Source organism: Microchirus variegatus (genome assembly GCF_963457635.1).
Source record: "Microchirus variegatus genome assembly, chromosome: 6".
NCBI lineage: Eukaryota > Metazoa > Chordata > Actinopteri > Pleuronectiformes > Soleidae > Microchirus > Microchirus variegatus.
The window spans coordinates 11,277,512-11,349,600 of NC_139807.1; the positions used below are offsets into that span (position 1 = coordinate 11,277,512).

Below are 72,089 nucleotides of genomic sequence, written 5' to 3' on the forward strand. Positions count from 1 at the left end.
CAGAGAAGGAGCTAGAAAAGTGGAGAAGAGACAAACCCTCGTCCACATTTGACCCCAGAAGTCGCTGCCACGGATACCGCATGGCGTGGGCGAGGGCTCAGCAGAACAATGAAGACCAAGACAAGAAAGCAAGAAAAAAAGGGAACCTGTCCGTCCCCCTCACTCGTTCCGCTTCCACGTTGTCGCTGTCCCCTTCGTTCTTTCGCAAGAGGTTGAGGATGGGCGGAAAAGTCAATACAGGTGAAGGTGGCGCTAAAGTCGTGAGGCATCTTTCAATGGGAGCAAAGGACGACTGGAGAAGCTGGAATGAGGTGCATTTTAAGAAGGTGCAGGGCGTTCAGGAGGAGGACGATGCAGATGAATTTAAGAAAGCAACAGGACAAACTGAGAAAGAACTTTCTGATGAACCTAAAAAGGTGGATCAAGTCCAAAACATACAACAAAAAAGAAGGAAAGAAGAAACAGAAAACGTAAAAGACCTGGCTGACCAAGCTGAAACAGGAATAACTGAAATGGACGGGAATGAACCGAAAAAGACAGAGGAAGACAAACTGCTTTCAAGCCAAGAAAAAGAAACTGAACCAAATCAAGAGCCAACCAAAGACCAGAGTGTTGAAAATATTATTCTTCAGCCAAATGAATGTACCTCTCATCATGAAGAGGAAAAGAGGCTGGACTCCCAGAGTCCAGAGCAACAGACACTCAAAGATGGGGAAAATGAAAGTGAACACTCAGCTGTTGTGGAGGAAAATTGGAGAGAGACTCGTACAGATGTTGTTGCAGACACGTACAGAGACAAAGAAATGGAAACAGACTCAAGTGAGGAACAGATCATTCAGGCTGAACTGAAACAAGAGGAGGAGATGGAGAGGAAACATGAGCTACAGACGCAGGTGGACACAGTCAGTGAAGTCTTACAAACGGAGGCTATTAGAGGCTCAGACACAGAAAGCAACACAGAGGCGGCAGCAACTTTCTCAGACCCAAGTAAAACACTAGAGACAGAGACAACGGAAAAAGAGAATACAGAGACGGACAAAATGGAAGTATTTAAAGACGATCACCACAGCACTGAGTCACTGACAGGAATAGAAATGAAAGACCAGTCCGATAATCACACAGAGACAGAAACAGAAGAAAAGGTGGCCACACAAAGTGCAATAGAGTCTGAACCGGCACATAGAGATTCAAAGACAGACAATAGAAAATACACAGTAATCATGTCACAGGACACAGAAAGTGAAGCAGAAATGCCAGTTACAGATGACACAACCAAGGAGTTAAGGCAAGTATTTGCTCACTGCTCAGTGACAGAGTGTGACCGAGGAGCAACTGAACCCACGGAGGAAAAAGAAACAATTTCCACTGTGCACACAGAGTTTGACAATAACACAGCACAAGCAGAGGAAACACAGGCAGAGACCACTGACTCTGTAGCAGCTGCAGTGGAGGAGGAGACTTCAGAGCAGGCTAATGAAGAGGATCTCACTACTGAGCCTGATGGGAACACAAGTGCAGTAGAAAATAGTTACTCTGAAGTGAAGGAGGAGACGTCAGAGCAGGCTAAAGAAGAGGATCTCCCTACTGAGCCTGATGGGAAAAAACGTTTATTCGAAAATAGTTACACTGCAGTGAAGGAGGACACGTCAGAGCAGGGTAAAGAAGATCTCACCACTGAGCCTGATAGAAAAACAGCTTCAGTAGAAAACAGTTACTCTGAAGTGAAGGAGGAGACTTCAGAGCAGGCTAAAGAAGAAGATCTCACCACTGAGCCTGATAGAAAAACAGCCTCAGTAGAAAACAGTTACTCTGAAGTGAAGGAGGAGACTTTAGAGCAGGCTAAAGAAGAAGATCTCACCACTGAACCTGATAGAAAAACAGCTTCAGTAGAAAATAGTTACTCTGAAGCAGCTGCAGTGAAGGTGGAGACGTCAGAGCAGGCTAAAGAAGATCTCACCACTGAGCCTGATGGGAAAACACATTCAGTAGAAAATATTTACTCTGCAGCAACTGCAGTGAAGGAGGAGACGTCAGAGCAGGCTAAAGAAGATCTCACCACTGAGCCTGATAGAAAAACAGCTTCAGTAGAAAATAGTTTCTCGGAGGAACCCGTACAAGAAGAACCAGCAAGTCAGCCCACGACTGATTCTTCAGAGGTGAAAAAGCTTGCAGAAAATGTTCAAGAGGACCCTGCAAGAGAGGATAACTTCATGTCATCTACAAAAGTGACAGATAATCTTCACACTGGCAACAACCCACAAAGGCAGGATAAAGATGATGTTCCAGCTGAGCAGGATACCAGTGAACTGACTCAAAAATGTGGGTGTTGTAGCAGCCAGTCTTCAGAGGATGTCTGTGTCTGCAGGTCCTCCAGCTCACATGGATCCAGATTAGCACTCTCCAATGACCTCTTCACTGCCCCACAGGACACTAGCCAACCACAATCTGTCGCTGATCAAGCAGAAGTTAAACAAACTGAATCACAGGCCCATCCTGGAGCAGTAAACACAACCCAAACTTCTCCTGAAGTGACAGAGTCTTCAAAAGTCACCTCGTTCTTGTCCGCAGAAGTGACACAGGGGAAAGTAGCAGAGCAGGAGCCGCCTGCTGTCCCGAAACGTTTTGGTCTCTTCCGCAGACTGAGAGGAGAGCAGCCTAAAAAAGCAAGGGGGAAGGAGGCGCACAAGATGCAAGTACCCACAATCTTGATTCAGGACTTCAGTGACGGAACAGGGAAAGTGGTCGAGGAAGTATGCGAGGACAAACTTAGCTCGAGGGAGAGGAGGAGAAGACGGAGGGAGCAAGAGAGACAGGAGAAAGAGGAGGAGAGGTTGAGGAAGAAGAACGATAAGGAGAAGAAGGAGCGAGAGAGGAGGAAACCACAGACGAGGGGGAAAAGTTTTCAAGCGGAAAAGAGAGATAACAAAGATCCACAACTGGCAAAGACTGGATCACAGACTCTTAGATTTTCTGCATCGTACTCTGAATCCTACTTCTGACAAACATTTGTAATAGAGTCTTGGGGATGAGAGCTGAAGCACCAGGCTATAGTTATGGCTTTTTGATAAGAGATGATCTTTAGCAAGTTTAATCTGTTTGCATCATTCATTAATGTGATTAAAAAAACCTAAAAGTCATATATGAAGTGAATCTTTTTAAAAGCTTTAACCCTAACCAAACACACTCAAGATCTCATCCCCTCTTCCTAAATCTTTTCAATCTTGAAACTTTTTACATGTAAATAAATAATGATTTTTATATACTTTGAAAAAACACATTTGTTTTATTTTTGGAGGGGAACTTGATCACAAACAAAAACAAAGAGAAACACATTGTGTGTTTAGTTTAACATTATCCAAGTATTCAATCACAACCAAAATGATCCAATAAAAAAGATGAAATACAGAAATCTGCACTGACGTCATGGGCCCAGTTTTTTTCCAGGTAAAAACAAAACACTTGAACAAGCCAGTCAAGATGAAAATCAAGTCCAAGATTTCTTCATGTTTTACAAGTAGTCCAGGTCTCATGGTTTCTCATGGAGATAAAAGTGGACACTTATCTACCCACTTTTCAGGTTCTTTAAGCTCATATCCCATCAGTCCACTGTCACTCTGCTCTAAGTGTCCTCCTCACTGTCACTGGCCAGCACTTCCTGGTTTGTCACTGGCTGCGTACTCGTCTGATAAGATGGGGGAAGCACGGATCCAAAGAACAAGGAGCAGAACTGTGGGGAGATGAGAAAGGAGGAGAAAATATTTAAGGGACAATTGGTCTTTCATCTCAATGTTAGACACAGAATGTAGGGGGAGCATGGCTGGGGGTCAAATGTCTGAAGTGTAACTGATACATATTGTACCTTCTTATTAGGTGGTCTGTCTGAATCAGCAATTTCGTCTTCCTCCTCTTCCTCTTCACTGTGTATATTTGTACGATGATTGGCTGCGGAAGGTTGTTTTGAATATGTAGATTCCACTAAAGGGGGTGTGGGTGGACCCGTAGCCGAGGGACCTTGTACAATACTGGTATCCATGGCGATGAGATAGGAGTCGATGTCATCATTCTCGAAATCGGGAGGAGCCGAAGGTGGCGTTTGTGCTCTGAGAGGTGGAAGAGAAATATGACAAGAATGGGGAAAGAAAAAAGTGGTTCCCAAGCCTCATGAACATCAGCGAAAACACACTTTCACATTCATTTCTAATGTAGTAATAAAAATAAAGGAAATTATCAGAAGAGATTGCAGCTACCTTTAAGTAAAGTTAATTCAGGAGCATTTTTCCCTGTGATTTAACTGCTACTTTCCCAGTCTATGGCAGATTATTAGTATACAGTGATAAAGGGTGTGATAACTAGTTAATTCAGTGCAAAGCATGTACTTGCATGTTATATATATATATATATATATATATACAATTACTCAATTGTTATATTGAAGAAAAACTAACATATCTGCCTTTTATGTTAACACGCGTGATATTGTTGAGGAACTATTGAGTACCCAGTTCCTGGCATATTGCCACAGGCCCTCATGTGCAAAAACAATCAACATGCAAACCTAAGACACTAGAATGGAGTGTAATACCAAGTGTAATTTATTTTAAAGCATTTAATTATGTTTTTTATTGTGTGCATGGATTGTTTGTTTACTTCTCATTATTCTGTTGATTACCACTCTTATTGTAATGCTCCTGACTCAAAAACTTCTCTGCACTCGTGCTGAAACTGTAAATAACCAAATAAAAGTAAAAACATGTGCAGCAATGAGGTCAAACTCTCAACTCAGAGGATATAATTGTCCATCAGGTGGCACTGCAATCTTTTTCCAAAAAAAACAATGAAAATGGAAAACCAAACAAACAGCCTATAAAGTTTTGTTCGTTACCGTCTCGTATTGTTTTTATGCTGGTTGGGATCATCAGAAAGTGTGGCCAACACAAAGTTCCCCTCCAAGACACTGTCTGTTACTGAAAGCACCACAGGGCTGACACACACACACACACAGTAAATGTCAGTGCATCCAAGTGATCAGCTGATAATTATATGTATGTCAGTATGCTTACCTTCCTGGCTCGTCAAAGTACATAGAAATAGGCAGACCAGTTGACTCTGCAAACACCAACAAACCCTGGAGGACAAATTACAATTAATTACTTGGCAAACGTCATTATTCACATCACAGCTACCTCCTCTTTTCTCTCAGCCTCCCCAAAGACCCTCTCTCCCTCTCTGGTCAATGTCCCAATCCTTTCTCTCCACACTGATTCCTTCTTTCCCCCCTCTCTACGATCATCGTCTTACCCGTAGCTCCTTCAAACAAAATGTGACGCTGTTCTGTGCTTGAACAGAGAATTGGTCAAACTCGTCTGATGCTAGACACAGCTCTGTCAGCATGGCCTTGGACATCTCTGAGAGGGAAGAGAAAAGAAAGTGTAGGAGAAACAAAAAAATAGAAATAAATCACAAAAAATATATGTTTTTATTGCTGTTCATATGCAAAGAAAAATTACCTTGACTGACTAATAATGACAGTCTATTATTTCTTGATGCCATTAACTGTTTTTTATATATTTCTTATATATGGGATATATAAGAAAAGCTCCTTCAAACAAATTAAAGCATGAGTAAATACTATTGAAAACACTAAAGCTGTGTGTATTTGCCAAATTTTCCTCTTCTTTTCTGGAAATTTAATCCAAATTCAGTGAATTTGTCATAAATGTGAACCTGAACCTTTTGATTCCAAATTGGCTGATGATCCAACAAGTTTTACAATATTTAGTTTGTAGCTTCTCAGGAAAAAAAAGACAATCACGTCACCTGTTTCTTCATCCACATGATTCCTGAACCACATCCGCTCATCATTCACTGAAACAGTTACTTCTTCCAGAGATGGGGGGAAATGCATAACTGTGTCCACCAGCAGCCTGAGAAAATATTAAGACAAATATAACATGAGATTCTGGTGGTGGAGTTTTTCCCCGGCAAAAACAATAAGCTGCAGCTACATTAAAAAACATTAATTTCCAAAACAACAACAACAAATGAAACAGAATGAGAACAAGAAAAACTGCAAAGCATAAACAGTCAGTACAACAATACAATACAATACAACAATACTCTTACAACAGTGAAGAATTCATCCACAGACCTGGGCTGGGCCCTGAAAACATTGGCACAGCTGTCCTTATCAAAGACAGCCTGTAAACTTTCACTGTCCTGGTAAGACAGGTTATGTGTCTTCAGGAGACCTGCAGAGAGACAAAACAATTAACGCACGATGTGCTACATTAAATAAAACATGTGTCAATGCAAATGAGACATGATCTTTCTGAAGTCATCCAAGTAAAGTATTGTGAATCATCTGAAGGGGAAGTTGAGTACCGATACCATGTTTGCAGTGTAGAGTGAAGGTGAGGCGGTTCTTCTTCATGTCCAGCTCAATGTGACACTTCTCCACAGTCTTCTCAAGAGACGCCAGAGACCTGAACACAGCCTGCACACTCTGATGCATTCACAGAGGAAGATGAGCAAGAGAAAATAGTGTTCATTTGAAATGTGTACTTTCAAATGTGACCTAATTGTTCCCAGCTGTTAGGCTATTGGATGCAGCATATGTTGTCTGATAAAAGCTGAAAATAAATATTTTCTGTGTTTACATAACAGTGTAAAAAGATGCCTATGGTGATTTAGAATTCTTCAATTTCTAATCAAACTTTTTTTTAATTTCAGTGCACTGTTTTTTTAACCGATAAAATGTAATGTTGAACAGTTAAATAGAGTTGATGTTACAGAAAACCTATTTTTTTTATCTTGACTCATAGTTTCAGTCATGTCTTGGTGTTGGTACACTTTTGCCTAACTCATGACTACAGCACTATACAAACCTTAATTGCCATCTTGCAGCGGAAATCATTCTCACTGGGGACCGTGTACCTGCAGAAGAAAAGGGAGTGGGAAATATGTAAAAGATCTCACAAATGACACATATGTCTCTAACTATATTATTATAATTGAAAATATCTCTATTTCTAATATTTCTGAAATACACTAGCGTGTGTATTTTTGTGAGGACCAAAAAATCATACACGGAGTGAGGACATGGTTTTAAGGTTAGGGTTAGACATTTGTGATGGTTAAGGTTAGGTGAAGGGGCTAGGGAATGCATCATGTCTATGGGGGTCCTCACTTCGAATACTGCACAAACATGTGTGTCTGTGTGTGTGCACCTGCTGAAGAAGAGTGGTGCAAACAGGAAACAACCATAAGCGGACCGAGATGAGTTCACAGACCGCAGAGCCAGCTGAGACATAGAGAGAGAGAGAGAAACACATCAGCAATATTCATTGACACAAATAATGTGCACCAACAGGAAGCAACAAGTTAAATGCACGGCAAGAGGAAGTGTTTGAGGGCGTGTGAGTGAGTGTGTGTGTGCGCGTTTGTGTCAGAGCAGCTCACAGCATCATCCTGAGGCTCCACATACAGCTCATCACCGATCCTGGACAGGGAGTGGATGGCTTTGGCCAACACTGGACGGTACAGCCCGACACAGACACATTACTATTTACAGCTAATTCATTTACCGTGGTGGTATTTTACATTACAATGAGGTAGGAAGTAGGAAATATTCACTACCTTTAACGTTTCCTCCCGTCGCGACACAGTCCATGACTGCAAAGTAAGTTAGCAAACTCGGCTAAAAGTTAGCCGAGTTTAGCGGCTAAACACCTGTAAAAACGAAACCTGGGCGGGCATAGTAGTTTTCACACCGAGTTTAAATCCTCCAAATCCTGAATACATACTCCATTTTGGTTAAAGTTTTATTTTATTTTCGACTGTGGCTTTACTACGCAGTATTTTGCTCCAACCGAACGTTGTTTGCGCCGCCATAGTCTGCTTCCGCTTCGTGAACCAATAGGAGAGACAGGAACTCAAGGGGGCGTGGACTATTGTGCACATGCGCACTGGTTTGTCACAATATTGATGAGCAGTCTTGCGGTTCAAAAAGTTGTGTTTTTATTAATTAGATTATTAATTAATTAACAGTTATTAAATATTTTCTATTGACTGAAAGAGACAGTTGTTTATAATAGTTTTTTTTATATATATATATTTTCTCTTTTGCACCAGTTTGTAGTCATTTTATGTATCTTAACATTTGTAATCAAAGCATGAGCTCCCCCCCACTTAAATTTTTTTTTCACACTGCTAAAAATAATTTAAATATTCTGAATTAAATTCACCCCAGCTAGAAACACTTAACACTGCTATATGGTAAAAAATAATTTTAATATGGTTATAGGTTAAACTGTATTTTACACAATGCAGACATTTGTGTTTGTCTCCACACAAAACAGCACGTAAACTATGAATTCAAACACATTTTCAAAAGAAAAAAGGTTTAAAAATTACTGAGAGGCTAATTGATTTAGTTTAACAATGTCATCTTTTACTCATTGCAGTTGCACTTGTCTAAAACAACTTAATTTTATCTTGTTGAGAGCTTTTCAACTGATACTCAGCATCAGTAGTTTTCCTGTGACTTGGCTGACTATATTAAAGAACCAGTGTGTAAGCATTATGACTCTTTTCCACTATACAGTTCTAGCACTACTCAGCTCAGCATGGCTTGATTCTGCACAGTTTGGATACCAGGCACCAGGGTTTTTTTTTCCATTTCATAATCCCTGCTCAACGTGGATGTGATTGTCATAGCATGTCAACATTTTCTTAGAATTTACAGAGTTAATATCAAATGAGTTATTCCAAAATCCATCACAAGCCTTTTCTGTTTCTTTCATTCTGAAGGAGCAAAATAGCAACCGCTCTCAAACACCCTGTAATTACCAAACGTGGGTATGTGTGCATCTGTGTGTGCACATCTGTGAGTGAGGCAGCCGGAGAGAGAGATATTGGGAGGAAGGGAGAGCAAATAGAAAGATGGGCAGAGAGACAGACAGGGAGGGAGAGTCACTGTCAATGCACAATTATCTCACCTCACTGGTCTTTCTTGTTGTTCTGCTTAAGTATGTAGGACTGCAGGAACGCTGACGTCCCTCCTCCCATCAACAGTTGGAGAAGACGTGTGACTAAGACAACTTTCCTGTACTGAAACCTTTGATGAAACAGAAAGACGAGACACAAGAGGAGTGCTGCCGAAACTTATACGGATTATGGAGGAATGTGAGCAGCTTGCGAGTGAAACACACCTGAGAAGAAGCAGCGTACACGGAGAAGGTGACACTTCTGTCCTCGTTGATTAGGAAATCTTCTTCTTCTGTGAAAAACTGCAGAGGGAGGGCAACAGAAACAGATTGGAACATGAAAAAGAGGGAGCAACAACAAGAGTCGGAGACGTGGGTGATGTCTTTTTTCCGTCCTTCAGTCTGTATTTAAAGCAGCATATTATAGAAGTCTGTGTGGATTCTACCCCCCTTTTTTTTGGCGGAATATTTTGTGGCATACTCTTTGTGGACATGCTTTTTTCCGTGACTTCTCTATGTGACACACAGCACTTTGGTTCCTAGATGTCTGAGTCACATAATTCGGCAGATACTCAGGGCTTGCTGCAGTCCATGCTGCAGAGACTGAAGCTGCAGCCAGGAAGAGACGGCCAGTCATTCCCACACACCCCCGGGACGACCACAGCTGCTTCCACGTGGAGTCAAGATGGAGACGGTAAAGCATCCATCCACTCTGTCAATGGCTTTGAGTTTGGTACCAATGGTGTCCCTTCAAAACAGTTTGGGGTCTCTGCTGCGCACAGTTATGTGGACTTTAAAGGTGGGGAAATGCAGCAACCACATCATGTCTCTGGAATGGACAAGGGTCTCACTTCCTTACCCTCCCTGAAAGACAACACTGATAATGACTTGGATGAGAACAGGGTGCTGGATGAAGTCACATCGCCTGACATCACCCCAACAGGAACAGGGCAGTTGTTTCCTGCTAAATCACCTAAAGGTCATAATATCTCTTCCTTTGAGGAGACTGTTGGCAAAAGAGTGACAACTGATAATTCTACAACGACGAGGCACATTTCTGGTGATAAGGATGCTGTCGCAAACGTCGGACAGAATCAGATCCGGGAGCAGGAAACAGATCAGGATGATACTCCCAAACCCTACACATGGGCCCTGAAACCCACACATACACATGTGGACACTGGGAATGGTGAGGATAAAGTGTTGCATGTGGGGAATGGAGGAATTGGGGCCTTGGATCAAAGGACAGACTTGCAGTTTGTTGCAAATAGCCAAACAACAATGAACAGCAGCTCAAGAAGAAATGAGCAATCATCTGAGAATAAAACAAGGAGGTGGACGCAGAAGATTAAGGAGAGGTGGTTGGACAGGCCGGGGAGTTTTGGCAAAAAGGGAAAGGAAAGAGGTGGAAATGTAGAACCAAAAGTTGAACAAGGAACTGAGGTGAGTATTTTCAGTGCTCCATTTATGAAATAATCATTGAAAAATTGAAAAGCAAAGCGAATTGTTTACTTTGCAGAGTTTACCTCAGAAGCAAGACAATCTCATCAGTTCAGCAAACACAGAGGAAGGAAGGATCCACCTCTTATTAGACAGCAGAGATCCCAGTGAAACCCTTGATTCACTCCCAGAGGAAAGCGCGTCTGATGGGCGACTCAGGTAATTGACCATCACACTGTCAAAGTGCAAAAATACGCCCAATCCAGCCCTGGAGTCAGCACGACAGCTGGAGTTAGGTTTCTTTCATTTGTCTCTCAGCCAGGAAAAGACACCAGTAAGATATTTGAGGTATGTCTCAAACATTTCTAACCACAGCTCTGATGTTAGCTTGGATTGTTATGTTCCCATGTGACGAACACACCTTTCTCACTGACAGCACCTGTCATCAGATGGTTTTGGCCTCACTTTCGGATTGTGATAAATCTTGTGACACTTCAATCACATGTTTTATATGGGAATGCCATCAAGATAGTTGGTGGGAAAAAAAGTTCAGAAGCTTTACTCGAGGAATAATGTTATTTGTTAAAACGACTAGATTATAAATAGAAGGCCAGATGCTGTCAAGTAGCAAATTTCTCTTAATTCATGCAGAAAGACACATCGACATATAATCAGACTATACCTTTACAGGTGTCATGAAAGTTGAACTAATGCATATACTGTAGAAAAACCTGAACATTATCAGTATCTCGGTAAATACACACACATCACAGTGTTATACTTGCTATAAGTACTTGGCCATGCCTCTCTCTAATGTTACTGCGCCACAGAATGGATAAGAATCTAAACACTCTGAATGTGCTTGAAACATTTTTACACATTGCGATATGAATCCACATAGTTGTGTTTACGAGAAACACAACTATGTGTTGCTATGTACACAGAGTTAGATAGTATGTATTTTCATAGTCAACAACACACTGGCGTTATTGACATCTGAGTAATATGTACTCTTTGAAGCTGTATTTGTGTGTACACCTGCATCTACATCACACAACATGGGCTAGAAACCAGTATACCCACAGGACAGTGTATGTGGGACATGGGGGGCATTTGAGGAACTATGGCTAAAAATGTATACAACTCCCATAGGATAGAAAGAGAGAGAAAACCTTTCTGCACAGATGTATAGTGTCTTAATATCTGCCCTTCTGAGGACACGTCACTTTTGCTTTACAAAAAGAATCTCTTCTCTTGTGGCAGGACATCGAGTGACTTTGACCTTGGCCTGGGCTCATTCAGCCTCCTGGAGGAGATCGTCAATGGTCAAGAGTGGGCCAAGTTTCTTGAGCCCAACCTCACAGCCTCCTCAGCTAATCAGACACCAGCAGGGGAGCCACAGAGCCAAGTCACAAGCTCGCCAACTTCTCAGGATAGCGGTCTGTCGTCTCTGATATCGAACCAGCAAGGAGATGGGAGCGGTCAGTGGAGCTTCGGGGCGACCGGGTCATCACCGGCTCCAGAATTGGGTTCAGCAGCGCAAGAATCAGTCAGCATGGACATGTCGGAGGTCAAACAGCAGCAGGAAGTTCACAGAGCGACCGATCGGTCAGAGCCAATGGAAGACGAGCAGTCAGGAAAGAGAGGAAGGAGGCTGCAACACAGACCTCCGTACTTTGCCGAGGTTAGATCATCATTGAACATTTTCACTGCTGCTTTAAAGGTGACATATGTAAGAATGTGGCCAAAAACGGTTATTACATTCAAATTCAAAATACCGAGGTCTTTTAGGTTTTCGTTTTCTGACGTAACTGGCAACCCATGGTTGCTCGGCAGCCGAGACTCTACTGACTGCAATGATTGGTAGATGGCGGTAGTTGGTGCCACATGCCAAAACATGATTTCAAAACATAAACATGATTTGCAGTCTGCAAAATGTTTTTTTTTAATGCAAATATTTTGTCTGTACTGTTGTTGTTGGTGAGTTCAGTTTGTTATATGAACATTATTCCTGAGTCTCTGTGACATATTAGGAGGATTTTATGGCCAGTTGCTATAGATTTATTACATAATGCACCTTTAATGTGCAAGCAAATGGAGAATCCAAATTTCTTTTAATCAGTCGTTTTAAGTCAATCAGCTCCACATGATCCTCTGTTTTATTTCTCATATCACCCTGGCGACGTACTCTCACGGGGGTTGCACACGGAAAGTGAAAACACCAAAAAATGCCCCCAAAAAATACCCATGGATACTTAGTCATGCTGCACAATCGATTTAGATTTTCCAGTTGACGACTTTTCGATATGCGTGCTCTGTCAACAGAAAGCAAAGCAAATCGAGGGATCTAAATGAGTAAGGCTACATTAAAAGACAAATAAACAACACATAACTTATCAAAGTACCGTAGAAACAAAAATGTAATCATGTCTTGCACAGCTGAAGGTGATAATTACTCAGAAATCCTCGGGGCGGCCAATAGAAGTTCTACACTACAGCTTTAACACTTACATGCTTCTTGATGCTTGTGTGTTGATTTCTTTGTAATGTGGTTTCAAACGCAGCCTTCGCACGCCGTCAACAACTCGACGCTGAAGAAAGTCCCTTTGAACAGAAAGAGACAGCACCAGTCAGCTGAGAGAGACGAGAGGCTTCACTCTGAGAAAACAAGTGATGGAAAAGATGCAGATCAAGGTCAGGACAACGTCTTACTCAGAGTAATAGTGGTGATTTCAGACATTTGAGATAAAGCAGATTGGATGTTGCCATTTACGGCAGATTTGTTTGTTTGAAAGTCAAATTTCTTTCGTCTTGTCTTTTGTAGGAGTGTCTTCACTGACGATGACCCAGAGCCATACGATGGATGAGACACAGCCTGATTTCCTCATGCCTTTAAACACCAGAAACGTCACTCCTAACCCTCTCTCTCCATCCTCTAAACCTTTTGCTCATCCACCTCGGGGCGTCCTCAAACAGTCCATGTCCCTGGATCCAGAGTCCTCGATGGAAACGGAGTCAAAAAGGGTGAGATGTTGAGGGTCACACTGCCTCCCTGTGGCATGAAATGTGTACATACAGCATTGTCCTTGTCCTAACTGAGGCTTTTTCATATATTCACTGTTCTCCCACAATGCACCTGCTGCAGAAAACAAACAGAACATATCAAATAACTAATAACAAATAATTATTAATTAATATGATTTCTTATCATTAGTACCAAATTGCATCATTTTGAGCCAGGATTTTTTTGCTTTACTTGCTGTGTTTTGTTTTTCTGTCCATGTTCTCCGGATCAGAGACGGGTAGAGGAGAATCGTAGGGTTCGTTTTTCGGAGGAGGTGTTGACCATCGACCCTCCAGAGCTGGGTGATTATGCTACAGACTCAGAGGATTCAGACAGTGACTCTGTGATAGAGCATGAGGAGGAGCAGGCAGCGACAGCAGCTTCATCATCATCATCATCATCATCATTACGTCGGCCTGCTCTCCCTGCCTGGATAAAAGCTCTGAAGAGGAGGAGCACGGGGAGGAAGCAGAGTTATGATCTGTGAAACTATATATATATTTACATTTTGTCTCTTAGAATGAAGAGAAAAGGAAAATTAATGAGGTCAAGATGGTTTGTCTTACACCATCTTCATCTGGTTTGGCACGTTTAAAATAAATGACAATTTTATTTTCATACAAAGCCAATGATATCACAGTATTTCTATAAAAAAAAAAACATTGAATAAACTACATGATTGCTTCATCTGTTTTGTGAAATAACTGGATTTTGAGATTTCACTCTGGAAGTTTGCGCTACAGATTTTATTTGTGGTTGTTTAAAGCACCTTTTTTAAATGACTCTTACTGCTCCTCATTAGACTTAAGCACTTTTAAGTGTTTTTGTCATGCAGCTGAACAAGTGTGAACAAAGACGAAGATGTTTGAGCATCGAGTCAGTTTTTATTTAATTTAATGGGATCTCTCTTATTGATTTTAAAGTTTTTAACACTCTTTTGTCTGTTTTTTTTTAGTGGATGATAATAATGACCATTTTACATTTTATTAGGGACGTTGTGTCAGTCAAGAGTCCATTGAAATCACACTTTCCAATCATCATGTCACGTGACCTGGCAATATGGCAAGAAAAGCAATTTTTCCACAAATATCACCATCTCTATTAAGATCGTACACCCTGATAATATCACCAGCCTGTTTTTCAACATTTTTGGAGACATGTTTACTTCCTTTAATCACCCACAAAGCTTAACAGTGTGATGTTAAGAAATAAAATGTTAACTGTACATAATACGTCAACTCTCTTTCTGTTTAACGACCCTGTTGTTGTCCTCAGCAGCTGCTGGATAGTGCGCCGTTAACTCCATCTGGAATACTAGAAAACACAACGTACAACAAACACTTCTTCAGCGTTCATTACTGATCATCTGTTGACGTCACAATTTCACGGACGAGACTACGAGGACTTAATGCTCTCCTGTCGTCTCTATTACATGCATTATATATTCACTGTATATGTGCGATCGAGTTACAGGACTATATCAAAGTTTGTGGCGAGCTGCTGTGAATTCCTCTGTGGCCTCCATTCACAGCTCATCTCCTCTAGTAAATCACTGTCCAAGCCATTAAGAGGCTCTTTAGCTCTTTATGCGTTAGTGCCCCGGTCACATTTTACAGTGAAATGAACAGGGACAGACAGAGAAAGAGACAGAGAGATGGAAGCAGAAAAAAACAAAAAAGATGTCAAAACACGTTTGAGACACATACATAGCAATTTGCAAAATTTGGATCGTCCATAAAAAAAGGTGAATTGCATTAGTCCATTAGTGTGTACAGTAACATCCTCTGCGTCATCACCCAGAAGTGGACTAATAATGGCCCATTTATAAACCTCAAACAGCACACACACACACACACACACACACAAGTCCCAAAGCCACAACATCCATATACAACACACACACATTTGTACATTAGGAGCCTTCAGGGCTTTTATTTGTGTAGGAAGAAGAAGAAGAAGGGAGAAAAAAAAGCAGTTGATAAATGTGTGAACATGGTGATAAAGAGAAATGCTCCAACAGTTGGTTTTATTTGGCAGTGTTGAGTTTTTAATAAAACTGGATCATCTCAGCGAAGCTAACTAGGAACAACGAGGCTGATTTATACAGCTTTTATTTTTATATAATGGATCGCTCTAACGGCGTTTACACGAGGTTACACTTTATTGTTGTTAAAATGCTAATAATAAGAAGTATTGCAGAGGTTATGCTTTTATGTGCTTGGATAAATGTGTTTCAAATAAGAGGTGGTTTAGTAACTTAAAATCTCTCTTCTGTCGTCGCTACAAAGGCCTTGGCCTCTCTTTTGACCGCAGCTCGTCGTGGTGACGATGTGAACGCGGCAGCAACGTTGTCCTTCTTTACCCAAGTGCATGGACTTGCCGAGCTAATTTAGAAAAGGCTGCCTGGATCTCTCTTGAAAGGGAAAAAGAAGAGTGTCCATGTCTTTAGACTGCTGCTGCTGTCGATGTCGCTGTCAGTCACATGGCTTGGTCAGAGGTGGCGAGGGAAATGGCTCCCGAGTCGTAGGAGCTCTTGATACCTGGTTTGAGTGACAGCTGGCTGCCTGGGCTCTGAGCGAGGGTGGCTTCTATCTGAGCATCGGACACCTGGTAAAACAAAGGATGAAGAAGATAAGACATTTACAGAGGAGCTCACCTGGAGACTTAAGGAGAAAGTAAGGCTACTGTCTTTAGAAATAACCTCACGTTACCTCTTCAAATTTCTTGGCTTTGTACTGATCCGCCCCCTTCAGGAAGTTCAGTAAGATAATATCACAGAGGACCGTACCCTGCCGAAAAAAGGACGAGAATGATTAACAAACAACAACAAAAACATAACTAATCATAATAATCCTGATAGTCCTTACCAGTCCAATAGACGTGAAGGCAGCGACCAAGTTGATCAGAGTTGGGATTGTGTCAAACTTTCCTGCCTGGAAAGAGACAAAGAGCGATGGAGTCAGTGAAGGTGACAAATGTGTGCGTCTCTCTCCAGGACGTTTAGGTTTAAAATGATAAAACAATGAGTCACTTTGGGTCGACCTAGCTTGTTTTAAACATGCTCTATGAAAGAACCTTCTGGGAACGTGACCTTTTGGTTGCAGGAACTTGGTTCCCTGAAGGTTCCCTCCCTAGGTTCTCCTGTAGTTGATATGGAAAGTTTTTGGTTGCACGTTCGGTTCCCTGAACGTTACTTTGTCACAACCTTGAGAGAACGTTCTCTATAAGGTTCCCCTAACCGACTTGAACGAACTGATCTGAACGGTGGTTAATATTATTGGGATAAAACTGGACTCTTTCACAACACAGAAGCGAGTTCTGTGACTGAGACTCATTCCACAGATTCCACCACGTTGCACCACAGAGCGCCACAGGAAATCACTGCTATCAGACTGTTTAATTCATCACTGTGTGTTAAACACTCTAACACTCCAATAGATAGTGTGAGTTCACTCAAACTGTTTACAGCACATTTATTATTCAGTTGTATTCATTTGTCGTAGTTTAAATGGCCATTTTTTTCATGTTTATATTACATGTTAGATTTTATATACATTATCTTTTTCTAACATTTATTTTGTTATTTTAATTCTCCCCATGACTAATAAAGTGTTTTTTGTTAACCCTTATTTGGGTTGAAACTTAAAGAGACAGTTTAAACTACTGACTGTTGCTATATATTAATGCCATTATACACACAAATATGAAATTTGTTGGGGAATCTGTCAATCAAATGCACATTATATGTATATTATATCCAGTAAATAAACAAACAAACAACACAAACACATATATGACTCACTTTTCCTGTGACCATGACATCGAAGCGGATCGCGTGGGCTTTGTGAAGAGTCCGAAACTCTGTACCGTTCTCTGTTTTGAAATATTTGGCAAATCTGCATTCAAATAAAGAAAAACAAAGGATCAATAAAAGATAGTTTTGTGATAGTTAAGGGTAAAAATCTGGCTTCTGACCTGAAGTTGTATCCTTTAGAGATGGCGTTCTTTTCAAACGGTTTGTCCAAGCGTGTGAAAGAGTAATGGGGCACACAATGCTTAATGTTCAGGTCCAGATTACACTTCCATTGAATGTTAATTCCTATTTCTCCGCCCTGACGGGGAAGGATTGAGGAAAGAGAGAAGCACACACAATATAAGGTGAGTAAAGGAATAACAACAAAAGGGTCGTAAACAGTGAGGGTCAGATCACAACAGAGAGTGGTTTCATCAACATAACCGGGAATAACTGGAATTAATTTGTCAGCCTTCGGGAAAGCTGGTGTGATCATGGAAACATGAGGTCAAGTTAAAGTAAAAATAAAGTGGTTTGTTTAAAATTTACTCAGAGTAAAAGTTACTATTTTTTAACAAGGTTGGGGTTCTTTCTTTCTTGTGTCGTGCAAAAAGGACAAGGGAACTCAGATTAATTAAATGTTTTAAATTAAAGGCAAAACCTTAAAAATTAAATTGCTGACCAAAAAAATATGTAAACACAATGTATCAGTCAAAATGGGTCAAAGGTCAAATGCTTCAACTTTCTCACTCAGTCTGGGACTTTAATTAACGCCAATTCACCTGTCCTCATAATTCACCTATCCTCGTCATTCACCTGTCCTCGTCATTCATTCTCCTGTTCTCGTCATTCATTCACCTGTCCTCGTCATTCATTCTCCTGTTCTCGTCATTCATTCACCTGTCCTCGTCATTCATTCACCTGTCCTCGTCATTCACCTACCCTTGTCGTTCACCTGTCCTCGTCATTCATTCACCTGTCCTCGTCATTATTCACTTGTCCTCGTCATTCACCTATCCTCGTCATTCATACATTCATTCTCCTGTTCTCGTCATCATTCACCTGCCCTCATCTATCCTCGTCATTCACCTGTCCTCGTCATTCATTCACCTGTCCTCATCATTCATTCACCTGTCGTCGTCATTCATTCACCTGTCCTCGTCATTCATTCATACACCTGTCCTCGTCATTCATTCACCTGTCCTCATCATTCATTCACCTGTCCTCGTCATTCATTCACCTGTCCTCGTCATTCATTCACCTGTCCTCTTCATTCATTCACCTGTCCTCTTCATTCATTCACCTGTCCTCTTCATTCATTCACCTGTCCTCATCATTCATTCACCTGTCCTCATCATTCGTTCACCTGTCCTCATCATCATTTAAAAAGTACAAGTACACAAAAAAACCTACTCAATCACGGTAACGCGAGTAAATGCAACATACTCTAAACTTCTATAACGTGACCTTGAAATGCATTGTGGGTATACTGTGTGCCGTATGTGGCAGTCCTCGTCTTTGATGAACATGTTCACCTTTAGGATGAAGAGTCAATCATGTAAACTATGTGGAGGAAAAGAAGAGGAGAGAAAGGAAAGATGAGACCTTGTATGCCAGATTCTCCACAGTCAGCCCGGTGTAGTTGAGTATGTCCGCCACCCGAAAGATGGGACAGAAGGGGTTGTCGTCCGGATGGTAGGTACAACTCTTGATCTCATCTGATGTCATTGTTGGGGGAAAATTTCCTCTGAGACACAAGCATTTCAAAGTGGTCACACATTTGTTGGATCTCATCTCATTCACCTACATTTCAGGAGGTGTGAGAGCGTGTGTGCGTGTGCGTGTCCTACCGTGTGACATCGAAGAGTGGAAAGCGGACGCTGTTTTTGATGAAAATGGTGAAGTTTTTCACGTCAAACATCGGAGCGCTGAGGAGAAGGTAGAGACGGGTGGAAGTGTGAGGAGGTGTGAGGAGACAGTTATACCTATGTGTATTTGTGAGCGTGTAATCCTTACACTGTGATTTCGTCGTCCTCAGCTGGACACCATCCGTCAATCTCACACATGCCGCTGTCTTGAAGGCAAACGCCTGTTATCACCCCTGTTGTGTGTGTGTGTGTGTGAGAGAGAGAGAGGTTGTGTGTTTATTAAGAAGGAGACTAAAGACACATATGCTCATTTATCATATTTCAATAAATGTATCCGTCGCATTAACATACTACACACTCTGCTTTGGATCTCATTTTCTATGACTCAAAAGGAAATATATAAAGATGTATGTTCCTCTTGTACAAAGAAAAAGCTTTTTTCTTTCAAATTTGTAAAAAAAACTAAAAAACAAACAACAACTCTGTATTAGTGAGCACCAAGTTTATCGAAATAAAAGAAAACAAAAAAAAAACTGAAAAACTAGTTTAAAACACCCTGATAACTCACTGAAACTGAATTATGTGTTTATACAACTAATTCAACTAAGTAAAATTGTAGCAAAACTGTTCTAACAATGAGTGTGAAGCTTGAAATGAATCATAGAGTATAGAGACTCACCGTTAGTGAGGATGGAACCAAAATGCTTATGGCAGTCTTCATCAGTTTTACAATTGAACCGTTCAATAGTCTGGAACACACACACACACACACACACACACACACACACACACACACACACACACACACACACACACACACACACACACACACACACACTGGTCTTAATGAACTCAAATTAATTGTTGTAAGATTAACCTACATCCCCAGGAACATGTTATTACGATACATGTTATGCTGCTCAGAATCAGACGAACTACCAGAAAACAACACAACCTCCTTGTTGGAGGTGACACACACATAAGGTTAGATTAAACCTTTACAGTTTCAGCCTTAAGATCAATAGGTGAAACCTTAAAAAGCCACTGAAACCCATTAGAGAAACTGGGATTTGAATGTTTTCTCACCTCTGCACACTTTCCTTGGTATTGATTTTCAGTAACGATGAGTTTGGTCATGATGCAGAACACACCTGCTCCCTGCAGAACAGCACAGCCCAGTTTATGTTATGCTCATTTGGTGTGTTTATGGTGTGTGTGTGTGTTATGAGGGTCACACACCTGTGGGGGATAGACATAATCGGCCACATCCATCACATGGCCTTGGTGGTAACCAAAACCTTTGACTTTGGTCATGACGGAAGACTCGATTCCATTGTCGATCACCTGATAAGCTTTCTCGTGGATGAAGACCCAGCTGCAGGACAAGAGACACAGCACGGAGAAGTGCAGCGATTTCAGATTTCAGATCCACATTTAGACTTTGTTATGTAGTTATTTTTTTTTGTCTTTTGTCTGTAACGTCGTGTTTTATGTCTTCTGCTACTTTTTACTGGTTGAATAAAAGCATGTTAATTATTATTATTATAATTTTTTTAAAATATAGTCATTCTACATTTTGTTATATCTGGAAGACCCGTTCACTTTATTTGAAAATAAAAATAAAATGGATTGATGTTGATTTTAATCCGGAAAAATGTTAAAAAAGTGCTTAAAAAGACAAAGATAGTACACAGTTAACACTTTCTCTCCTCTACCGTTTGCATTTACAAACATGTATTACTTTAATTGTAGTGAGAGCGATTTTATGTATTAAACCTGAAAATTGTTGATGCCGCATCCTTTAATCTATAGCCAGATTTAAGTGGAAGAGTTAAGATTATAAGATTAAATGCCACTCACATAAATAACAAGAGCAAATCATTTGATATACAGTGTAATAACACTGCTACTTTTTACGCTTCGATTAAATTCAGCTGATAATATTAGGTCTATGTGCATGCAAATATGGACTATGAATACTTTCTGTTCTGCAAAAAAAATACAGGTGAGATTATCTAAACTTAAAGAAGGGAACGGAAAGTATTTTTTAATACTTAACAGGAAGTTTTGGGGGAATTTGAACGAACCAGAAATATACTTTAGATTTTATCTTAAAGCAACTATAATACAATTCTCTATCTCCATCAGTCACACTGGCACGGCAGCAGAAATCAAACATCAAATTACTGTTCACAGAAAAATGAAGCAGAAGAAAAGAGAATAATATACTGACCCGACGAAATATGCGATGATGAGCACCTGCACGATGCGGTTGATGATGCCCACAGTCCAGCTCTTGACCACCACAGACTTGGTGGTCTCGTAGGTGAAGAAATCAGTGACGCAGCCCCACATGGCTGCGGGTCAGTGCGAGTCAGAGAGGTCTGACCTGGGTCCTGCAGAGGCTGGGAGAAAAGAGCAGCTCCTGTAAAAAAGAAAAAGTGAGCTGACAAAACCCCCCCCGAGTCTAACTGTGCTCTTCTCAAACCTCACCGTCTTTGGATTCAATGGTTTATGAGACTAACTGGACCAACCCCTTCCTCTACTCAAAGAGCGAGAGAGACTGTGAAAGTGTCTCTCAGTTCTGTCCCTCCCTCATCCCCATTCTTCACCACAAATCTCCATCTCCCCTGCCTCTTCTCTCTCATCATCTCCGGCTCATTCTATTTCTGAAAACAGTTGTTCACACACAAAGGAAAAAAGGCGAAAAGCCTTAGGACATTAATTTTAATTTGCTCCTGTTAAAGACTCAGTATGTAACCGTTTAGTGAACAGTTACATACTGTGAACTTTAGTTGAGGCCTTGTTTTACAGAAGTTTATGCGTCAACAGCAGCACAGACGCAGAGTGTTTGTATCACGGTCGCAACAAAGCAGAACATCTGTTCTAATCGCAAAGGCAATTGGCAGTCTCACCACTAGATGTCACTCGTTAGGATGAACAAATAACACAAAACACAAAAAACAACTACAGATTGTCTATAATTGTTGTCCTGCAACTGAAATGTAACTACGGGTCGTATCCAAGGGTTTGGACTTTTATAGCAGAGATTCTTTAACTTTTCATACCAAGTATAACATGAGAAAATATTGAGACAGGGCGAGGCGGTACTTTATAGACGATGACATTTTAAATAAGTAGCGTGCCATGTGTAAAAAGTATCACTTGAAACTCATGTCAATCACACCTAAGTCAAAAAGCTTTAACTGCTAAGCAAGCTGCCGCTGAACACTAGGGGGCGCCTATTTTAAAAAAGCGTATCTATGGGTCGGAATTCCTGCACACGACTCATAGTTACGCTGCGGTGTTGGAGGACAGCCTCTAACGCAAGTATGCAAACATATCTTTAAGTAGTATATTATCTTTCTGGCACTTATCATTATGGAACGGTTAGTCAAAAGTGACATTAACATGTGGTCATTAATGTCAATACAGCGTATTTAAACTGATAAAGTATTGATGTTGCAATATAAAATGTATTATCGCATTCCATTTTTGCTTACTGCACGTTACAGTCGGCTTGTGTCCATTATTGTTTGCCCTTTGTCCAGGATGAGAAAACGCTTCTGTCCGAAGAGTCATCAGAGCTAGCTTCATGCTTATTCTGGCGTATTTAAAAATAACAATGAGAAAGTCTTAAATGTCAGGACAAAGGAGATGCACTTAAACTTTCTTCATACTGGCTGTTAAAAGTTTAAAAACTGTAACCACTGAGACTGATCCATATGTCCAACATGTCTCCAGCATTTGTGTGTGTGTGTGTGTGTGGGGGCGGGGGGGGTAAATGCACTATATAAAAAAAATTACAAACGGTGGCATTACTGACAAATGTGCAATAATTGTGCCATATGATACGACCACTTCTCAACACACTCATGAGCAGCAGCATTATTGCCTCTCACATCAGGCAGATAATGTACTGATGTGAGGACAGTGTGTGTGTGTGTGTGGATATATGTGCCTATGGGACTATGTCATTTCTTAAGTGCGTCCATTAGGTTTGTGGTCAATTAATGGTAACCAAAGACCAAACATGATACACATAAACACGGACGAGCTTCGGGACGTGGAGACACACGCTTTCAGACTGCGTGCGACTGTGGCCTTGATCATAAAGACAGTGATACTGTGAATCCTATGAATCCGCAAAACACGAGACGCTACTTGGGCCAATTTGCAGAAGCGGACAAACACGATAAGGAAGACGGATGAAGGACCGTCCGACGATGGATTTCTTCGTGAAAGAAGAGCCCGTGTAGTGAGAGATTAGATCGTGCCACAGGAAGAGATCCATGTAAACATGTTCACACTCTCACAGTTGAAGGCTACATTTACAGTAGAACATGCCTGAACACTGGGATCACATGACCACAACTTCACACACACACACACAGCACATGGAAGATCATGAGCACAGAGAGTCAGGACTGTAGCAGGGACACAAGTGTGTTTAAAAAAAGTGTGTGAAAAATGTGGTGTTTTTTGTCAGATTTTCTTTCTGCTTTTTTTAACCCTTGCATCTGATAAAATATCAGTTTGATACAAATAAATAACTTAGAAAAGCACTCGGAGAGTGCAGACATCCGCCAAGGCAGCTCAACACCCCAGAAATAGCGATTAAAAAAATAGGGATACCATCTACGGATCATGCCCAAAATTTAATCATTTGTTCCTGGTCCCGTTGTGGACATTTCCTGAAAATTTCATCCAAATCCGTCGGTGACTTCAAATTATGTTGCTAACAGACATATACCTCCTGGCGCAGGTCAATGATATGGTTCATCTCTCTTATTTGCAGTCTCCACCAGAGTGCACTTTAACTAAAAATTATGTATCAACTACATATTAAGTACATGAATGTTGTCTGAATAACAAATAAATAAATTTTTAAAAAAGTACTTTTTTTAGTTCCCTTTAGATAAATAAATAACTGGCCAATGCAGACCATTAAAAAAAGTGGCAAAAATCATGCAAATTAATCAGTCCATCTTATTCTACTATTAAGTTATTTCTAAAGTGTACTATAGTTTTCATGTCTCCTTTTAAAATATATCAAACATATAAAGAAATGACATGAGAAGTTTGCATTTTTACATATTTTCTGATAAATAACCCGTTCCGTCTGACGACATTTGCTATACACGTTTCAACGAGCGCAGGACAGAACCCCTTGTAACTTGATGAGGACATTTTCATGTCCCTGTCAAAGATAATCGTATTACAGCAGGACTGCAGGAGACAGGAAGTTTCAGAAGAAGACTCGACTTGAGCTTCATGCGCAGATTAATTCACAGGACTCCCCGGGAGAGGCGTTAATGTTAAAAATGACGGCCGACAAACGCGTAGGTCGTTCTTAGGACATCCAGTTACTGCAGCAGAGAGGACAGGAAGATATCAGAGTGGAAGTAAACCACAGTGGGAGTGCTCGGCTCTTAAAAACCACCTTCCGTCCACCACAGGACAGCAGCCTTTTTACACACTGTCACGTACTTATGTCTTTTGCCTCCCATTTGAAACCGCCGTCTGTCCGACATTCACCAGCGTCGCCATCTAACTTCGCCTGATAACACACACTCCCTAACCGCTGTGCCTGTTTAAACCGGCCTGATGTAGAACACCACAGTGAATGGGAGTCCTTTAGTAAGACGACGACAGCAAGAGAGCTTCAGGTCTCCTCCTGCCTGGTTATAATAGGACGACCCTGAGCTGCAAGTTTTACTACTGTTCTGGCCAACAGTCAGAGAAGCCTTGTAAGTTCTTGTGGATTGACATTTAAAAAATGACAAAGCCACAGCGCTGTGCTGAGGTTTCAACTTCAGCGATGGATAATAAAACAGTTCACCTTTTGTTTACATATTGAACTTCTGTGGATGCATTTTATGACTATTTCAATTAGTTTTTCTTTTTTTTTTGCCCTCCTGGATCATCTAAAAATAAAATTACAGGACGAGAATTTAACCCTGGAAATCGTCTGTTGTAAAGATCCACACAATCCCCATAATCGTGTGTGAGGCGTAGCCCCTAACCCTCAAACCCAGCAAAGAGCATGTATTAAAAACTGTTCATTTATTTATTTCAATGTGAAAACATGACATGAGAAAAAACAAACACTCAAATGCAGTTTTTAAAGATTCTCAACACAAGAAGAACAAAATGGATGCTCTGTCTGAGCCACGTTAACTGAACTACACTCCTCAGTGCTATAAATCTAAACCAACCATCTTCATCAGCGAGTTGAAAAAACAAAAAAACATTTCAGTAATTTCAATTTCTCTTTTTTTGGGGGGTGGGGGAGAGAGAGAGAACCTGGTACAACAGTTTCCCAGTGTTTGTGTGAAAACCTGTTCAAATGTCACATCAAAGAAAATCCATGTAAGGTCTCCTGGTTTGTTTGTCAGTCTGTTTGTGTGGTATTTAAATGTATAAAAATGATTGGTCCTGGAATTGTGAGTACCATGGTTAAGGGCGTGTGGTTTAGTCGGACTCCTCTGCAGAGCTGGCGGGTGTGGACGCAGCCTCCTCCTCCTCCTCCTCGTCTGATTCCTGAATGACATTTGGAGAAGGTTTGTTGAGATTGTGCTTGTATGCAACTACAGTATTATAGTTACTTTTATCAAGACAAAAGAAAATGAAGTTCTATTTGTGAGTCATACTTAGTCATACTAGTTTCAGTAGCAAACCTGAGCCTTTACTACACTTCCAGTTTAAAAAGGAACTGTCAGGTTGTTGTTTGTCTCCTGTGGAACCCTCATTATTCAACATGACATACTTGTATAACACACTTCAAAACTTGTTTATGATTTAAATGCACTGTATGTAATTTCTGACACACAGGGGTCTCGCTCTCTCTCAATCAAAACAATAACAAAGACCGAGTTGATGATGGAAGCAACATGGGATCATGGGAAATGTCTTCACCACCACTGCCGATGGAATTGAGGCTAAGTGAGGCTTTTTTTGTTAAGTTGCATATACAAAACACAAAGATAAGCAGCTCAAAAAGGGGGTGCCTTCAACAAAAGGTGAATAAAATGCAATGGACAGAAGTACAGTTTTCTGTGGAGCAAAATAGTGCAGGAAGAATGTAGAAATCTTAACGATTATATCTTCAAATATTGGACTTATGTGGTTGTCATGTACACAAACTGTTTTCACTTGTTTGTACACCATGTTTCCTGTTTTACCATCTTATAATGCATCCTGCTTCAGTGTGCTGGGTAATGAAAAATGATACTTTACCCTCTTTCTCTTGGACTTGTTCTTGGTCTTGCTCTTGCTCTTGCTCTTGCGGTCAGAGTCTGATGAACTCTCTTCGCTGGTCTCGATGAACTCACGGCTCTTGAAGCTGTCGTTGCCTCCTCCTCGCTCCTTGTCCTTGTCTCCACCGCTGGACTTCCTCTTCGTCTCTTTTTTAACTGCAGATTTCTTACTCTCCCTGAAGAAGTGCAGTTAAAATGTTGGCACGTCTGAATTTAAACTCTTTTGTGTCAAGAGAAAGTGAAAAACAACAAGATAAACCTTACTTTTTAGAACTTGAGGTCGAGGTTGAACCAGCACCACCGCCACTCTCTTTGTATTCTTTCTTTGCCTTCTCATACTGCCGCTTGGCCTCTCCTGCCTTTGTTTCCCACTCCTACATTAAAACAGACGAGCACAGAAATGTGACACAACACTTGTGCAAATGGCCTCTTTTAAACAGGATGAATGAACAATGACTACCTGAAGGAATCAATAAATAAAAACCATTATATTGTTTTCACATCTGAAGCATGTTGGCAGACATGAGTATCTCCCCCCTCTCCGCCCTCACCTCCTTATCTTCTTTTCCCAGTTGTCTCCACATCTCTCCCGCCTTCTTGGAAATCTCTGTGATGGAGATGCCTGGATTCTCCGACTTGATTCGCTCTCGGCTGGAGTTCAGCCAAAGCATGTAGGCACTCATTGGTCTCTTTGGGCCGTCTTTCTGCTTCTTCTTCTATTCAGATGAACGAAAATAAACAAAAACAGTGGTTAATGTGTGTAAATGTCGCCTAAATCTTGTTTATCGCAGTCTCCCTGCCCTCTCACCTCTCTGCGTGGTTTCCGTTCTTTTTTCTCCTTCACCACTTTAACTTTTTTAACCTTCTTCTTTGCGCTGTCATCATCGCTCTCGTCTCCTTCCTCACTGCTGTCGCTTGCCGAGGCCTTGCTATCGTACCTGATTGAAAATACCAGAAATAAGCGAAACCAGGGCATTAGAAATTAATTCCGACTGAAGAAAAAGATGAAGAACAAATGAAGAGATTAAAAAAAGTCACTTACTCTTCTGCAATATCATCGTCTTCTTCTCCTGGGTTAAACGACTCATCTAGACGGTGAAACAGGACAGAAAATCTCACAGTCAAACCCGCTGAACTTCTGAAACCAACACATATTCCTTACATTTATCATTCGTCACTCACCGCTTTCGCCATCCGACTCGTCGCTGTCATTGCCTTCCTCTCTGATCTTGCCTTCAGCCTTCATCCTCTCCAGGTAAGCATCGTGCTGATCCTCGTCCGAGTCGCTGTACTCGTCAGTTTTACCCTTCATGCCCTGAAAGGAGACTGCATGGTCAAAAACGCAACACAACGACACGCTCTCTCCACTTCAATGTGTTGATAGCTTTAGAGCACAACCTGTGCTGCTGTGACACAGATCGACATGACGGGCATTTTACACCTCAACCACACTTACATATTTATAACTGAGTCAGTGCTGTGCATTACTTTTTGAGTTATGCTTCTATGAATTATTCAACAATGCTTAGGCATTAACTCTTTCAAAATTGACATGTTTGCTGAAAATAACAACATCATTAACTGTTTAGTCTACAAAATCAAATGAGGGAAAACAAAAACAATGAAATCACCAAATACCTTTCACCCACAATGGAGAAACTGGATTAAGCCATTATGGCTTAATAAAATGACTGATCAATTATCAGAATTGTAGTTGATTAATTTCTATTCCAAATTCAGAGTGGAGAAACCACAATGGCTTAAAGGTTTAAACTAAGATATTTGAGGTTATATGACTTTTCTTATTTATTTTTCCCCATTTGTGTTGGGCAGGATATGCAATAAATGTGAAAACCTACAGTTAATTTAAATATAAGCATGTCGGCTGGATACTATGGGCATGGATGACTCTAATCTTCCTGTACTGAACCAGGTATATGTAAATATATAAATTTGCTCCGATTGGACATTAAATTACTATTGTCTACATTCACAGTAGATGTCATTAACCAGTCCATCGCTTTATTTTAAAAATCACAAATCAAAAAGGCTGCCGACTATTCAACCCTTTGATTTCATGTCTTAAATGTCGAGCTTCATTAGGTAATCTGGCAATATCTAGGAGAAAGTATTAAATAAATCATTAAAAGATTAAAAAACAATTTTCTTCACGTTCCATGCATCAGTATGTGCCCGACAGTGGAAGGAAAAACAAGTCATCAACACAGGTCTCATTAAATCACCAACAGGAAACGAAGAACAAGGCCATTCATTTTCTTTGACCTGCTCCGATGACCCCGTCACCATGGCAACAGATGTACCTGCTGTTGTCGGACAAACCGGCGACTTGTAAATATGTGAAAAGACTGCACTGATTGCATTTCCCATGTTAGGCAGCAGTCGTGAGGACAGCTGTGTGAAGTGTTAAAGCTCACCAGAAGCCCCGGGGGCCAGACCTTAGTCAGCACGACACAAACAAACCAGCACACAAAAGCGTGCACGCGCAATTAACACACACACACACTCCCTGCCCCCATGACCCATGATTAGTCACAAATCAGCTGAGATTTATCAGGATCTCCACCAGCTGCATCAACCACAAACCAAATCAAGAGTATTGGAAACAATTATCAGTAACAGGAACACAGATCAGCGGCACACCATGCAAGGAGAAGTAAATCCAGACAATTAAAAATCAAGTGTCTAATCCACACATGACGCCCGTGACCGTACCCACCTTCTTCTACAGGAGTACAAGGACAAACACACAGGAGAAGGGCAACAAGTGTCAATATCTGTGATGGTTCAAAATAGGTGCAATGTCTTTACTTACAAACTGAGAGGTGTTTAAAAAAAAAAAAGAAAAAAAAAGGGATTTACCTCTTTGAAACCTCTGTTCTTGATGTTGAGCTTCTTAGCGTTGACAAAGTCAAACAGTTTTCCGTATTCCTCTCTAAAGGCAAAGAAGATGTTGGTTACTTTGCCCGAAATCCATTCATGATTTCCCTCAACAGCAATCAAAGCTGGTTATATGTAATACATCAGCAAATGACATTTCTGTTATTGTGCTTGTTTACTTCTTAAACCTTTAAGTCACTGAATACAGTACGAGTTAGGTCAGATTAGTTTATGCACAACCCCTCATTGCTTTTATAAGCATGTGATGGATTAGTCTCTGGGGCAAAGATTTGGACCCAGATGTCACAGTTTGGCTAATCTCTTTGGACAGTTTATCTCCATATGCATGCAAATACATTTCTTTTAAATGACAGATTAAACTAGTAATGCCACTAATAAGGCTCAGAGGCTGCATGTTCAAATACAGAATCTGTAAAGAGAGATAATTCGATGCATGTCAGCGTCATAGACCAGTGGTTCAATGGTGAGTGCAGCAACATTAATGCAGAGGTGGTTTATTTTTTAATGTATATACCACCAGAAACCAGAACTAAGTGTGTTGAGTGGTCAGGATGAGATAAGATTGATCAGAAAGCTGAATCGTGAGTAATCAAAACCACTACAGTGCAGATACTGAAAAACTTTCCAAAACCACTTTTCATCCAGGTTCTGAGATTAAATACGATCATCGTCTTATTTTGCTGTTGGGTTTGAAGTGTAAGGCCAAGCAGCGCTGACAGAGATTACTTCAAATGATCTTCTGCACTTCTAGGATGTTCCAAGTTTGAGATTTTAGCCCCAAATTCACACACGGATGAATTGACAGCCCTCGTGTCCTCACCTCTCAATGCTGCTGAAGGTGTACTGGTTTCCCTGCTTGGTCTCAATCTCAAAATCAAAGGAACGTGTCGTGGTGGTGCCTCGGGCAAAGTTGACACAGGAGATCTCCTCAAAACGCAGGTGTACGGGCGGCTTGTGGACGTAGATGAAGCCTCTCTCCAGCGGGTAGAGGAGGCCAGAGGACGCCTTGTAGGAGCAGGTGATGCACTGAGCTCCAGAGTGTCTGTGGAAGAACGAGGCCTGTTAACTCCACGTTCTTACCTTACTAGAAACACATGTTGTAAAGAGAAGGGTCCTACCCTTGGAAATTCCCAGGAACAGTGATCTTGCGGTTGACCAGTGCCTTCATCACCCTGCTGACCATCTCATACAGTGAGCCCGACATATTCTTACTGAGTTTTCCCTCAAAACGACGCTCCACATCCTCCCTGGTAAACACACAATGAAGGACAGGTTTAGTTTTTGACAAGGAACAGAAAGAGTTGCTTGTGCTACAGCAAACATATGGATTATACTGGTCTGGAGCTTTGCCTCCCTCTAGTGGATGCATGCTGTGCAACCTACATGAGCGAAATGAACATACAGTAGTTTGGTAAGGCCTATTACTACCAGTGTAACAGACATGCTCACATCTAGCACATGATACACTTCACAATCACTGCGTTTAGTTCTTAACTGGCATACTCACTCGCTCATGTTGAGGGTGAGAGTGAGGTCTTCTTCCTTGGAGAACAGCAGAATCAGAAAGTGATAACGTGTCTGACCCTGCTTGATGGGAGGATCCAGACTGATCTATAATAGCAACAAAAAAAGACATAAAGCCTGATTTATTCTCCATCGCTCGACACTTGAAAAAAAAACAAAAAAACTTAGTGAGTACAATAAACGTGGGTGAATAGTGTGTTGGTTGCAAAAACTGAGAGAGCCACAGGGAGAAGGTCTGACAAGTGAAGATGGTCTCAAAAACTGAAAATAATACAAACCAATAAGTAAAATAAAATAAAATCCACTCACCACAAAGAACATCTGCCTCTGGTCCTTGTGTGGCAGCAGGAAAAGACGCAGGACAGTGGTGTAGGGAATCTTGTAGTCAAAGGTTTTACCATGGAGGTGAAGGAAGGTTGGGTAGATACGAATATCGTACCTGATTTAGAAGAAAACAACACATTCTCGACATCAGTGAGATAATAATATTGTTGTGATAACACACCATAAATGAGTAACATAAATGACTGAACCCTACCTTCCTCTGGGAGTGAGACACTGAAGCTCTTTGAAGATACACACAGCGTCTCCTGTGGCCTGGATCACATCAGCCTTAGACAAAACATTCTCGGCGAATGCCTGCAAAAAAGAAAGAAAAAAAGCACACTCATGAATTTTAAGTTTATTTTAGAACCTAGACTATCAATCTGTGACGACAAAAACAATAGAGAGAAAAAAATAATTGGGGAGATGCTTCCTCACTTCAACAGGGTCGACTCGCTCATCAGTCTGGCTGGGCGGGACGTAGAATCGGACCTCCATGAGAGAGACCTCAGTGTCATCGTTCTGGTGAAACTCCAGAGTGACTTCATTCTTCCCCGTGGCACATTGAGAGACGTTAGAAAGTGGAACCTCAAACGCAGTATTATCATTTACTTCGAATGACAACAGCGGCCCTGAGATGAGACAGAGGGGGGAGAACGGTCAGAGGCAGTTGTGAAATGTATTTTCAGCACTTTTTATTGTGAGCACAGTGGCACAGCTTCTGCATGGACTGTGCTATTAAACAGACAGTTTCTAAACCTACTTGTCATTTTTACTAGACAACCTACATTTCACTAGATTTGCTGATATTTAATCTAGTGTATTCTTACCAGAGAACTTCGCTGTTCCCCAGTTCCAGCCCTTCACACACATGTCCTTCTCCGTCAGCTCCACCTTGTAGTTAGCCTTGAAAAACTCAGAGATCTTTTCAAAGTCCTGGTAACGGTTGGTGGGGGGAAAAGCAAAAGAAAAAAGGACAAAGGTTTTTTGAGTTATTGAGTAAGTAAATGCACGAGCACTACATGGGTCAAAGCTTAGCACAACATCTTACAACAGAAAGGGGGATGGAGGCTAATTAATCACAACGCAATTACAACCACGCCTGCTGCTCTATCCTCTTGGGAACTCTGGAGGTGGATGTAATCCATCCGTCCTCCTGGTCTCCACACCAGACCTGACAATCAGCCTGTTTATTTATCCTGAAGGCTCACTTACAACTGGAAAAAAGACTCACACTCGCACACAGTGACAAACACATGCTCAATCACACACACACGGAGGCAGACACTGTCGTGGTAGTGCACACATGTGGAAATGATTGTGGTACGAGAGCGTGTGTGTGAGAGAGATTCTGTGGGAAACAAAGTTTACGCACCTGGATATTTGCCTATACATAAGGTTATTATAGCCAATTAGAGCCCAGAGTCTGTGTGTGTGTGTTTGTGAGAGAGATCAAGTTCATCAGTGTGTTTGTTAGCTTGGATTAAAGGATTTCTGAAACAGGAGAACATGTGAGAGCAGATGTTAAAATGCATAAAATCAGGCTTAAGTGTACAGTGGTGTTAATAAATGTGTGCATGTGCTCCTGCAGTGTCCTCGTCAGCCCTGATCCTGAGTTTTTTTATGCAATGTGACTGAAATGTCATAGCACTCAGGTCATTTCATGTCAAGATAAAGATGCACATCTCAAACAGCATATTTTTGGTAAAGCATGCTTTGCTTTGTGAGATGGAGCAAAAGTCTCTTGCAAATTATTAATCCTATGAAATGTAGGTTATTTGTAAAAAGCCCAGCGTGATGTCTTGTTTTCTTCAAACTGTCGAAAACAAAACGATTCAGTCTTCACTTATGTAAAACAGAGACACACTTCAGCTGATAGTTTTTAGATTAAAAGTGACAAGAACAAGAGTCAGAGATAAATCAAAGTTGATTGTTTTTATGGCTTGAACTCAATGTCAGATCTTGGTATTCGATACAGGAAATGGGCGATACTTGGTCCCTATTAAAAAAATGCAACCTCATCAACCAATTGTGTAAGCTACAAATAAATTGTAAAGAATGCCTATAACAAATGACACTTGTCACGGCATTAACAGATGACAGTTACGCAACACTCAGACTCTACGATAGAGATTCAGCATTTTATTCAAGGACGTCGCCGAAGAACAGATAAATCAAACTGTATCCTCAGCTCGCCAGTGACTAAACCTCTGGCCAACTCTTAATTGCCGACACTGGCTGTGTGATAATAAACAATGACATCACAGCCTGCCCTCTGAGAAAAGAGGATCCATCTCCACAAAAGAATTTGCTGATTAACCCCAGGAGACGCCGCCTCTCACAACACACGAGAGTCCAGGCTGTACCAGCTCCTCCATCGCAGTCTCTCACTCGTGTGCGGACATTCCCCACACACCCAGAGAGGCAGGGAGAAAAAAATCAGATGATAAAAAACAAACATGACCACAATTCTTTTTTCCTTGTCCGTCCTCTGAGCCAAATTGTTTCAGCGGAGTGATATAAACACTGACTCACATGAGCCGATGATTACACTGTTTATAGAACACACATGCTCGTGCTGGTTTCCCTCATTAATCCCATTAAGAGGTTTGGGGAGAAGAGACGACTCATTCACATAGTTTTGATGGCAAACCCACACATACGCACGCACACATACTAGTGGCGGACTTTTCGCAACGTGGAAGCGTTTTTCGGGGAAATGTCAGATGTGGAGTGGAAGTGGTCGGTTTGCTTGTGTTTCATTCTTCATCATAAACATAGCGCTGAACAAAACAGCACGGTGTGAGCCTATAATTCCCCACTGTCGCATGAGATTTCTAAACTTTAAACTCTGTAAAATCACTTCTTAATTGCAAACACTCAAATGATCAAACTTTACAGGGTCTGCAGGGTTTAGTCGTGCACATGCAGAACCACACTTACTGTGTCCCTGAAGCCGTCGTATTGGTAGACGTTTCCTGTGCTGGTGCCCAGTTTGATGCCATGTCCTAAACACACACGCCTCCACTGGGCCATGTTGAGATCACCAGCAGAGATGCTGTCCACTTTCCCCGTCTTGCTGCTCTTATAAACCACATTTTGTTTGCTGAATCTCAGCCGCCCATCATTCTGCAGCAGCAAAGAAACAACATGCAAAGAGACACAGGACTTTAGTTAAAATGTTTCCTTATGGTCAGAAAGAACATAAAAGCCAAATAATTAATTAGTTTCATGGAAAACATTCATTTTTGGAAGTGAAAGTTTCCTGTTTTACAATTCACCGTGGGACAAAACAGGCAATTCATTTCCAGCTGTTAATCACTGATACATTTTTGAACTATAACAATTATTTTGTCATGTCATTTCAAATTGTTGCCAATTGTACAGCAGAAACGATATATATACAGTATATATAAATATATATTAATTTTCAACTCCATGTTTTACAGCTATCGTAGACACTATCACTGGTTACAACACTTGCTGTCTGACCCAGGTGCACTGGCAGGGTGTATTTTGTAGGCACTGAGCTGCCTTGGCGAGGTCTGTGCTCTCCGAGTGCTCTTCTCGTTAAGTACATTATATAATATTTGCCCTGACTTTTCGATTGCTTTTAATCAATCAGGAACTACCCTGTCATGTTTTGGAAAGTACTGATTGCAAATTGACACATTACATAATGATTAATCTATTCATCTACTTAATTTGCTTATTTCTAATAAACCATGACATTTGTTATAACAGAAAGTACTGATATTTGTGATCCTGGCGATCCTCAGCGGAATGGAACCTTATTTTGGAGTACCTCCTACCTCGACCTTTTAAAGCAAATATCAACCAATCAATAGTTTTCTGATCTGCTTTCCATTTTGGTTCCCGTTTACACGTCAGATGAAAAAGAAGTAGATGAAGACACTCACCCAGGAGCCTTTAACTTCCTGGTAAATCTCGTTGAACTCCAGCGTGTCTCCCATCTCAACTCCAGGCGAACACTATCGTTCTACAAACAGACAGAAGAAAATGCATTAGAACTTCACACATTTCCACAAACATCTCGCTGTGGCACAGAGGAACCAAAAGAAAAACTTTCACTTTAATAATTTGGTAGCATTATCCCGAAAAACAAAACAGCATTACAAGTATCGGAATTTTACCTCGTAAAACTACAATGCTTTTATTGAGTCCAACTGAACTAGTTTCGTTGTTTTAATGTGTTTTGCTTCATGTTGTATCATTACCATGTTTGCTTTCATTTGCTTTGTGCCTTTCATTCTATTCTCGTAAAGCACTTTGTAACTCTGTTTATAAATGTGTTGTATAATAGTGCCATGACAACGACAACTATAATATGCTTCCAAGTTCATGCGTTTAACCAAAAACACTGTAAAAATCAATAATTAAACCATTACAGAGTTTCCCCCTTGGTTTAATGCAGTTAATGGAAACTTATTCTGTTGCCAAAGTATTTCACACATCCCAAATACCACATGACACAGCAGCGTCACATGACATAGCAGAGTAATTACATACTGCATATTTAACATTAAATATAGGAAAACGTATCAGTTTGACCTATAAGTAAATTGTTTTCCCTCACCAACTGTGAGCTAGCTAACAGTTAATGATAATGGACGTTAGCTATATAACAAACTCACTCAGTCTTACGAACGTTTCAACAACTTATTTCCTAAAGTAACATGAATCACCGCTCAACAGCGTTTATTATTGGTCTTCACTTTAAAATGAAAATAATATGCCAACTGCTATCTATTAACGTCCATGCTGCGCCACTAACAATAGCGATGCTAACTTGAGCTGCATCGGGTGGGCTTCTTTTAAAGCACGGCGTGCAGCTGTACATCTTCACTAAACGGTACTCGCTTTGAGCACCGCCACGCTGAGACGCAGCGTACGTAAAAATCGAGCGCTCCCACAGAGCGAGGCCGGTGTACAGAACAGAAGAGATGCCCGGAGTTAATTTTGTCAACGAAACACCAGTTAGTACGGAGCCCATGCAACACGTACTCCACGAACAGCTATAAACGTCAACAAACTGTGTTCTAAATAAGCGGCAAATACAGTATGAGTACACCAGGCCTTACTGTGAATATGATGAGTGGCTTCACCAGTTTCCCGCGTGTAGCATCGGGAGCTAGCGCTACGTCACAGGAAAGAGTCAGCGGATGTTTGTATTTACTTCCGCTTCGGTGAACTGTTTTCTAATTTTTGATTATTAAAACCTGATATAAGAAAAAAACACGCCGTGAAGTGTTTGGATGCATAACTATGTGTAATACACCGAACAATAACTCACTAATTTCAACGTTTGCCTGAGGAAAAAATGAACGTTGTTACTGAGTCTGCGCGTTGCAGAACAGACTGCAGTAATCACCCGTCACCACTTGGTGGCGCACGCCGTAATAGATGTAATCAAATACATTGAAAATGCTGCTCCATTCTAACGTCCGAACTGTAACACAACACACTATTAAACACAGTTAAACGTGTATTTTCTCCTGTAACATTTAACTGAATTAATCGTAATATATGTGTAATAGGCTGCATAATTTGCTGGTTATTTGAATTTTGAAATAAATAAAACTGCGTTAATATGACTGAAAAAAAGATCAAAATTATCAGAATTATCTGATTAACCTGTTAAAGATGACTGATTTCTTTTTTTCTTAGCAGGCCTCACATTTTCCACAACTTCCCTATGTGAGTTTGATTAAAGAAATACAACATAAAATAATAAATAATACAATTACACGAATACAACTCATAGGCTAAGAATAACACTAATACGGAAGCATTTAAAAACAAATTAAGGCTGCAGATGAGATAAACCGTGACATATTTTAGAGCCTTTATTAAGCCTGTTATTAATTTTTTGTAAAGTTTCAGTTGAAACTGCACCAGTGATTGTGACGCTCCTGGCCCACGGCCAGTGTGTGATGACAGTGAGTTCAGACATACCTTTTTTTTCTTTTGTTGTACGTTCCAGAACAGTAACACAGAGGTGATGCGCTGCACCAGGGTGGGCTGATGTTGGTATGTTGAGTGACAGCTGGAGGTGAGAGAAGAAGATCACTCTAATCCCTTTGTCAATAAAAAAAAACACACTAAAAGCTGAGGAATGAAGGGAGAAGAAAGAGACGACGTGGAACAGGCAAACACTTGTCTTCACCCTCTCCTTTTCTGAGAAACAAACACAGAGGAGGGAGAAAAACCCGCCGGATTATTCCTTTATGAACGCGTCTTTGTCGCAATTTATGTGAGGCCTCTTTAATTTTATAGGCCCGAGGCAACGTCTCATCTCAGAGAAATGTTTTCTCACCATTTAAATCAACTGAAAACTTTTTTTTTTAAATTCTTATTATTTCGAATTTGTATGTTTATTTTACGCCTCTATAATTTATTGATTTAAAGGGACTAAACAGCCAGCTCTCAGTGGAACACGTGTACTATTTCACATTTTTACTGTGCTCATCACATCAGCGCAAAAGTGCAAAATCTTATGTAACAAAATACTTTATTCATATCAGTGCAATATGCGCAATCCTCGACAATGTTTACATATTTCACTCCGGTTACACGCTGTATACAGTGTAAATACTGTTCTATTTTTATATCCTAATATTTATTATTTTTCTTTAATTGTTGATTTGTTTTTTTTGTTTTTTTTTACTGTAAAATCTGTAACACTGCACATTTCTCCGTTGTGGTATCTTATCTCATTTAAAATTGTACATCATATATTATGGTAACATGGTTTATTATTATATTTGTATCATCCTTTGTATTATTATATTTCCTGGTGTTTACCTTTATGTCCTCCACTGTAAAATTGTCCCCGTATAGTGGGAGTAATAAAGGATAATCTCATGTCGATAAATTGCATGATTTTTGAATAATTTGGGGCCTTTTGAGACGAAACATTTATGTTAATTGCTCAATGATTTGTTTTATTAAAATAACGAATAAAGATTATAATATAAACTAAAAATATAAAGGAGTAAAAGTTTGTCAGAGAGCGATATGAGGACAAGGGGAGATGATTTGTGGATCGCAGGGTTGCCAGGTTTGTCTGCGCTGCACCTGAATCAGGTGACCCAATTAACGCGAAAGCCGATTATAGATCAAACGGCCGCAGTCAGATCGAGTTTTCGAGGACGACAAAGAAGTCAGGGAGACGGAAATTAGTTGCAACAAGTCCCGTGGTTCAGCGGCTCTGAGCCGCGCCGAGCTGCGATGCGTCAACCCGGTGAATCACTGAGGAAGAGGAGAAGGAGGAGGAGGAGGAGGAGGAGGAGGACAACGAAAGATGGAGAGACAGGGGCAGAGAAAGAGGAGGAGGAGGTAACAAAAAGCCTCCGCCGTCAGTCAGTCTGTCACAGACCACACACACCAAACACCACAGCAGCGGAGCTCCATCCTGTGACCATCCTGATCCTTCATCATCATCATCATTATCATCACAGGATTACACTTTCTTCACCAGGGCAGCGCTTTTACTTCACATGCTGAAAAGTTTGCGGTGTTTTTTTTTTTTCACTCAAGACATCGAAGGAACCTGGACGAGGAGAGGAGAAATCATTTGTGCAGCGGATGAACCTCTGACAGCGGAATAAAGAGATTTAGAGAGATGAAAAGGTTTTGCGGAGGTAAGTGCCTGAATATAAAACCCTTAGAAAAAAGAAACTTTTTTTTTGCTTTTCGCAGTTCAAATTCCTGTTTAATTTTTAAATTTTATGCAAAAAATGGTGAATATTAAACGTTGTGAACAAGCGCAGGAGTGGGTGTTGCAGAATATTGGGGTTGGTGTTTTCGTGCACGTTCAAAAACACATTTTTATCTCACGCGTCCAAACGAATACCTCTGTATTATTAGGACATTATATTGAAAGAGTCATAAAAAATTGTTATACTACCTTGATGTTTGATTTTAAACCTCCAGCACATAGAAACATGAATGATGATGAACCAGATGCCTTTAGAGGCTCATCATCAAACCACAAAAATGTTCAAAAATAACATTTAACCATTTTCAAAATATCAAGGAGCAAACAAACCAGTTAAACGCAGAGTAATTTGATATTATTTATTTATTTTATTCTTTTTGTTTTGTTTGTTTCTTTATAGATTAGCCAATAAATGTGTTGAAAATGTGAGATAAATAAGAGGAAATAACAACTTATTGTGTGTTTATGTGTGTGCGAAAATGTATGTATGTGTGTCCTCTTAAGGACCTTGGAGACCAAAACCTGGTCCCAATGAGGCAGAACCTCAGGCTTAGGTTTAAGATCGGGCTCAGATTTGAATTGTGGTTAGGTTAAGTAACTGGTAACTGGTTAAGGTTAGGGATAACGCTTTGTTCGCAATGGGAGTCAATGCAGAGTCCTAAGAAGAATAGCTGCACAAACCTGTGTGTGTGGGTGTGAGTGAGAGAGAGAGTGTGTGTGTGTGGGGATGTGTGTGTGTGTGTGTGTGTGTGTGTGTGTGTGTGTGTGTGTGTGTGTGTGTGTGGTGTCAAAATAAAAAATGACAGGAGTTGAAATGGGGTCTCGAGACCCTGTCTCGTTAGCTGTCACTGATATGAGAAAGTACACGATTCACGTTAGTCAGGGTGTGAGAATACACACACACACGCACACGGACACGCACACGCACACACACACGCACACACACACACACACACACACACACACACACACACACACACACACTGACTTCCCCCCTGGGAACACTGGTCCGGCTGCTGCTCCATGTCTTCTATAGGGGTTGAGAGAAAGAAAGAAAGAAAGAAAGAAAGAAAGAAAGAAAGAAAGAAAGAAAGAAAGAAAGAACGAATGAGGGGACAGTACAGAACTTTCTTGCTCCTGCATGTCCTGCCCGTCCTCCCCTTACTCTCCTGGTCCTGGTCAGATTATGTGAGTTCAGGAAATGTGCTGCTGCTGCTGCTGCTGATGGAACTCAGAGCAGATAAATATACAGGAACCTCAGCTGTTGGTGAAAATGCCACATTTGACACACACACACGCACACACACATACACACACACAAGCCCTGTTGTTGCTGGGAGGGTTGAATCAGTGTCGGTGTGTTTCAAATAAAAGTGTGAGTGTGTGTTGGACCAGTGAGTTCAAGCACAGCAGCCAATAGGGAGAAACAGAGAGAGGGATGTGCAAAAGAGAGGAAAAGTGAATCTTTTGATTCACTCAGTGCCATCCTCGATTCTTCATGGTACATAAACACGCACATATGCAAAAAGTATAAGCATAGGGACGTAGAAACGGTGTGTGGAGGGTCAGGTTTGGGGGGTTATTGGAGGGAGGGGGGAGGGGGGGCTGGTGGTAGAGGGGTTAATGCAGTGCAGATTGACAGAAGTTAGCAGCACCCAGAGGGAAAGAGAGAGAGGGGGGAGTGTGTGTGTGTGTGGGGGGGTGATATAAAATGAGTCGGTCACGCTTTGAACAGTTACACATGCTGTTTACATTTTTCCCAAATTAACATGGCCCCTCGCTTCAGAAACCCCCACCCTCCTCCTCCACCGATTCCTTTTCCTCTCCCTCCTTCCTCTCAAATCCTCTCCTCCTCCTCCTTCCCTCTGTCTCTATCCTTCAAGGCCCGAGTACATCTTTCCTCACTTTCACCTCCAGTGAAAGCAGGACGACTAAAATGTGAATGCACTAAAAGTGAAAAGTAAAATCAGCCCCGCCGCCGTAGATCATTCAAATTCACTTTTCATAAATCACTGTTATTATTGTCGTCTGCGTTTTGGAGCTCTAAGTTTAATACGTTGCAGAGTTGTCGTTAAAAAGGCCGCACTTAAGGGCTAATTATAGCTTCACTGCGTCTCCATCAGCAGGTATAATTGTGGCTGTGAAACAAAAAACGTTGTATTTGCAGAAATACTTTGCGTGGATAAACAAACCGTTTTATATTCCCGGGAGACAAATCTCATAAATAACAACAGAAAGAAGCAGCAGACAGCATGTGAAACGCAGGCTGCCACAGCTCTAAGCCACAACACACACAGTAATACATAATACAAGAGGACATTAGTGTCACTCAGGAGCGCCGCCTCGCCACTAAACTAAGTCATTAAGAAGTAAATTAAAAACCGAAGGTCTGAAACTGGGCTAAGGAGGCACGAAGGATGTCAACAGAGGGAACAAGTGGAGTCAGTTAGTGAAAGGAAGAGAGGGTAACGGCAATTAGGGAGAGAACGGAAGTCGGGAAAGTTTGATGTTTCGGGGGAGACTGAGTTTGGGGAGGACTGGTTATTGAAACCAAACATGGCGATAAAGCACGGAGCGAGTGGAATCCACGGAATTAAAAAATAAGGCAGGGATAGATTGTTTTATAAGCTGAGGAGGCAGACAGACAGATAGACAGACGGCAGGACGACAAGGTGGAGGACACTGAGTTCACGGCGAGGCAAGTTTTTTGGGCATTAAATGTGTGTTTTCTTTCGCCTTTGTTTTGAGCGTGAGTCCACTGCCAAGAGGGATCAATTGAAAAATCCAGCATGAACAGAAAACTGCAGAGGATATCTCTCTCTCTCACTCTGTGTGTGTGTGTCTGAGTACACAATGGTTTGTTTATATGAATTTATTCAGCACACAATCGTTGTGTGCATACATCTCCAGTGTGCAATTCTGGATGCATATGTGTGCATGTGTGTGTGTGTGTGTGTGTGTGTGTGCACGTTTGTGTGTGTTGAGTTAGTGAAGGAATGCACATTTGATTGAGTGCAGACTGCACATAAATCTGGCCCGTAACTGTACACAGACTCCCAACACCGACCCTGACCCCGGACTGTCAAACCCCTTCCACCCGCTCTCACCCACAAACTCACCCTCACCCACTTCACCTGTGGTCCAGTGTGTGTGTGTGTGTGTGTGTGTGTCGGTTCACTTCAGTTTAGCTGATGCATGTTTTTGCCCCCCGACGTCCAGCACAGGTGTGTTTACGTGAAGTGTCGTAATGATCAGGAGGAGCAAATTTGGAAAGCAGAATAATTAACAAGCTGCACAAGAAACCTCGCAAACTCTAGGAATTCTGTTTCCAGCAAAGTCACAGTGAGCTCGCAGCTCTGCCTCTGCCACGTTAGCTATGACAGCACATATGCAAGACGAGGCGGAGGATCAGGAGTGAAATGTGACGCTCGAGCTTGTACAGTTAAAACAAAGGGTCACATCACGGCATTTGGAAGAAACGCTCGGGAAAACAAACGTGACGTTAACGTCAGTCAGACGACCGTGTGGGGATTTAAGACGAAGTCGTGCATTCAGAGATGCATCTGTGGCCTCACACTGGATCTTTTAAATCACTCACAGCACAACATAACAACTTCAATGCACAGACGCTCCGTGTGCATTTGTCCGTAAGATTGTAGATGACATTTTCAAATAGGCATTGTCTTTTAATTTTAGATGTCTCCCAAACCGTAAAGAAAATGTAAAATAAAAGATAAATGCATATAACCCTGGAGTATGCGTCAGTTTGCATTGATCAGCATTTCTTTGACATCCTGTGCATTCAGATTTTTTTTCTGTGGGATAAAAACATCATCCAGGACTGTATTTATGAGTCACTTCTGCCAAAGTTACTCCACTTCTAATGTTACTCTTACTCTCTAGACTTCTACACACTGGATAAAATGAAGTGTGAGGTGTAAACAATATATTTTTTCCCTCCCAAAGTCTCAAAGTCTCCAAAGTTCACTAAATACTAATCATCGTTGCGCAGTAAATGATCAACATTTGGACCTGATTTATAACATATTTTACCTTCTGAAGTTTCCAAGTTCTCTTTCAAGTGGTTAGAGCAACACAGGGCAACCTTTCTTGGCACCAGACTGAAAGGGATTTACTCGCACATGGTGTTCCCACAATACAGAAATTCACTTTTTAAATGCTTGCTGCAGAAGCTCAGATGAGTGGTGCATGTCAGGAAACATGAAATACTTGTTCTCCTGGATGCAAGTGGCAGGCCTACAACACCCACAAACCCCAGGATACCAAAGCACTGTCTGGAGCATAAAACGTCAAATGTATAACGCGGCTCCCCCGTTTGGCCTCGACGAGGATGACGAGGATGACCTTTTCGTCCCAGAATTCACCTGTGAACCGCGGCCCTGTGGTTAGCGTTTAATTCTGACCTATTTGGAGCGCAGAGGCTCTGGCGCTCAAAGCTCATGTTCAAGCTCTGCTTGGCAGATGGCAGCCAGACTCAGATCTGACTCTACATCAGCAAAAAAAAAAAAAAAAATCTGTCCGCCGTTGATAATGGAGATTCCCAGTGAGTTCACACATGTAAGCGTATAGGTATGCGCGAGGAGAGTCACGGTCGGTCGTTGCAGGGAACCCCTGTGCTGCTGCTGCTGCTGCTGCTGTAACGCAATCCTCCCACGGAGAATGTTCTGGTTTCAACCCTGCCCTGCGGAGTGTGCTTCCACTGCCAGGTACACAGACTCAGCCCTAAGCCTGCAGGGCTCGCCTTGAAGTCAGGCTACACGCCGCCGACTGCGGTGCAGCTACTCAGTATAATATTATATAACTACAACATGGCTCTGGGTTTTGACTTATCTCGGTTTACTCGTACAAAAGAGCATTTGTTTTCAGCAGAGGATGCTTTCAGACATGTCAGCGCTCAATCAAAACAAGGGCCTGTTTGCGTCTGGCAGTCATCTCTGAGCATGTGGCTGCAGACAAAAGGAAACAGTTTGGATCAGTTTGGGTTGAAGGAGGTTTTTTCGCCCACCCTCCTCCTCCATACCAGGCTCTTTTTTGGGTACCGGTTGATTCTCTGTGAATCCAATCCTTCCTGCACACTGTGTGTCCTTTCCCTGCAGGGCTGTTTACTCCGAGAGTCAACCATGTCGTGTTGTGATGTTAATGGGAGTTGTTTGGTGGGAGGAGCCCCCCGAGCCTGATGAGCTCCGAATGATGAAGTGTCGCTTTGAGATGTATTTAGCTCATCACCTGTCAGAGGTGATGAGGCGTTTCGCAGTTCAGGAGGCTTAGCTAACTGATTTAAAGGTGTGTGCGCGCTTGTGTGCGTGTGTGTGTGTGTGTGTGTGTGTGTGGGAGTTGCCGAGGCTCAACCACAGTGATTTGGAAAAAGAGTTGGGAGGACGATGATGACGTTGACTGCACAGGGGAAAAGTGGTAGTGGCAGAGTCACCATCTGTGAAGCACCTGGTTTGTTGTGTTGTTGTTGTTTTTTCTCAGTTTCCCCACATCTGTCATTATATTATATTTAATACATGCATTTCATATCATCGCTACAATTTGTACCATAAATAAAGGCATCATCACTTCATTCGCTCTAATGATTATTTTCTTATATTTGATAGAGACATAACGAGACAAATCTCTCACTTGTGACACATTCTTGTGCGAGGTTGCGCAAAAGATATTTGCATGTTCACCGCAGTAGTGAGAGCACATACCATCATTAAGTTTCTGCCAGGGAGTGCGCTGCATATTGATGTGTCGAACGTAACAGGTTGAGTCAGAGGTAAAAGGTGTTGACTGTTTTAGGTCACGACTTGTTTCCATAGAACCGCTGGAAACGTGTCGAAGGTAAATGTTTTGCAATCTGTTCAAGCTCCTCCACTTAAACTCAGTCATTCATCCCGGAGGCGTATGTCGAGATTGGGACAGATGAAAGTGAAGAGGGGGAGGGAAAAAAAATAAAAAGAGGCTTGGCAATTGAAAGGGAGTGTAAGAGCTAATCAGGGTTAATTGACTGCTGTTATTTTGACCCGAGGCAGGAAAGAGATAAGGAGGAGCGCCGGGGAGGAGAAGTCTGAGTGCATGTTCAAGACGAGGAACGCAACAGGAGGCCCGAGGTGTGAGCGAACCAGACGGAGCTGACAGGGTCACACACATCGCGTGTTACATATTTCACACCTGCTCAACAGCAGCAGTTTTTTGTTGTTGTTTTTTTTACATCATTATAAGCATGAATCAGGAGGATGAGAGCGAGGATGGAGAGCAGAGAGACGGAGGAAAATGCACCGAAAGGCCGAGGGAGTACGGAGGGGAGTGAGAGCTGGAAATGAAAGAAACGGCGTGGAAGTGAAAAACGTCCAGACAGAGCCAGCGAGTGAGCTCGGGACGGAGATCAGTGGACGTACATGAACTTCCTTCATGTTGAAAACCACCTTTCAGCTCCAATTTTCTCTGTTTGAAACCAGAGACAGGGGCACTAAAAGGTTCCCAGTGTTACACACACACACACACACAGAGAGAGACACACACACACACACAGCAATCAGCACATGTACACAAGCATTTTCTGCTCTCACAGAAATGTGAATTCAATCAACATACTTAATTGCACCGCTACAAACATTCTCACATGCACGGTAACATGAAACACCTACACAAACACACTGACACATAAACAACTGATACAAACACGTTTATGTTTGTGATTGTAAAGAAAGCCACATGTGCACATATGTGTGTGTTTTTTTGTGTGTGTGTGTGCTTGTGTGTACAGCTGGAGCGAGGACATTTTGACCGTCCTCTGTCTCAACACACCTTTAAAGGCACCGTGTCAAGGGTGAAGGCGTGTTTGTGTTGAGCTGGGAGGGCTGATGTGAGCCTAAAGAAGGGGGCTGGGGAATGCATTATGTCAGTGAGCGTCCTCACAGAGATAGAGGGTTCTGCTGCACTGAGCGTGCTGTATGAGCCATTTGTCTGACTGTCTGAAAAACGGACATGTCTGAAGCTATTAAGCGGGGTTTTATTTGAAGCCAAAGTAAACCTCCGACAGCCAGAAACCTCTAAAATTAGATTAGAAACGGAAAAAGCTTTATTGGCAGTGTCATACGTGTGATCTGGCAATATGTAAACAGACGGGCCATCGCCATAGAGACAAAGAAATAAACCAGAATATTGTAAGAAAAAAAAAGAAGAAAAAATCAGTGTGAATGTTGGAGAAGATTTTGAGAGTTGTTAAATAATTACAAATATCTTTGCATGTGTTAATTATCCAGGGTCATTAAAGACACATCTGACACAGTCACTCTGTGAGCTTTATAATCTGACTCCGTTTTATTTTTGTTGTCTTTTTCATTCATTCTCACACAGTCCATCGACACCAGCTCATCCTGCTATTGGCCGTGGTCGCGGTGACGGCCATGGATTCCTCACAAAACCTGGCCAGCGAGAGGAGTTCCATAGAGAGCACGTACGAACTGACAAAGTACCTGGAGTACCAGCTGAAAGAAATCAAAGACGTATACGTGAGTCATTTAATGTTTGTTCACAGACACAATCAATGAACAATTACTCAGTTAAATGTTAATTTTCACTATTTTATGCACTAAACAACTCTAAGATTAATTGAGAAAATAATCATTACTTGCAGCCCTATCACAGACGAAGGGGGAAATAAATAATGAAACACTTTATTATCATTATATGTCTCGTGTTTATTTAAATATTACATTAAAATTCTATTCTATTCTAGCTTGGTGTACACTATTGTTCAAAAGTTTGGGGTCACCTATACAATTTTGTTTGTGTTTTCCATTAAAAGTCACACTTTTATTCATCAAAAGAGTTGCAAAATGAATAGAAAATATAGTCAAGACATTGACAAGATTAGAAATAATGATTTTTATTCAAAATAATATTTTTTTGCTTTCGTCAAAGAACCAGCAAAACTGTTTTCAGCTGTGCTAACATCATTGCACAAGGGTTTTCTAATCATCCAATAGCCTACTAATGTGGTTAGCAGAACACTAGAAATAGGCCTCTATACACCTATGTACATATTCCATTAAAAACCAGATGTTTGCAGCTAGAATAGTCGTTTACCACATTAACAATGTACAGAGTGTATATTAATTGAAAAAAAAGTGATTTTCCTTCAAAAATAAGGACATTTCTAAGTGACCCCAAACTTTTGAACGGCAGTGTATATGTCATGAATAATCATCATGAATAATCATGAAAAACAAAATAATTGAGTATCTTCATTTTCTCATTACTCCAGCTCACCTACCTGGGTCCTCCATTTAACGAGAAAGACTTCTCTCCTCCGCGGCCCAACAGCACGGCTCTGACGCTGCCCAGTGCTGCGACTCGCCTGGAGCTGTGGCACGGCCTGGAGAACCAAGCCCGGCTCGCCCAGAACCAGAAGGCGTACTCTGTGCTGCTGGCTGCGGTCAGAGAGCTCGCCCGCTCCACTCTCTGCCCCTCGCTCAAGATCTCCCTGCTCCATTTCTGCACAGGTCTGGACGGACTGCTGGGCTCAATATCTGCGCTAATGACCACGCTCACCTACACGCTTCCCCCTGCGTCTGCAAACATGAGAAGCAACAGCGGCGAGCTGCAGTTTCCACAGACCGAGACAGACGGCGACCAACCTGCTCCACTGATGAGCCAGAGCCTGTACCGGTCCAGAGCCGGGACCAGGACCGAGTCTGGTCAGCGCAACAACCAGAAACGAGGTGGGACGAGAGCGGTCAGAGGAGAGCAGGAGGACGGCGTCAACGTGGACCAAGTGGAAAAAAGACGAGGGAAAGAAGGGAGGAGAGCAGAGGCCACCACAGCTGGAGGAAGGAGTGGCGGATCAAGGGAGAGGGGAAGAGGAGAAAGAGGGAGGAGAGGGAAGAGGGAAGAGCCTGAGAACAGAAAATGGGCTGCCATCGAGGAAGAGAGCGCTGGAGAGGAGAGGGATGAGGATCAGGATCAAGACGTATGGGGAAGGAGGAGAAGATTGTTGAGCATCAGCGAGGATGGAGCGGGGAAGGAGACGCAGCCCGAACCTTGGGTGAGAGTGGCGTACCTGAGCGCACAACAACCGACCATCGACATGGACGACGACACCAACCAGTACAGCTACAACCTGAACTCTCGCCTGTCGGACACTCTCAGAGAAGAAGATGGATTTATAGCAGAGAAAGGGTTAATGGTGGTGGAGCAAAAGCAGCAAACAGAAGTGCAAGTCACCACCTCTTCTTCCTCCTCTGCTTTCTTTCATCAGCGCCGGCCTCCTCGCTCCCTCCTCGCCCCCACCCTCCCACCTCCTCTATCCACCCTCTCCCTCCTCTACCAGTTCGGTGGAGGTGAGAAGCACACTCTCCTCCCACAGCCTGTGCCCCTGTCTTTACAAAGGGGCACATCCCTCCTTTCTCCTCCTCTGACTCCGCTCCTCTCCTCCTCCTCCTCCACCTCCACCTCCTCTTCATCGTCCTCGCTGCTGTCCGTGCGGCCAACGATGAACGACTTTGCCAGGAAGGTGGAGGGGTTCTGGATATTGCGGGAGCTGCAGATTTGGTTGTGGCGATCGGCAAAAGACTTTAACCGCCTCAAGAAGAGATTCCGAGGCTGAGACACTGAAAACGACATCACACGAGTCCATTTTTTTTGTCGGAAAACGCATCAATTCTGCTCCAGATAGGCCTGCTGTTCACCCTGGAAACGAGGAAGTTTGACATGCTGCTGGTTTTGTTTTGGTTTGAGAACTGTGGCGAACAGAGACTGCGACCTTAACTTCCTTCACTCAACTCTTACTTTTCACTATTGTTGTCCTCTTGTTAGTAGTATTTTCTAAAAACGACATCTTTGAGGTTTCTGACACTAACATATGAATGTGCAGTTTTCCGAGATCTACCCAAAGTCCAAGAGTTTCAACAGTCAAAAGCACATAGTCATACTTACCACATTCTTTCACACTGTACGGGAATAACTGAATGAAGTACGATGAAGTAATAGGATATATCACACACACACACAAAGCCAGCACATTATCAGTGCTGTCGCCCTCATTGAGCGAGATGCACTGAGACTGGGCCGAGTTACCGGACTTCACGGCTCATAGATCAACAGAAATACCACTGTAGGTGGTTAGGCACACTCATGAGGGTCCACTTAGAGACAGGGCAGCCATTGAGTGGAGACTGATTCAGTGACCTCCACATGAGTGAATCAGCAAACATTCATTTTCTCTAACGGCAGAAGGGAAAATTTCTGAATGGTTGAAAGACAAAGGGGAGAAAGACGGGAGGAAATGAGCAGAGGCATGACGAGGAGGTTTTGCTGAGCAATGGCGAGATGGCTGCTCAGTTACAGTAACTGTCCTATCCACACACACACACACACACTTACTGTGGTATTTGGTGCCTTAAACTATAATCCACTTGCTGCCTTTTGTGTCCGTTCTCATAAAGTGTTTAATGAAATAATATCACAGCAGGAAACCTTTAACAAAACGTGCCAAATATTTTATCATTATTTCTTATTTTATTACGTTTTTTTTCTTGAAAATCTCAGTAAAGTTAACTTTAAAGGAACAGTGGAGACATTTTTGGTCAAAAGCTTTCTTGATGTGTGTGTTTGCAGGTTAGCTTAGCTTAGCACAAAGACTGGAAACAGAGCAACACGTGGTCATCTACCACTGTTCTAATCTGTCCATGAAGCACCTGTAATGCTGTAATGAAGCACCAATGTTTTGTTTTTACCCCTACCACTATCCATGGGACCGAGGTACAAGGGGTAGTGGTTCAAATCCAGCCTTATGAAATGGAATACCCCTTCAAGGACAATGATATGTCAACATATAAGCACACGTGACACATTTTTGCTAATGTTTCTAAAGTAAAGTGGGGACATCCAGTTTATAGCATGTACAATAGACTGTAAACAAGTTTTCTCAAAAGGGAGGCTTGCTAGATTATTTCCCAGATTAACTAAAGACAAGAAAACTAATGCCATAAAACATCTTCATTTGCAGAGCCCTTCTACGTCAGCAAGAACCAGGACACACTGTCAACAAGTTGTTTTTTTAGAAACAAATGACTCCCAAAGTGCCAAAGTTGACTTCGTCCAAACTCCAAAAATTGTCACTTTTGAACACAAACAAACTATAACAGCTTAATTTATTCCGTGATGGCACCAGCGACAGCAGCTTTGTCTCCTTAGATTTTTCACACCATTTACATTAGAGTTACAAAGACACTGCAAGTTCACATACAAGAATATTGACCGGTCATTCACGCGTCACACTGCAAACCAGAGGACCTGCGGGCCACATGCATGGCTCTCTGATCAATTTCAGGTGGCTGCTACTTTAAAATCAAGTCCTAATGTTCAACGTTAAAGCATGACACGTTTCCATGACGTCTGACAAGAAAATTACGTTCTTAACGTCATGTTTACGTGCTGCAGCACCGGAGTCCAGGCACCGTTTACCAGCTAGCTCCGTTAGCTGCATTAGCTCTGTTAGCTCTTTTAGCACCGGTTAGCGCCTCTAAAGTCGAACCAGAGCGGTCTGTTTATTAAACGAAAAATACAGCGCTACAAATAACCAGCGTACCTGTGCGTTGCGTATGTGTGCCTCTGTTTTTAAAGTGTAGCGTTACTTTAGAGACTCATTTTAACAATATCGGGAGTCACGGTAAGTTGTGACCAGTGTGCCCAGCACTAGTTATTTCTGTACATTTTGCTTCATAAAAAACATTTTTATTGTGAACTGTATATCGTTTCATATCAACACAGACAATTTTATTTTGAAATTCTGTCAAATATCATTACGAAATATATCTATTTTTTTGATTTTTTCCTGACCGGACTGGATGCTCACTGGCCCCCAATGTCATTTCAGTTTGAGGCCCCTGCTGTAAAACATTATTATGGTATTTTTCAATTAGCAAATGCAAAGTATACAATATAATATAGTCTAAAAATAGCGCTATATTGCAGTGAATTAAAATATGGTGCCACACACGTACAGTAGCAGTAAAGCACGACATTATCTGTTAACTAATAATGTGTCTGTTTGGTGTTGACGTGGGGCCATCAATGAGCGAAACCTGATGCTGAATCATAAATCTCAACCTACACTGTGGGTATCTATGTCAGCTCCTCCCTGTCACTGGTCGTAAATCTGACTTCAGGCTTTGTGCTAATCTAAGCTCACCTGCTTTGAGCTTCATGTTCAACAGGGAGCCATGAGAGTGATGTCAACCTCCTCGTGACTCATCCAACTCTCCACAAGAAAGCAACATTTCCCAAAAACATCAAAATGTTCCTCTTAGTCTTAGTTTGCACTCTTTAACGTAACAGAATTAGACACAGAGCTGGATTCTTACATTCCTTTTGTTTTTTCAGATTAATCTATTGCCTTGTCTTTACGATGTGCCTTGGATGGCGCGGCGAAAGATTACGGATCATATCTCTATAATATTTATTGAACAAGATGTTTATTTATTTTTCTCCAGTGTGAAAATACTGTACTGTTACTCAAGAGAGAATAAATAGTGGCTTTTGTACAGCGTGTGGTGTAACTGGTCATTTGGGAGTCCGTTGGGAGGACAGGCAAAAATGCATATGGGATTTTTGTCTGCAATTGTTTGAGTTTTATAGGGATGGTTACGGGTGATTGGCACAAGGGGAGAGGAGTTCTCTGGAAAACAAAGGCCGGCTCACATTCACGGCAAAAAAAATGGAGCGATTGAGGCGCGGTATGAGAGAGTTTTTATTTGTCTGTCCGGGTGAAAATTTACGATCTTTCTTCTTTCTTTTTTTTCCTCCTCCTTTCATCTCTTGCTTCCCACCTCCCACTGCATCATTCCTCCTCCCACTTTGCTTTTCCTTTCTCATCACACTATCTCACGGAGCTCCTCTTCCTCCTCCACCCCAAAAAACACCGCGCTGACCTGTGACGGTCAGGGATTTACATGCACAGGTACAAACACACCCGACATAATCCCACCCCAGATCTCTTGTTGTGTCTGCTTCAAAGCCACCGTCCTCGCCGTCTCTGCAGCGTCTTATCGTTTTTTGCATGTCCCCACACCCTCGCTTTTATCACTTCCGCACTTGTTATCCTCCATTTTCTTTCTTGTTTGACTCGACAGCCCTCATGCTCCCACTCTTTGCCTCGGGCCAGATATTAAGGGATCAATGAGAATATCCCCTCCATCACCCCCAAGGTACACACCTGCACACACCCAGAGGCGCAGCTTGTGAACAGGCAAGGCAGGCAACTGCTTGGGGCCGCGAGCCGATAGGGGGCCCCCCCGACACTTGGAGCCTGAGGGCTGTTTTTACTGAAATGTGCAGTGACCAGCCGCATCACAGTCCCACTTAAACAACAATGGGTGATTTGCAATGAAATTATATATTTTTTTACTCAGTTTATATATGTTTTTTTTCAGTTATTTACAGTATTTTATTGTTCTATATATATATTTTTTTTAATAATGTGGGTTCTTTACAGTGCAAGTTTATATAGTTTTTCTAAAAGCTATTTACAGGATTTTATTGTTCTTTACATTTACATTTTCACATACTTTTAAATTACAAGGTTTTTCCATGTTATGTTATTCATGTTGAGAAAAAAAAAAAAAGTTTTTATTTATCATTGGTGTCAGATTATTTGTAACATAATGGTGATGAACACTGGTTGGAAGGGCCCCCTGAGAATTTTGGTTAGGGCCCGTACAGACTCTAGAATCGCCTCTTACACACACTTACCCTGAAGCAGCCTCACACACTCACACAAAAAAAAGTGGACCATGCTCCGACAAACAAGAGCTCATCAACCATGGACCTGAAGAAGCAGCGTAATCCGAGCAGGAAGTGAAACTGACTGCGTCATCTCTGACACATCGTCACACACTCATGACTTTCACTTTATGGGAGAAAAGGTTACTGCTGACAAAGATATGACACATGTACATAAACACACTCGCACACAGAGATAAGAGGCCTGGAATGTTTTTGAACCATCAGTTGGCGATGACTTAGGCACTGCCAGTCGCCAACAAAGGCCACATTGTATGGCGTATACAGTGTGTGTGTCCTTGTGTGGGCTTGCAAACGCAGCACGAGTGTGAATCATTGTCTGTATGTGTCAAAACTTTGTCAGAATGAGGTTTGTCCATATATACGCCGCGATATCTAACAGCCATCACTCACTGTTCCCTCCCTCTCTCTCTCTCTCGGTCTGTCAGCGAAGCGGAGACAAATTGCTGTAACTAATACATAACAGGACGGCTGGGCCCTGCGAGTTGGCGAGTCCTTCAATGAAAAGCGGAGTGACAAGGCATCAGCGTTACGAGCTGGTTGAGTCTATCAGGCAGCTGAAAGACGCAACACTCGGCTGCTAGGAAAAGCCGTTGATCTGTTTCCACAGCGTGATTGGCAGCCTGTGATCGAACGATGACCTGCAGAGGGGTGGGATGATGGAGCGAGAGCGTCTTTTATTTGCACTCGGAGAGCACGTCTTGTGTTCATTCCTCTGTTCGCTCTTCTCGCTCCACTCTCCACCTCCTTTTAAGTCCAGAAAAGAAAACACCAAGATTCTGGGAAAATCCTCCGTCCCTCTGTGGAGGTCAAATCCTACGGAGCCTCATATGAGATAAAAAGGTTTTCTTTGCACCTTGACCACAAACAGTTAGGTCACGCATTTGACAAGATGTAACTGTACTTCCTCAGGGAGCCGCAGCAGCGTCTCACAGCTGTCCACACCAAAAACCAAGAACTATAATAACCATGAATCTCAAATTCTACAAATTGCTCCATTCTGAGTGTAAATGATAGAGATATGAGCAGATTTGCTTTCAATCATATTTCATGATCAACAGAAACACTGACAGCCAATGACCTAATGTCTGAAGTTACAGGTCAAGTTACACCTATATGACACCTACTAACAGAAGAAATATGGTGACACCACAATTATTGAGGCTCCAACAATGGACTGTATGTAAGAATAGGCGCTTAGGTCCTCACATTTGAAAAGTGGAGCACAAGAAGTAGGACAGAAATAGCAGTCGGCCGCCAGGAGGCAACTCACTGTGTTGCAAAAAGAACTTGATTTTTCACATCAGTAAACATTTACCCGAGAAGTTAAGCGTCTCAATCACTAGATCCAGGTCTTCTTAATTCGAATACGATGTCAATTTTGTTAATGATGTTGCCATTTAAAAGGAAAATGGATGTAAGCATGGCACATATGAGTGGACACCAGTGACATCTGTGGCTTTCCAGGTGATGAAAACTGGCCCCAGTCGGTACATTGCCTCATTTCCACCATGGGGTACGGTGGTCACTATTGTCCGTCATACAATTATTTGCGTTCCAATTGTAAAACGTTGAGAATGGCATCAAAATAACCAATCTGTATCAAGCAAAGTGGTACAGCTCCTACAGGGGCGGAGCTAGAAACATTTGCAGACAGAGAACCATCACTCATGTACTACAGTCGGGGGGGAGGAGGGGGGGGGAATTACTTTCTCTCAAATCTCAAATTCTCTTAAGTCATAAACAGCCACATTTCAAGAAAAGAAGAATACAAAATGGTGGACGTCCTCCATTGTTGCCCTTTGTTTGCTGTGTCAGGTTGTGGAATTCATGCACAAGCTACACTTTGCCACACTGGTAAGACACCAGGCTATTTACTGTATGTACAGTAGGCGCTGTAGAAGTATCTACTGGTGCTTTTCCACTACCCAGTTCCAGCACATTGTGCCTCACCACAGCACCGCACGGCTCTACTTGGTTTGGTATAGTCCTTCCTGCATTGGAGCACAGACTCCGTCTGACACAGTCACCGGACTGAAATATGGGGGAAGGGGTTGTGATGCTGCTCTGTAGTCGCTTAATACACCAGACTCCTCTGTTATATAATCTCCTCGCTAAATGTTGGAGATTAACGTATGCCTTCAGGATTTATAAGTGCCGACACTCACACGTCTCATACAGTATTGGCTCAGCTTATTTGGAACCTCATCAGAGCAGGTACTATAAAAAAAAGTACCAGGTACTATCGGCAATGGAAAAGCAGTAAAAACGTGTCAACTCGAGCCGTGCTGGAACTGGGTAGTGGAAAAGCGCCATATGTAATTTACATTTGAGCCAGTAGTGGAATCACAAGTCTGATTCTAAACTTCACTTTACCACTTGGTGGAAATTAAGCTTATGGCGCCAATGCAGCTCATCCACTCACTACAAATACGAGAGAAAGCCTTGTGGTTTCTCACACTGTGAATACACTCCTATATGTCACTAGATTAACAACTGATTTAAAATCTATCAACTTCTTCCTCCATAACCTATCTTCATAGGAAATTTCTTCAAAAAACTTCCTAATGGGTAATGTTGGACACAAACAGACAAAGAGAACATCATGTCCTTGGCAGAGTTTATAAATTGACTGATATGCATCATGTATTAAAGCTAATCTTTAATAACCTTGTGTGGTCACGTGATGATCGTGCGCTATGTAATGTAATTTAAGAAACGGACCAATCAGATTTGGTTTCACTTGTTGATTCACTTTCAGAGACTCAGACCTCCTCTTCCTCTTTGTATATCTTCCTCTCCATTCTTTCTTCTTATGCTTCGTTTTTTTCCCCCCAATCTTGTCCTCATCTGTCCCTCTGCCTTCCTGCTCCGCCGCGTCCTCTCCGACCGCACGGGGAGCCATTTTGTGTCATTTGGTGTAATTTCTGCATCATTTTCACGCCACGTGTGCCCTTTTCTCTGCTACAATCAAACCCTTTCACGCTTTCCCCTCAATTCCCCCGGCCACCCCCGCGTTCTCCGTCTCTTTTTCCATCTGTCTATCTCCTTTGCTCTCTGTCTCGTCTTTCCTCTCCCTCCCTCTCTGTTCTGCTCACCTGCAGCACATAAAAATTCCTCTTTCCTTCCTCCAGAGAATTGCTCGGCCGCTCGGGGATTTACTGCATTCTTCTACTTTGTCTCTCTTTTCCTCTCTGTATCCGTCTCCCCTTGTTTGGCAGAACTAAACACTATTTGATTCAGCCGATCTTCTTCTTTGTCCTTTTAACACATTTATATCCTCTCTTTAAGCCCCGCTGTGTTTTCCTTCTCCATCCCTGCCTGTCATTTATAATAACACTCACTAATCCCATATCTGTCATTTCCATGACCCCACCCTTTTTTTTTTTTTTTACTCCTCAGCAGCCTCTCTACCTGCCCCACCTGGCCTCTCCCTGCTGCTGGGTTTCTGCCATGACTGTGAACATCCCCGCCTCCACTTACTTAGCTCTAGGGTGCAGGGTTGGGCTGCACCTTCTCACCGCTGTTTGGGGGGGGGGGGGGGTTGGTGGGGGTGCTCCAGGGCCCCAGGCCTGGGATGATGGGTTGATTTATGAGTTAATCAATTGGTTGTCCGTGTGACTGAGCAACACCTCAGAGATGTGTGAGTTATTTCATGTCACTGTCTGTGCTTGTTGACTTAGTCCCGTAAGGAAAACACTGGGAGCTGTCATTGCCCGTGTTGCTCAGCTCCTTCGAACATGTTTTCAAAAGTAATTAGGGAGAAAATTGGGGCTGGGCGCTCATTCATCTGATGGTTGAGTGGCTTGTAAACGCGCGAATGTTCGCGTGTGCGCCTGTGTGGGTGTCGAGGGCTTACAGGAGTCTCACCTGACCGTGAAAAAAAAAAAGTCCTGACGTCACACAAAGCGCATTCACTTTGGGCCCTGAAATCAAACTGGGAGAAAAGAAGCTTCCATGACGTTTTTGCACAGACGTCTGCCCACACTTTGTAGCATCAGGAAAACAGAGCAGACAAATATCACAGGCCAGACTCAACATATGATTCTTTATCTCCTTGTTCTCATTTACAGATTCCTCCATTTCTCATATGTGAAAATCATAAATCAATGATTTTAACTGGTTATTGATTATACATTAATGGTTGTCATTTGATTCAATGAAATCCGTGGTACCACTTAACAATAAGACAACCCATATACTTTTTTAATGAGTTCATTGTGTGAAATGTAAGTGAAATTATTTTCATTTGGCAGAAAGTGAAAATAGAACAAATTCACTTATTTTATTTTATTCAGGGAATCCACGGGGTTTTAAGAAGTCTTAAATCCAAATAATTTGAATTTAAGGCCTTAAAATGTCTTAAATTCTCAGAAAATCTCATAGAAGGTCTTAAAAATCTATTAACGTGACTTTTATTTAAAACATAAATAAACTTCAGTCTCACTTTGAAATGTTTCTATTTTTGAGGATGCGAAAACATAACTACAACGCGGAACTAAAGTAGGCCACCTGTGCTGCCCGGTGACAATTTATCGAGCACCACTAGCTAGTGTGCGCGCCGCGGTGTGTTACAGCTTAGCATAGCAGCGGAGAAACTTAATGAAAGCCCACAGCTAAGCCCAATTGCAACTTCAACAATTTGTGGCTCCAATTTTCCTTCATGTCTTTTGTACTTTTTTGAAATTGGTCTTAAATTGTATTAATTATGGTCTTTAAAAAAGTCTTAAAAAGTCTTAAATTTGACTTGTTGAAACCTGCAGTTTTTTTTGTCTCATGACTGTAGACCTGATTGTTGTTTTGTCTTTTATTTGTATATCAGGGTCAGCTCTAAAGGGACCACCATGTTTTTACAACACACAAGTGCAGGATATTTAGCTGCAACGTGCAACTTTATAACCTATTATAAAAGATTTATTTATACATCCTTTTGAAGGAATGATGAGTAGTTCTGGTACGACATTCAAAGGTCATGGAGATTTTCTGTGTGTCAAGTTAAAACTGGATAAATCTGTTAAACTTATTCTTTTTATAAAGTTTGTTTGTCGAGGGGGAAAATGATTGCGCTGATTTCACGAGCCATAATCTGCCTGAGGTTTTCTGTGAAATTATTTGAACAGATACTTATTCACTCCAAACTGGAATATAAATCAGATTTGTGCAGCTGGCAGATCAATTAAAACTTTACTGACTGTAAGTAAGCTTCGGCTCAGGCAAGAGATGCTACTAAAAAAATGGAAAATGTAGACTCTGTACAATTTGAAAATTCAGTGTCAGAGAGGTGTTGTGTAACTTTTCATGCCGTTTCATTTTCTGTGCTTTCGCTCTTTTTGTCCCCCCCCCCCTCTCCCCTCCCACTAGTCTGACTTGTCAGTTTACATTTAAACCATGTTTGTATGTGTTTGTGGTGCGAGAGTGACAAAAAGAGCGAACAAGCCAGTTAAAGGAGAAGAGAGAAGAGAAGAGAGAGGAGAGGCCGAGACAGAAAGCAGAGCCAGACGATGGAGGCTTGATGACATCTAATAAGTCTGATAACTGACATGTATCCTGGCAAAGGCACTGACGCACAAACTCGAAACAGAGGGGAGAGGCAGCGGAGGAGGTGGAAGGAAACAGAGCGGAGTAAACACAGGCATCCAAACACGGCGTTACTGTATATCTGAACACCTTTGTTCCCCGAGCCAAACTGTCCTGAGGTGATTCCAGCAGCGACAGCCAGGAACTTCCCTCCGCCGCATTTGTTTTGCTCATTTTTATGACAATCATATTCCTGCGCGTCCCTCGTAAAATATCAAAAATGATTAATGGCGTGAGTGGATTGTTTGAGCAAAAAAGTTTAGTTTTTTTATTTTCCTTTTTTTGTTCCCCCCCGAGGCCTTGGGTGGGAGTCAATGAGGCATTTTAGATGTTGCCGTGTCGTGGTCTACGTTACATGTCTGACATGTCACGGTTTGTTAGAGTCTAAAACGCCTGCTTTGGACCAGCTGTCCACCCACACTAGGAGGACTTAACAGTGCACACACACACACACACACACACACACACACACACACACACACACACACACACACACACACACACACACACACACACACACACACACACACACACACACACACACACACACACACACACACACACACACACACACACACACACACACACACACACACACACACCTCCATCTTCCTCCGTGACCTGAAAATGGGAGATTGGTGTGAAAGGTAAATAGAAAGCTTTTAAACTGTCGGTGGGACACACAAAGACGGCAGATTATGAAAGCTCTCACACATGCTCTCGCAATCTCGCACTCGGGGAGGAGACGTGAAGACTGACCTTCGCTAATCTTAACCCTAACAATGTACCTCGACCTCGCATTAACCTGAAAATATTAGGCCTGCTGATATTCTATACAACCCATTTCACAAACCGATCAAATCCAACAATAAATTTGCCTTTTATGTCACCAAATTCTGAATTCTAGACATCTATTATTTTCCCAAAAAATTTAAAAACAAATCAGTGAGACATCCTCGATTGTGACAAGCATGGAAACTCTAGCTTATCTTGACTCAAACACACCGTTAATATCCTGCTCACTCTTTAAACAAAGTTTACTTTTACAAAGAGTACAAAATAAGTTTAAATATAGGTTTTTTCTTTTTAGCCGTTTATCTTTATAGGAACCAGCTGATTAGGGTTTGGAAGAAACATTAAATAAATGAGATAAAGGGCTCACATTTTCACTCAACATTCCCTTATCTAGCAAGGTTAACTCTTATTTTAAAAAAATAATGATAATCTTGACCACCAAAATATAATCATTTCATTCTTGGGCCATAACCTACATCCAAATATGGCCTTTACTTTTTAAAATGAATGCAGCCAAAAAAAACATAATTCCCTGATAGTAGTACATTTACAAAATTGTGTGAATTTATTATTAATTATTTATTATTATATATGTATATATACATACATATATATACACACACATATATACATATTCATACACACCTACCATAAATGTCTATAAGGTGTACTAGCCCTACGTACTAGCCCGCTATTAGTATTTATTAAGCACGTATTAACACCTTATTCTACATAACCTTATAGTCATTTTATTATGAAATGAATTACGTTTTTTTTTTATGTGTTTATACATGCTTAATATTTACTAATAAAGGGCTAGTATGCTTCTTCTATATGTATGTCTGTGTATGTGTTCCACTAAAATGTAAATCAGAGATTTTTAAAATTACCCTCAGGATTTCTCACACAGTCTCAATATTTCATGAGGGGAAAAGTACACACAGAAAATTGTCTTTTACACACACACACCTGTGCTGACACACACACACACACACTCGCACACACACTCGCACACACACAGTGCATCTTTCCAAAAGGCAGAACCAAATATTTTCCCATTCCGCGCCTGGAAAGCACACAGAGCGTGTCTTTTTACGGTCAAGTCCACCCCCCACTCCTCCTCCACTACCACCACCACCATAATATGATGCTATTCCTTCATTCCGTCACGCTGTCTGAGTTTTCTTTTCTCTAATTCTCCTCTGGTCTTTCACAGTTTAAGGACATTTGGGGCGAACAAAATGGATCAAAGCCCTCTTGAGAGCGATATGGTTGAGTCTGCGTGGAAAGACGGTCAAGGATGAGCAAGTACCAAGAGTTGAGAGGGAACGAGTCAGGCTCACATCCCATTTGTGACATTGGTTTGATGTTTGACAGGGATCTGAACTGCTCATCTCAAACCTGCAAAACCACCATGACAGATACGGGGATTCCCACACTGTGTTTCTCTCACTGCTGGCAGTTTGAATTAAGAATGTTTTTTTTTTCCTCCTTTACTGCTGCCATGAAAGCCGTCCATGCAAAAAATAAACTGCTCAGAGCAATAATAATCAAAGGGATCCAGAAGAAGTTGTTTTAAATAAATCTTGCTCTCATGTCGGCTTTGTTTGATACGCAGAACAAAGTTCAGATACACTGGTCAGTTCGGCCCCGGAGCTCGTTCTTCGCTGTTTGCGCGACGGGCGACGGCCAACGTCGGTCCCTCAGCGAAGAGACTCGGAGGGAGCAGATATAACGAGTGACTGGAATTAGATTTTGTGCAACGTGCCTTGGCTTGATTGACACATTCTACAATCAAATCAAAGTGCTGACAGCTGGCACTGATTTCCCACAACTGTTGTGGTTTAGTGACGGAGAAGTGAACGGATGGGAAAGCAAAATACGGAAAAACAGAGACAGAGCTTGAAATTAGGGTAAAGAATGGGACTTTTTTTTTTTTCCTCCCCCCTGATGTCACATGAGATTATTATTTGGAGCACTGGTGCTATTTGTTTTCTATCAAACTGACTGTTGGCATTTTGTGACTGAGAGAGACCGAAACTGATGCGCACCGCAGAGATGCTCAGATACAGTGATTTAAAGCCGAAACAGATAATTATGATGTTAAAAATGGGCGATAAAGGAAAGGCACCATGCCTGTTTGTATTGATTGTATTGTGAGGCCTTACTCTCTCAGCCAGTGGGACATGTTGTTTTGTGTGGAAGGATGATATGGCACCAAGGAACTGCATTATTGTGGCTCCAAAAGAGTGAAGAGAATAACATTTGTCCACCCCTAAGCCTTTTTGCAATGGTAGTGGATGGAGGGAGACCAGTCTACCAGCAATGGTTATCTGGGGCCCTAAAAGCCAGAAAGACACTGCTGTTTGCTGTCAACCCTAACCCTAACCCCCAAACCCCATGTGTCACTGGAAAAAGTCAGTCTTCTTTTCCCAAACCTAACCCTAACCCTAACCCCCAAACCCCATGTGTCACTGGAAAAAGTCAGTCTTCTTTTCCCAAACCTAACCCTAACCCTAACCCCCAAACCCCATGTGTCACTGGAAAAGTCAGTAATCTTTTCCCAAACCTAACCCCAACCCCTAACCCTAATCCCCAAACCCCATGTGTCAATGGAAAAATTCAGTCTTCTTTTCCCTAACCCCCAAACCCCATGTGTCACTGGAAAAAGTCAGTCTTTTCCCCCAAACCTAACCCTAACCCTAAACTCTAACCCTAAACCCTTGTCAAACAGTTCGGCGAGCATCAAGGTCGCTTAAATATGAAACACGTTACATATACTACGTCACATTAGTAAAACATAAATGTGTTTACAGCTTTGGTAAACACACTTTTAAACTTTGTTGACACGACTTTCTACAAAGCTTATGTTTAAGACTTTCCATTGTACATTTTAATATTTGAATGTTTATTTTGTCCAGATTTTCGCTACACTGTTGCAACGACACTGAAACTACTACGGATGTTAATACTGCAGATCAACCGCGGAATATAATCCCACGTGACGTTATGCGACGGATTAATTTTGCGAGCATGAACACAAACAAACAGATCGATTCTAAGTCTTCATCAGGGTCTGACAAACATCTCATCAATTGGAATTACGTAGCAGATGGATGGCATTATTGTTCCTCAGCTGTGGTTTGGTACGCAGCCCACAGAGAGCGCTTTTTGGCCATTTGTCAGCATAAACAGCCATTTGACCCATTATCACTGTGAAACGACTGATTGGAGCACGGCTCGCTTTGGCTGATGCAGGACAAAAAGGACAAAAAGCCTGCTGTTGCGTCCTGACCGCTGTCCAAAAAGTCTGCGAGTCTCTGCAGTGACGTCTCGACGAGGTGAAGCCGTACAAATGAGGATAACAGCACACGTTTTCAGAGCATGTCTCCTCCGAGGTCTTCACTGGGTTACACAAACAAAAAGCTGTTGGAAGGTGCACAAAGTGTACGACGTGGACGCCGACGTCTCTCGCAGCTTCATTTTCTAGGGGGGGGGGAAAAATGGTGCTTTTGTGTGTCTTGGGTTTCTGAAGCATATCTTTTCTGTCTTTATCAATAAGTGGCACATCATTGTGTACATACTCTGAGGCACTTTGAGTCAAATTTGTAGGATGTAGTTTTTGGGCTGTATTTTTTTATCTGATGAGGTAGTTCCATACAGAACGAATGAAGACAGGCCAACAAGTAAATTTGTTTGAAGCGTTTGTCTGAGGCCCGTACACTGACACATATGATTCCAATAAGGGTCAAAGTTTAAAGTTGACTCAATCACGGCTGATCTGGAGCCAGTGATGAGGTCGCGGTCTCTTTGAATCCTGGATTTTCTGCGACCTCTCCAGGCCCCTTCAAAGTCACATCTCTGCCGAGAAGCTGAAGTTTCGGATTGTATAATTTTTTCCCTCTGCTGCGAATTTTGAAAAGAACGTCAAAGAAAGGCGGGAATCCAAGTGCAGCTGTTTGGACAGTAAATAGAGAAACATGGCGAGCGTAAGGGATGGTGAGAAGAGAATTCGGGGGGTTAAACGCAAAAAAAAAAAAAAAACTCAACTCAAAGAACTCAAAAACATCTTCCATGGAACATTTCTTTTCCTAACCTCGCGTGGGACCCATCTTTGCCTCTTCTGCTCTTGAGCTCTCGCTGGAGTTTCATTAAAGTATGCTTTTAAGTTAATGCATGATCTTATCACGCATCTTCACTCGGCTTAGCTTCACTCGGCCTCTCTCGCTTCATTTGTTATCATTTGTAATCTTCTTTTTCCCTTCACTGTCTCCCACTACCTCTCAAACCCCCCCTCACCCCACACACACACACACAGACACACACACACACCTTTTCCCTCTCTCTCTCTTCCCTGTCTGATTTACTCAGCCTGCTTCCAGGCACTCATTATCTACTTCACGTTGTGGAGTTCCTTAAAAGGCAGAAATAGAAGAAGGGCGAGATGAGTGGGGTAATTCTTGAGGCCCGAAACACTAAGACCGCCACCATTCCTCCGTCAGTCCATCTATTGTTTTGCTTTTCACTCCCATCCCTCCGTCCAGAGTTTGTGTTACACCAGTAGCCCTCTCTCTTTCTCTGCCCGGCCCGTTCATGTTTTCTTTCCCCACCTCATCCATCATGCGCTGTCGCCGGCGGTTGCGACGCTGTCGTGTAATTATCTCATATTTATGCGAATATGCTTGTCCTGTATTAGTCCTACAGTTGGGTTTTTATGCACACTCAGGGCTCCTTTGACTCCGTGCTCCTGGATTAAAGAGTCATAATTCAAGCCAGAGGGAGACGTTTGATTGGCCCACAGGCCCCAACAGCGCAGCGCCATCTCTTTAAATCTACGCTCTTGTCAGTGACAGCTGTCATTTTCAGACAGCAGGGGGCCCTGTGGGGAGAAACTATGATGAATATGCTAATTTCTTTTAGGCACCTCCCCGCCATACAAAAGCTTCATGAACAATTTGGGGGATTTTTATTGTTTCTAAGTATTTTTCAAGCATATAGTTTCAATTTGAAACAGCACAGTGGGAGTCTAACCTCTAACCACTGCATGACTGATGACATGCTCTGCCCATTGAGCTTCAGAGCACAAGCGTGCGGAGGAACATTAGGGAGGGTTATCATGAATTAACCCCAAAGCCCCGAAGCCCAGAATGCCCTACGAAAGCAGAACTGGACTCCGTTCTCACATCTTCTTTTAATTCTTACTCCGGTCTAATTTGGTTATATTAATCTCACGTACATCTCTCTTGGCAGGATGTCTGACTCCTGGCTCCGAACAAACAACCTGGAAAGATAAGCTTCATCCGCACTGATGAATATTACATGAAGTTGAAAAGTTGAACTGATTTTTTGTTTTTGTTTGTGCCCTGAAGTAAAAAAGTGTGCGTCGAACAACTGGAGACGCAGTGGAGTTTAACCGTTTCGCAACACTGTCAAAACACACCTGTATGTTTGTTTATATATATATATATATATATATATATAGTATGTAGCTTTTCAGTAGTAAAATGTATACATTATTTAAATATCATTGTATTTTCTTTGTGTTTTTTTTTTAATTATCTTCTCGTATAGTTTTGTATTTATATATATGCATATATGTATATATTTATGTAAATTATTATTATTATTATTTTATTTTTTTAATTGCTTATTCATATGTATAACTCTTACCCTGTTGCTGCTCTGTGAATTTACGCCGATGTGATCAATCAAGTCAAATCTAACCTAATATAATCTAATATTGCATCTATAAGTAATTTTGTATATTTTCCAAACATACCCAGAAAAACACATTCCAAAAGACATTATAGAACGAGCACATGTAAAAACAACAAACTCAAGGAATGAAGTTAATTCTATAGTTAAGTATCTTGTGAAGTATAACCTTTACACATTTTACATTGTGGTTACCTGGTTTTAATGCCTTCTTTTTAGGTTTCAGTGTCATCTTGTCTACATTTTAATGTATTCTTGACTCTTTTTGTGTGTTTTACGGCATCACAACTATTATTATTCTTACTCTGTGAATGATGTCTCTTTGTCTCGGCGTGCTGTGTTTTATTCTGCAGCTGCCGTAGCAAGAAAAATGTCCCTGGATCGACAAGAAAAGAATATTTGATTGACCGACTCTACAGCCTTTGAATTTGATCCGTCCATAAGTTATATCACTTATCTTTTGTGGGTCTTTTACCTATGAGGACTTTGGACCTCCATGTCTTTGGAGTGTGAGAAAAAGTAACCAGAGAGACACAAGGAGAACACTTTCTGAACTAGGATTCAAATCCAGAACCACGTTCTTCTTTTCATCCAAGCCCATACAGTACATAGCAATGTCTATGTATTATGAGTGACCTTAAATATCTGTTCAGGTGTATTTGTCATTCGCACGCGTTCACTGAACAACAACATTTGGAAAAACCTGGCACAGTTCTCTTAGCTCATTCCCGGAAACTGCGTCGGGACACACAGATGGAGCACAGGAGATTTATCGGATAACCAAATAAGTTTTTCCAGCCTTTTTAACTTTGTTTTTGTTTTTTTTTGTTTATTTATTTATTTATTTATTCGTTTTTTCTTTTTTATTTCGCCAGGAATACGGTTCCATTGAGATACAAGATCTCTTCTTCCAGGAAGTCCTGGTCAAGATAGCAACACAAAGAGTTACAGAGGCGATGCTATTTCAGATAGTTAAAGGAGAGTAAAAAGAGAGAGAGGCATGATAAAGTATAAGTAAAGAAGTATAAAGGCCATTTCAACCAGATCCTTAATCCAAACCTCTCAAAAAGGCTGTATAAGTCAAACAACAACATGTTTGTTTTTTTTACGGTCCATAAAACACCTTTGAAGGTGTTGTGTCTCCAGTGAAATGATATACATGTATGAAATTCTATGCATTTGTTATTACTTTATTAATTATATTAGGTTTTCCAATTCAAAATATTAGGTGTTACATAAATGGGAATAAAGAATAGTCAGAAATTATTATTGCACAAAAACTGTCAGTCTTCAAGTGTGTGTGTGGAAACCATTGGATTTGTTGTTTAAGCAATGCTATAACGACCAAACAGATTAATTATATCTCACTTCATTGGAACACGGTCAGAAAATACAGGAAACAAACACAGTTTTAAAATAATAGAATTACTAAAAAGTATTTAGTGTGACCTATACTCTTATACTGGCTCTCTTAGAATCCTAATGAATATTTCTGTTCTGCTATTTCAAGTCCAAAAATGGGAAAAAGCATCTATTACACCAGGTTTATTCAAGACATGCTTGAAATTTACGTGCCCATGTATGAGTTAAACTCAATGACCAACTTTCAGTCACATCGTTCCAATCCGAATGCCAATTATCACAAACTCTGCCCAGAAAACAAGGCTTAATTTAGACACTAATTAAATAATGTGACCATAAGGCTCACAATCAATCAGTCAAACAAATGCATAACTTAAATGTCTTCCTTTTGGTTTTTAAACTATTTAAAGAGAAGCCTTTGAGTCATGTGCGTTGCGTCGTGCACCACCACGCCCCTCACTGTTCGTATTGGGTTGTGAAATAAACCCATGCTGGAGGTGCTTTACTCTTACAAGACAACATCAAGGAGACGCATGAGCGGTCGGGAGTGAAGCAACCGATGAGATATTGAGGAAGAAATGAAGAATAATGGAGGGGAACCCACTCTCCAACTTGGACGAGGCAACGAGTTGTAAGGTTTTATGACAACAACGCCTCCAAGTTACTGGAGGGAGCGAAAAAAGGCTGGAACCAAGATGTGTCAAAAAGATGTATTCATGCTTTGTTTCAGGGGGTTTGAGAAAAGCCCTGGATTACATTAAGGAGAAAGCTCCTGCTCCAAATCCTGCTGGGGGGTAAAGAACCCCACTGGAAACTGTTTTGTTTCAGCCTACAATGCTGTTTCCTAAATGATTGGCCAAGAGGTTCAATGGACTTCTCCTGTGGAAAAAATACTGTTTTCATGGGCTTCTATTGCCCTCCTGTGGTGAGCAGGGAGCACGGCGGGTCTCTTTTCAGGACTAATCAGGAGTTATGTGTTTGACCACCTGTGTGTAGTTTTGAGCTGAGAAGAGTGATGTCTTATGGGCTCCTGCTAATGGAATCATGGGATTAGATATGTTTTATGTTACAGGTACCGTGAGACTCGCCCGCTCCGCTGCCAGCCCTCCGACCGTGCTCACGTTAATGAAAATTAAGACCACATTGAGTTTGTGTGAGCGTGTGTGCGAGTGCGCTGATTGCTGTCTGGACCTTATTTAAGTAGAAACAGATTGAAGAATGATAATTAGGTCTAATAAGATGGAATTTTTCCTAACTATGTCAAACAGCAGCAGCATCTCACAGCTCCTTTTAAAAGGATCTGTTGGAAACAAACACAAAAAGGTAACGTGAGGTCTGTGATAAACTTTCTACAAAGTTTCATTTAGCAGAATTAAGCATGTGTGCTGAATCTAAAACAAACAACAACAATTTAACGTGCTTTTCAGCTAATGTTCAATTGATTTGAGAGTTAGAGAATAAATAACACTTAGTCTAGTTTAATATTCAACACATTTTAATTTAGTGTCCAATTAACCTGTGTGTGGAGTGTGGGAAGAAGACGTTCACTACTAGCTAAATACAGAGTTCACTACTGGTTAAATACAGAGTTCACTACTGGTTAAATACAGAGTTCACTACTGGTGAAAATACAAAGTTCACTACTAGTTAAATGCATAGCTCACTACTAGTTAAATGAGGAGTTTACTACTGGTTAAATGCAGAGTTCATAACTAGTTAATGCAGAGTTCACAACTAGTAAAATACAGTTTACTGCTGGTTAAATATAAAGTTCATTTCTGATCAAAATCAGAGTTCACTACTGGTTAAATAAATAGTTCACTACTAGTTAAATGCAGAGTTCACTACTGGTTAAATACAGAGTTCACTACTGGTTAAAAGCAGGGTTAACTACTAGTTAAATGCAGAGTGCACTACTGGTTAAATGCAGAATTCACAACTAGTTAAATGCAGAATTCACCACTGGTTAAATGTAGAATTCACTACTGGTTAAATGCAGAGTTCACTACTGGTTAAAAGCAGAGTTCACAATTGGTTAAATACAGAGTTCACTACTAGTTAAATGCAGAGTTCACTACTGGTTAAATACAGAGTTCACTACTAGTTAAATGCAGAGTCCAGTGCTAGTTAAATACAGAGTTCACTACTGGATTAATAAAGAGTTCACTACTAGTTAAATGCAGAGTTCACTACTAGTTAATTGCAGAGTTCACTATTAGTGAAATAGAGTTCACTACTAGTTAAATGCAGAGTTCACAACTAGTTAAATGCAGAGTTCACAACTAGTTAAATGCAAAATTCACCACTGGTTAAATGCAGAGTTCATTACTGGTTAAATACAGAGTTCACTACTAGTTAAATTCAGAGTTCATTACTGGTTAAATACAGAGTTCACTACTGGTTAAATACAGAGTTCACTACTAGTTAAATGCAGAGTCCAGTGCTAGTTAAATACAGAGTTCACTACTGGATTAATAAAGAGTTCACTACTAGTTAAATGCAGAGTGCACTACTGGTTAAATGCAGAATTCACTACTAGTTAAATGCAGAATTCACCACTGGTTAAATGTAGAATTCACTACTGGTTAAATGCAGAGTTCACTACTGGTTAAAAGCAGAGTTCACAATTGGTTAAATACAGAGTTCACTACTAGTTAAATGCAGACTTCACTACTGGTTAAATACAGAGTTCACTACTAGTTAAATGCAGAGTTCACTACTGGTTAAATACAGAGTTCACTACTAGTTAAATGCAGAGTCCAGTGCTAGTTAAATACAGAGTTCACTACTGGATTAATAAAGAGTTCACTACTAGTTAAATGCAGAGTTCACTACTAGTTAATTGCAGAGTTCACTATTAGTGAAATAGAGTTCACTACTAGTTAAATGCAGAGTTCACAACTAGTTAAATGCAGAGTTCACAACAAGTTAAATGCAGAATTCACCACTGGTTAAATGCAGAGTTCATTACTGGTTAAATACAGAGTTCACTACTGGTTAAATACAGAGTTCACTACTAGTTAAATGCAGAGTCCAGTGCTAGTTAAATACAGAGTTCACTACTGGATTAAAAAAGAGTTCACTACTAGTTAAATGCAGAGTTCACTACTAGTTAAATGCAGAGTTCACTACTAGTTAAATGCGGAGTTCACTACTAGTGAAATAAAGAGTTCATCACTGGTTAAATGCAGAGTTCACTACTGATTAAATACAGATTCAATTCTCTATCACTAATGGGCGTCAGAAAGGATGTAAACACTCTTTTTACAACTCTCCTCACTCTTTCATCTCTCCTTCTTTTTTGTTGTTTTATGTGTCGGGTTTAGGTTCTTTTGCATTTAAAGTTCCACAAGACAAAATGGAATAAGTGGCTGGTTTGTCCATGCGGGCTGTAGAAACATCACAAAATGGCCTAAAGTACATATAAAATTTTATTTAAAAGCGATTATGCACTGAATCAAATATATTTCTGGGTCGTATATTTAATTTCTGCCAATAAAACCTCCTAAATGTTACACACTGGACCTTTAAATGTGGAGACTGAGTGGAAATGATGACAGCTCTGTCCAATAAATCTAACTAAATCCATAAGTAGGCTGTGGGAGATCGCCCCTGGACACAACATACCCTGGCACAAAACCACAGTTAGTCATTTTTACGGCTTGGTGCTGGTGAATAAGGTATAATGTGCTAATTAGTGTGATGTGGATTTTATTACCTTCCAAGTTTAGTTTAGCTGAGGGCCAGCACATATAACTAATAACAAGGCTGTTTCCTGCCTCCGTCCAAAAGCTCACAGGATCTGCGTGGCTAATGCCTCTGAAGTTCACTCATAAACGGATTATGTGTTGTTTGTTTAATCAGTTTGAAAGCTGAGGATTGGTTTTTTTGTTTGTTTGTTTTGCAGCAACTTGTGTTGGAACTCATATTTGGCAAAGAAAGAAGTCGAACTGCTGCTCAAGTCAAGAAATTGTACAAAAACGGTCCATTAAATAATGTGTTATAGTGAGGTTTAGAGCGTGTGAACAAAGATATTCAGCTCGACCATATTCAAACTTAACCATATATTTTTCTTTATGTTGCTCAGTGGGAGACAGAGAAAATCCCCCCAGTTTGTTTGAGCGTCTTATTTCCCAAAAGTGGCAGCTCTCAGCTCTCCAGACTGATTCTGGACCAGACTCAACCATTTTACATTTGACAACCTTTGACCTCCACACCATGAGAGAAAAGCTATCAACACATAGGTTTCAGAACCGTGGTACATCACAATCAAAACTCAATCCCTCATCCTCCCCAGAGGGCCCATGTTGACGCCTGTCAGTCTGGAAATGCTTCCAAAGTCGTTCCAGAAGCTCCAGGGCTCCCACTGAATCACAGCCAACTACACGCCGTACAAGTAGAGAAAACTGTGGGCCGGTAGTGAATCTTCCAAGGAGCGGTCATCCTGCCAAAACCTCTCCAAGTGCATAAAAGTACAACATTAAAGCAAACGCAGAAAATCAAAAGAAACGTCCATTTCAACACTGTTTTTTTTTTGTGTTTTTTTGACGACTCCCGTCCTTGGCTTTGGACAACATTCATGAGTCCACCACTGAAAAGGGAGCTTGAAAATCAGCAGTGGCCCACTGCCAAGACACAGATCACTGCTCACTCACATGAAATGTGAATGCTTGTGTGAACTTTGCCAAAACACACCCAGGTAATCCTGAGTGGAATCCCTTGGCACACACACACATTCACACACAGACATCTGCCTTCATAACTCCATGCTGTTAATGACAGAAACGGTACATTAAAGAGATTTATATTCTTAAGTTGTTCAGTAATATCTTTCATTCTCCCTTAACTAAAGTCCAGTTGGATTCTCCCATGTGTGAATAAGGGTGTTTAAGGTGAATCCACCTGTGCAGCTGCAAGTCATGACCTCACAATTGGTTTGTTCCATGTTAAATGTTTGCTTACCTGTGCCTCACACATTGCCACCTGCTCCAACGTCTGTTGTCCACGTCCACACTTCAAACCCTGAACACACCACGATTCAGACTCTTTGACCTGGTTCTGCAGCTCCAGCTCTCCAACAATAAAACGTGGGCCTTTGCACAGCAGCCATTTTTTGACAGGTCAAAGTATTTAGTGACATCTAGTGGTGGAGATACGCCACTGCAATCAAGCCTGCATCAGGTGTGTAGAGAAAACCTATGGTTGGCAACATGTAGTTTAAAAAAAACATTTCCTCCTGACTCCCTCTTCTCTTTTGCTCAATGAATTAACACCAAGTGTGGATGAATCACACTTTAATTAAAAGATTAAAAGTGTCTGCCTTTTACAAAGGAAATATTATTAAGTTCCTAGCTCATGTAACTGGAAAAACCACTAAAAGAGCGTCGTCACAGGCAATTACACATGATGTATTGTCAGTGTAATGTGTTCAGGTGTATGATTTATACATGATAATCTCACAGATTAACATCAGGTGCATCTCCAACCTCTCTTCTGTCCCCCATTTTTCCCTTTCACCCCAATCGGTCGAGGCACATTGCGCCATTCAAAATAACATTGAATTGAATTTAGTTGATTTGGTCCTGAGGCCTTGGTCATGTGAGTGATGACATCACTGTTAACATGGATTGAATGTTAGATTCAGATTATTCAGATTATTTTTAAATGTAATTATTACTCACTGTTACTCATTGTCTACTGCTATATCGTCCACATAATGAGGGTCACAGGGGAGAAAAGGCAGGGGACACCGTGGACAGGTTGCCAGTCCTTAATCTCACATTCACACATTCAGGCGATTTGGAGTGTCCATTCCCAATCTGCATGCAAGATGGATTACCTGGAGAGAACATGCAAACTATACACAGAACCAGGATTTTGGATTATTTATTTGGCTGCTTGTCAGAAAA

General features: G+C 41.5%; 3 protein-coding genes across 3 annotated transcripts; all 3 read right to left on the bottom strand.

Annotated features, from left to right (window-relative positions):
- Positions 1 to 3,369: 3,369 nt before the first annotated feature.
- rad9a (RAD9 checkpoint clamp component A) lies at positions 3,370 to 7,799 on the bottom strand. The gene is made up of 12 exons (XM_083890659.1): positions 7,636 to 7,799; positions 7,459 to 7,529; positions 7,227 to 7,300; positions 6,885 to 6,933; positions 6,388 to 6,502; positions 6,149 to 6,248; positions 5,818 to 5,924; positions 5,299 to 5,405; positions 5,061 to 5,125; positions 4,883 to 4,981; positions 3,860 to 4,100; positions 3,370 to 3,727 (listed from the first exon to the last, which is right to left on the bottom strand). The coding sequence occupies exons 1-12, from the start codon at positions 7,667 to 7,669 to the stop codon at positions 3,620 to 3,622; spliced, it is 1,170 nt and encodes a 389-aa protein (XP_083746785.1). The 5' UTR covers positions 7,670 to 7,799; the 3' UTR covers positions 3,370 to 3,619.
- An 8,167-nt stretch (positions 7,800 to 15,966) lies between these two features.
- Positions 15,967 to 21,504, bottom strand: p2rx3a (purinergic receptor P2X, ligand-gated ion channel, 3a; the record flags this gene model as incomplete). The annotated part of the gene is made up of 12 exons (XM_083890666.1): positions 15,967 to 16,095; positions 16,200 to 16,277; positions 16,356 to 16,421; positions 17,291 to 17,384; positions 17,464 to 17,600; positions 18,887 to 19,028; positions 19,132 to 19,209; positions 19,298 to 19,382; positions 19,829 to 19,898; positions 20,236 to 20,307; positions 20,389 to 20,524; positions 21,383 to 21,504. The coding sequence occupies 12 exons, from the start codon at positions 21,502 to 21,504 to the stop codon at positions 15,967 to 15,969; spliced, it is 1,209 nt and encodes a 402-aa protein (XP_083746792.1).
- A 3,822-nt stretch (positions 21,505 to 25,326) lies between these two features.
- ssrp1a (structure specific recognition protein 1a) lies at positions 25,327 to 36,338 on the bottom strand. The gene is made up of 18 exons (XM_083891181.1): positions 36,278 to 36,338; positions 35,096 to 35,175; positions 34,119 to 34,304; positions 32,006 to 32,111; positions 31,614 to 31,807; positions 31,390 to 31,490; positions 31,161 to 31,290; positions 30,835 to 30,938; positions 30,446 to 30,574; positions 30,148 to 30,369; positions 29,289 to 29,361; positions 27,591 to 27,723; positions 27,451 to 27,496; positions 27,217 to 27,346; positions 26,960 to 27,124; positions 26,673 to 26,782; positions 26,389 to 26,584; positions 25,327 to 25,692 (listed from the first exon to the last, which is right to left on the bottom strand). Exons 2-18 carry the CDS (start codon positions 35,147 to 35,149, stop codon positions 25,624 to 25,626), a joined length of 2,148 nt encoding a protein of 715 aa, XP_083747307.1. The 5' UTR covers positions 35,150 to 35,175; positions 36,278 to 36,338; the 3' UTR covers positions 25,327 to 25,623.
- Positions 36,339 to 72,089: the final 35,751 nt, after the last annotated feature.

Bases quoted from the DNA above. Each gene is read 5' to 3' on its own strand.
- ssrp1a (XM_083891181.1), bottom strand. From the start codon at position 35,149: ATGGGAGACACGCTGGAGTTCAACGAGATTTACCAGGAAGTTAAAGGC. The intron at 31,808-32,005 runs GTAAGAATACAC...GTCTCATCTCAG, and splicing joins GGGAACAGCGAAGTTCTCTG to GGCCGCTGTTGTCATTCGAA. The intron at 26,783-26,959 runs GTGAGGGCGGAG...GTTTTAATGTAG, and splicing joins TGGGAAAAGAAGATAAGGAG to GAGTGGGAAACAAAGGCAGG.
- rad9a (XM_083890659.1), bottom strand. From the start codon at position 7,669: ATGGACTGTGTCGCGACGGGAGGAAACGTTAAAG. The intron at 5,925-6,148 runs GTCTGTGGATGA...ATATTTTCTCAG, and splicing joins GTTTTCAGGGCCCAGCCCAG to GCTGCTGGTGGACACAGTTA. The intron at 4,982-5,060 runs GTAAGCATACTG...TGTGTGTGTCAG, and splicing joins TACTTTGACGAGCCAGGAAG to CCCTGTGGTGCTTTCAGTAA.